Source organism: Zalophus californianus, chromosome 4 (genome assembly GCF_009762305.2).
Source record: "Zalophus californianus isolate mZalCal1 chromosome 4, mZalCal1.pri.v2, whole genome shotgun sequence".
NCBI classification, from domain to species: domain Eukaryota; kingdom Metazoa; phylum Chordata; class Mammalia; order Carnivora; family Otariidae; genus Zalophus; species Zalophus californianus.
In genome coordinates this window covers 67,056,911-67,128,999 of record NC_045598.1, presented here as the reverse complement: position 1 = coordinate 67,128,999, position 72,089 = coordinate 67,056,911, and the positions used below count along the sequence as shown (strand labels likewise).

General features: G+C 35.4%; 1 long non-coding RNA gene across 1 annotated transcript; it reads left to right on the top strand.

Annotated features, from left to right (window-relative positions):
* The first annotated feature begins 27,527 nt into the window (after positions 1-27,527).
* Positions 27,528-59,153, top strand: LOC113915202. Its single transcript, XR_003517605.2, has 3 exons — positions 27,528-27,734; positions 55,319-55,498; positions 58,750-59,153. It is a non-coding gene; the product is annotated as an uncharacterized LOC113915202 (long non-coding RNA).
* Positions 59,154-72,089: the final 12,936 nt, after the last annotated feature.

Here is a 72,089-nt window from a genome sequence, read left to right as displayed (position 1 = left end):
TGAATCTAATGGAAAATGAACATTGCACACATGTGTATTGTCACCCTAAAGATGAAGTTATTCAACTTTACATAAATATATCTTCATAAAAGTCTCCTTTTTAATTGTCATTTTATGATCTAGATTATGCTCCATAAATAATCGACAGTGGACATTTAAATCAGACATTTGTGTTGAGAATTACAATTTTTAAGAATAATTCAACACTTCTATGAAATAAGAGTTTAAATATTCTGACATATTTTGGGAGTTTTTAAGTTAAGAAAATCTTCAAGTATCTTACTGTGCTCTAAATGTAGAAAAGGCTCATGTACAATACAGATCAGAGCAAATACTTTATCCAAAAGAGAAAAAAAAAAAGTAGCAGTCTGAGAATAGTAAAATGCTTAGTTTCCATGGAATGTGTTTGACAGTAAGATTCTTAAAAGATCTAAGAGGCTGACCTTTCTCCCCCCCAAACTAAGTAGACTTTTTAAAAATGAGCACATCTGGTTTATGTTCCTAAACCTCTGGCCTTTAAAAGCTTTGTTCCCAATTCACACAAAATACCATTCAGGATTGCTTGACATAGTGACCCTTCCCTGTAGGTGGTTAGGTGAATAAAGTGATTAAATAGAATCAGGAATTCAGTATATATATATATATATATATATATATATATATATATATATATATATATGGCAAGTTAACATTTGCATCCTGAAATGATTAGTAAACAGTTGCTGCTCGTGGACATATCTTAAGCAATTTTACTTTTTTGAAGTTCTAATCATAAAATATTGTTTTTCCAGAAACAAATTTGTCTTTTTTTGTAAATAGTTATACTGGAACTATTATCTGGTAAGTTAGAACAAAGCCCATAGTGTTAAAAACTGAAGGTTTTTTGTTTTATTTCAAAGCTCCAGTGCTGTCACTAGAAAAAAAATCCACTGAAAGGGTAGTTAGGTTGGATCCATAAATCCAGATGGCCGTTCAACATTTAACAAACTCTTTGGTACTCAATTGAGTTAAACATTAAATGGTGCATTGGCAAGGACGATTTCATTTCTATGAGGCCCACTAATAAAATGCTCAGAGTTATTTGTGTAGAGTGTAATTCCTTGTGACTTTGCCTTCCATTTGCCTTGAGGACATACCAGTTTAAAAGTGTTCAGCACAGTACACCATGCATAACAGGTAATCTGCCTAATTAAGTCCTATAAGGATGCTCTAAGTAAAATGCTGAAGAGCTCCCATAACCTCTGCTTCACCCTCCCCATGCACCAGAGCTTCTGAGATTGAGAAACCCCAGCCATTAACTCAAGTGTTTACACTTGAAGCTCAAATTCTACTTTGCCAGAATGGCTCATTTCACATTTTACAAATCTGTTTTCTCATTTGTAGGCAGAAAGAATCTGTCAATTTTTTATATTATAATTCTTAACTTGTTCTGATAGTGAATGATCTAACATATAACTGCAATTCATATTGCAAAAATCACACTGTGACTGGGACTGCAATATTCAGAGACCAAATAAGATTTACATCCATATTTTGAGTGCATTCATTTGGTACATTTCAATGAATTATTAATTATGACCAACAATAAAATATTATTTTGCTCAGATGCGCAGCAATAGGAAAGATGCCCAAGAGAAATTTATCTGACAGCTCAAAACAGAATGGCCAAAATCCACTCATAGGTTACTCATCCAACGCAGCATGAAGCATATTTGCCCATCAAATGCACTCAGTGAATGTTTTTCTCAACTTGTCAATGTTTTATCAAGAGAATAAAAGTCAAACTTTACGATTCAGATAAGAAACCTCAATTTAATGATTAAAAATAAAATATGATAGGTGAATAATAAGCTTCTCAGAAAACTCAATTATACTAGAAATTGGTAACAATGATTTTTATTCAACTAACATCAATATAGCTAGAATCATACTACATAATCAAACTGCATATTCTATATTCTTTAATCTGCTTCTATTGACACAAAATACTCACTACCTTTTATCACAGTACCTTATAATCATCCTTTCCATTCTGCTCAGTAAAATTTTGCAAGAGAAACATCCTATTAATCACTGACTCATCTTATTTTCTTTTACTCCTCACATTGGACTGTTTGCCAAATCAGTCTTACTTATTCTACATACATCCTTTAAGTGTGTTCTTTCTTTCTTTATCCTTAGGTAGACTGCTTCAAATGGGGCTTTGGGCAGCATGTTTTTTTTTCCTCAACTGTACAAACAGCTCAGTAATAAATCCTCCAGCCCGTTATCTGGCAGCTGTCCCAGAGATATCTCAGAGGGGTCGACCAGGGTACCAGGTAGTTACTGATAGACTTCCTCAGGCCACTTCAGTTGAGTCCTCAGTGTCTAATGGCTAGTCACTAGTTTCCCAGTCCCAGAAAGAAGTTAATTGTCAACCCCAAGAGACAATGAGCCCCATGAATAGCTGGGGTTAGTCATCTAAACACGCACATACCTAATTTTAGACCCAAATAATTGGAGGCGGACTTTGTAGTCCAGAACGGGATTTGATTCCTTACTATGTGAGGACCTTGGGGAAAGTGATTTAATTCTTATGCCTCAGTTTCCTTATCTGAAATAGTAACACCATATAGGCCCATTTGGAAGATTGAAAAAATCTTGTGGAATATTTACAATGCCAGGCACTTAGACACAGTGCTCACAAAGAGTAGTTAATATAATTGGATTAACCCTTAGAGTTCTAAAATCAACCTTTTGTGTCAAAATAGTTATTTTTTGTCATTGCTTAAACTATATCTGCCATTATTCCTTCTTTAAACTTCCGTAAAACACTTGTGATCTTCAAGCCTATGCTTCAAAACAAGGAAGTTGGACTTTGTACATATCTCTAAGTGTGGCTCTTAATTTTGTTTCCCCACCTCATTTCAATAATCTTTTATAAAAGCTTTAGAACAGAAATCAGAGACTACCAGTTGACACTGGGATTTTTTTAACCTTAAATGTTTTTTGGAATTATTTGCTATTTTAAAGAAAATGAGTTTTCACATAAAAATCTGGATTTTGCCTCCTCTTAAGAAATCTAAAGTTAGGTATTAGTGGGCTCACTTTAGCTCATAGCAAAACTAGTTGGGCCTGGATAATGGCTTCCCTCTTTTAGCAGTTTATCCATCATCAATCAACCTGCTTCCACATATCTTTTACCTGTGTGTTCCTTGCGGGCATTTAACCTTGTGTTCTCTGTATCAGAATCTTGTCCTAAGGCTAAATTATGAGTCTAAAATGCTTGTGTGTGATGTTTTACTTTTCTTTTTTCCTCCTTATTTCGAAAAGATATTTTGGTATCACTTAATTCAATCCCGTCTAGACATGAAACTTTTACAACGAACCTGTCTTAACTTTCCGTTCAGTACTTTATTTTAGCCTCTATGTTTCTAATAGCATTATATATATATGCATATATATAATATGTATATATATGCATATATATTATATATATGCCTCTAAAATTCAATTAAAGCCAACAGACATTAAGTGCCAGCTATGAAATATAGGACTATTAAGAGTTCATAAAAGTGATGCAATGTAAAGAAAGACAAATGCAACACAAGACTTAGTGTTAATGGGGGAGAGAAGCAAATAAAATTCGAATACAAGGCTAAGTGTAATGTGATATAATAGTGTTGCAAACAAAAACACTAGAAGCACAGAGGAAAAACCTCTTGGTAGCATGAGAGAAGGTACCTGAAGACAGTGACATTTGAACCAGGCCTTGAGAAGTGGTTTTGATTTGAAGAAGAGGAAACAAAGGTGCAGGGCAGGAGAAAAGACAGGATAAACATATGGAAAGGCACACGTGTAAGATGGGATTGCTGTTTTGGAGATCAAGGTGTGATGAGGAAGCAGGTGGAAAATGGTGCAGGGTAACTATATTAAGATTATTGCAACAAAAACGGCCATTTGCTTGACTCCTAGGCCAAAGAGTTGGGACTTTATTTTGAAGGTAATAGGCAACCACTTAAACTTTTTAAACAAAATAGTCATATCACGTGAGTTTCATTCTAGTTTATCATAAAAAGATCCGATAAGATCCCACAAGCATAAGGTATCAATGAACAAGAATGAAGGTAACTGAACATTGTCCAATACAAATTTCCACCGATTTAGGGATGAACTTATACCACCATCATTGACAAGATGGACATTCGCTCTATAGCTCTGAGGGACTGAAAAAGGTAAAAACTTTGGAATGTCGGGGACAGGCGGGATATGAAAGGTTGGTTCGTTTTTTCTGTCATCTACAAGATGGATAACGAGAATCCATTTTCATGTTCATTCTGGACGTAAGTGCCCCATGGTCCAGTTCCAGATCAAGTGCCAGTCATCCTGTGCTACACAGGAGCAGATGTGGCTCTTCAGCAAACACTTCCCATAACCGATCATTTGTTTTCTATTTTTTACTTTTAATTATCTGACTTCCAGTTCATCCTGTTTACAAACACTTTTAAAACGCTGTGATAATATATTAATGTGCATTTTTTATTATGTTAAAACCATCTCCTTTTTCAAGATCACAGAAAATATTATTATTCATACATTTTTATCTCTCTGGGATTAAAATTTGCAGGATCAACGTTACTAATGAATATTCCACTAAAAACAAACAGACTTCCTTTACTTTCAAGGTTACTCTAAGAGGTGTTTTCCAATTTGCTGTGAACAAATAACACTAGCACAACTGGGTTTTGTTGCTTTTTATTCTAGGTGAAAAAGACTAAAGAGAAAAAACTGGAAAGTGAGATTTTCTTTTTTTTTCTTTTCTTTATTATGTTGTTAATCACCATGCATTACATCATTAGTTTTTGATGCAGTGGTCCATGATTCACTGTTTGCGTATAACACCCAGTGAGATTTTCTAAAAGTAGTTTGTATGTATGGCTCTCGATGTCTTTATTATCCTTGACTTACATTTGTTTGTTTGTTGTTTTTTTTTTTACTTCTAATACCAAAATGTAAAACAAATATTTATTTTTGATATTACTTAAAAATAATCACAGGCACCTGGTTATCTTTGTTTAATGTCAACCTTATAATCCTTGTATTTGTTCTGCATTATATGTGGGATTATTTTATAGTAAATCTTTATGACTGGGATCTTGAAGAGATTCACCTTATATTAACATTTTAGAGAGGAGCGGATGATGATTCCTTTATAATTCAAAGTATTAAGAGAATTTTGTCTTTTCATTCTAATCCCCACCATTGACCAACTACGGTTAACATAAACTTGTCCACAAGAAAATCTATAGAATAGTTACCAAAACTATTGTAATTATGGAAAAAGTTAATTAGCATAAATTCATTAGAAATCAGGATATATCAATAATCAGGATAATTCAATAATTATTCAGCTGTGGGAGACCCCTGAAAAGCATACTTGTTGTCCTATGTTATATAAATACTCCATAAAATATATATGCTCCCCAGGACATGATGAAATTCTTTCTATCTGGAAAGTAGTCATGGTTCTTTATCAAGATATATGGACACCTCTAGGTCATCTAGGTTGCTTTAGTTTATAATCCTTGTCTCTTGCCTTATTCTTTCATCTTGACACATGAGTTTTTGTTGAGTTCTCTGCTCAGCTGATATGCACTGTCTTTGAGTTGTAATTTGTAGCAAGGCACAGTCATTGTGTAACCTGTATCACCTCAATATCACATTATTTTAAATATCACCGACATTTAGATCCAGATCTTCACTGGAATATTAGCTTCAGGAATGAGAGCCATGATCTCTCTTGTTCACTACTGTATCTTCAGCATTTTAGCTGGCTTTCTTTCATACCACTCCAGTAAAAGAAGTGGCCATGTTGCCTCATTTTTTCCATATGTGTGTAAAGGTCCAGGCTCCTCAGTCATCTTCCAGTGAAACCTGAGACCTTTCATGACATGACACTGGAGGAGGGATTGGGTACCTTGTTATAACATGGAGAGGGTGGAAGTCTCAGCCCGCCACTTAGCCTTTGCTGGGATGGGTGAGGGTGGGGCACTGTCTTTTCTGCAGTGTTTGAATGGAATAGAACGTTTAAAATTATTATCTTCTTAGGCTGCCCATTTCCTGGTCATTTGGTTAGAGAGAACATACTTTCATTGTTGCTAGTTTTTTGTTTGTTTGATCTTCACTCTGGTGTGGCTGGGTTGCTAACCTCTTCTGCTCGAAGTCTGGGATATATGAAGTGAGAAGAAAACAGAACAATCTCACCACTGCGTTGTTCCCTGGGTCCCAAAGTCCCTATCTAGCCTTCTACCTTTTATGTACCTTTCAGAATCTTCTTAGGTTTTCAAAAACTAATGATGTCATGTCTGGTGATTAACATAACAATAAAAATTATTAAAAAAGGAATCTTCTTAGGTTTGTTTTAGGTAAATGCTTAGAGCTTATGGTTGTACTTAGGAGGAGGAACAGAAAAAAGTATATCTACTCCATTTTTCAAACACTTGGGAATTAAGAATATACTTTTAAACAATCCATAGGACAAAGAAGAAATTTTGAGGACAAAAAGTACATTAAGACAGAAATCATCATGGAGAATTGTGAGTTGAATACAGAATTGGAGGAGATACAATAATTTATCCCTTAAAGAATGTTTCCGTTGTCTCCTGGTGAGCCACAATAGATTAGCTACTGATGTTTTTTTTTTTTTGTCTGTTTTAGTATGCTTTTTGGTGAAGGGAAACATACTCTTGGGAGTGTTTCAGGCTCCATGTGAAATATAACACTTGGAAGTATGTGTGTGTGTGTGTGTGTGTGTGTGTGTGTGTGTGTGCGTGTATCACTTGATAATATTGAAGGCCCAGAATTCATTTAGCATTCTAAATGTCTACACATTGAAAGATTAATATACAATTAATACTGAAGTTGCATACCAACCAAAGATATCTAAAATATAATTCTTTTACACCTCCAGAACTTTTAGGCAAGGAACTTTAAGTTAAAATTGTATTTTTGCTTTATATATTTCATGTTATATTTTTGCTTTAAAGTTAATTCATGAGTTCTATGTCCCCTCTGTAATGTATAGATTATTATATAAAAGAATCTCTTTCCCAATTAATATACCCTTGTGTTTCTTTTCCTATAGATTCACATACTATAATATAGTCTGTTATACTTGAGGTTTTAGAAATGTACTGAACTGCTCTGGAGGAAAACAGCCTTGCCCCAGGTTCTGCAGCACTGCAGCCAATCTGGATAGCTCTTTATGTACTTTCTGTACCAAATCATTCTTAACCCAGCCATTACTCTTTGGACTAAGAATAGAAATTGATTGACTGAAATAGGAAATTTGATGGTTTGTGACTTCTAAACTAGCAGGAGATAGGGTTTAATTGCTTGAGAATATAATTTTCTGGATGATATAGTAACAGAAAATTGTCAATATATTAAGCTGCTATTGGATTTCAAGAACCATCACTGTGCCCTGATAACACTATTCATGATTCAACTTTCTCTGGTAAAGTCTAAACCCCAGAGCTGATGGTCAGGAGAGGGCAATAAATCACTGGATCACTTTGTATCACTGCCATCCCAGGATGTAAGGAAGAAAAGCTTCTGCCTATTCTCCCTCTCTGTAGTTTCTTCCATTCAACCATATTGACCTGTCCAGGGCCAGCCATTGAGAAAAACCTGCCATATCTCCACGTTTGTCAAATATGTATGTTTGGATTTGGACATTGATGCAAAATACAGAGCCGTGCCTTTATATCACCTTGTTAACTATACCTCTCTTTCCTCTTAGCACTTCTCTTGAGAAGGTCAGTACTACCTCTGGGTCACCTACAGTGCTGATTACTTCCATGCCTGAATTCAGCTTATATTTGTATAAGCATCACATCAAAATAGAGGGGATAGCGAGATGTCCTGGATCATCCTGTTTGGCTCTTACTATCCTCCTACTTGCTTGTGCTAACCCTAAAGCGCCTTGACTTTATTTTCAAATATGTGCAAATCCTATTGTGCTGTTTATGTAAAGAAGCAGGTTTTTACCTTCTATTGTATTCTGTGGAAACCAATGAAGTTAAATTGACTGATTTTTGTCTTCCATTGTCTTTGTGCTCTTGGTTTTATTTCAGTTTTACACCTGTTTTTCTTCAAAAAGTCACTAATTTTTCTAATGCTATTTATGTGTCGATATATTAATATATTTTACTATCAACTTTATTAACTATCAGTGGGATTATGGAGTTCATACAATGCAAATAAAAGCTCTGTGTACATTATGAAAGGTAAATAAATATAAGACCACTTGCTTAGCTCTCCTTTCCAACCAAATATCCTATTGAAAGCTCCTGATATAAGGAAATTCTGAAGATCTTTGCAGTAAAACCTCATTACTTGAGATAACCTAAGGGAGGCTTTTGATTCTTGCATCCGAAAATGATTAACTCATGCAATTCTTAGTTCTATAAAGACACATCTATCTTTTCCTGTTAGGATTTACCAGTCCAGTGAAACTAGCAGACTTTCTATGGAGGATTTTAGTAGTAAAATTCTTCCCTTAATTGCTAATAGTAACTACATCTTTGTAAGTGTAACACTAATGTCTGTCTTTAGAATTTCTAGAACTTAACTGATATAGAATAATTCACATTGTTCCTGACTGAATTAGATAATCAAAACTTTTACTGTAATCTATTTTTTAAGCTTCCCAAAGATTTATTGTCTGTGTATGACTGGATGATATTTTGGAGTATTAATTTATGTTTTGTTCTTCTGTCTGCATTTTTCTTTGTCCCTTCTCTCTACTAAGGTAGTTGGCCCTGTGCTTCGTTGCCTCAGAATGGGTATGTAGAGACATTGAATGCAGTGGTCACCTTGACGGTGTCTTGGAATTTATTTTCTAATAATCTTGGTTATAGGAAAAAGATATGGCCTGAGAGAAAAAGAGGTCTTAGAGAAGCAAGAAAGATAGAAATGTTTCCATAAGGCTCAAGAGACACTCAGCAGTTGAGAGGAGAGCGATGTATAGGTTCTGGAATGGTTGGAACTGGGGCCCTCTTTTCTGACAGTGTCTTGGTGGAGGCAGTGAGACCTCAGAAAGGTAAAGCTCCAGAATGTATCTCTGGATGTAGTAACAAGGGCATCGACAACTTTCTCTCACATGTGATCACCATATACCAACGGACGCCATATGAAATCAACAAATCTCCCAGACTGATGGTCAAGCACAAATAGGTAAATGGCATATCTCCACAGTCAAGTTTATAGAATGTGACTGATGAACAGAGAGACTGCTTCACCCCATCCAGCTCCATGGACCCAGTGTAAGAATCGGGAATCTTGAAGATGATGTCAACTTGAGGATTGGGTAGCAGTTCCAACAGTGACTAAGTTTAAATTTGTTTTAATTTAATGGGATGTAGATTAGATAGCAGAACTCAAGTTAATTTAGAAAATAAAATGCATTTTTCATATATCTTAGTGTTTATTAACCAAGAGCTTTACTTTTTATGAAAATTATCAGAAATCCATCACATTCATACCATAAAGTATTACTCTACTTTAAAATATATTGTACTATTTAGATTTTTTGATATATAAGTTAACTTTATTTTTTGATAAGGATAGTAGCAAGTATTTAAAGCCATATTCACATATTGTCTTTTATCTCTGTTTACAGGGATATCACCATGTTAAAGATGACAAACTTATACCTGAAGTATTGTTTTGTTATACAGTATGTGCTAGTGCAAAACCTGTAATTAAGGCCTAAAAACGTGAATTAATTTTAGAAAAGTGAGATCTTAAGAAAGAGCTCATTATACTAAGAATGTCTAAAGATTTCAAGGAGCATCTTAGATTCTACAGTCTTTCCTGTTGAAACTTTGAAAGTTTCAACAGTTTTTAGTCTCCTGTATTCCTTTCCTCTCATGAGACCAAATGCTTCGGAGAAATGACCTTCTAATGTGGTAAATTGAGATCTAACTACTAATTACTAATTGTTATTGCAATTCTTGACCTGATCTCCAGAGCTGGAAATCAAGTCCTTGTCTCTGGAGTGTAACCAGATCTAATAGGCAGCTTCTGAGTTGACACTGAAAGAGAGCATATTAGCAAATGAGTGACTTCTAAATCGTTACCTTAATGAACGGCCGCATTCGATGTAATGTGTTTTGAAGCTCAAACTAGGTGAATGTACCTTCCTTTTCATGAATAGTAGTTGAGTACAAAATTTCTCTATTCATTTATTTAGAGTGAAGAATTATATTAGTGAAAAAAGTATAAGAAAGTTCCCTATTGGTACATTTTTAATAGCTTCAAGCTGTTAACAGTTACATTGTCCCTAGGTATGGGGCGGCACATGTTATGGTTAACTGATTAGCACAGAGCCTCTTTTGACATCCAGACATTTTTCTGTTACTGGTATCAGCCATGAAAATGTATTTCCAAGCAATTAAGCCTTAACTCCTGCTGGTTTGGAAGCCATGAACCTCCAAATTCCCATTCAAATTATTCAACACCTACCACTGGTGGAAAAAAAAAAAAATACAACTTCATTAGTAAAAGCCACAAAGAAATCTATTGATAAGTTTTTTAAAGTTTCTCTAAAATAGGAAAAATGCAAAAGTGTTCAGATTGTAAATTAGCCACACAACTCCAAAATGACCTCACTTTCTCTTTTTTCGTAACTGCAAGGATTTACTTTATGAGGTCTTAGGTTTAACAACATACTTCAAGAAGAATGTGGACACCAAAATAAATGCATGAAAGGTTAAATGTGGGGGAGCAGGGAGAAAACCAGGGTGAAGGAAGTAGGATTGTTTCAAAACTGTGTAGTTTCAACTTTTTTCAAAGTTATATATGAACTTGGCAATTCTAAAATTAGAACAATAGGATACTGAAATTTGCCAAGTGATTCTCATTATGTTTATGGACAACTTATTCTTCCCCTTCTCATTCTCCCAGAGGTGTTGCAGAGACATTTATACGTAAATCTGTTTTCTTCTCTCCAAAGAGAATAGAGCAAGGGGGTAATGTGAGGTAGGAATGGAAAGGAGCTCTCATCAGTTACAGTTTTTCAGAGTATCACGGGATATTATAAAGATACATTTTTATTCTAGAGAATTATATTATCATTTTCAGGACCTTACAAATCAATTTGTTCCAATATTGCATAAGCAGATTTTCTTCTACAAAGGTAGCATTATATTTTGAAAACATATGTGATAATGTTATATGAACTAGACTTCACAACATATTAGTGAGAACTAGGGTGTGTAACTTTACCGAATTATTGATCATGAAATGCTCTATTAGTGCCTTCCGTTATATTTTCTTTTTATATTAGACTCCTTGATGGTAGTTTGATATTTTCATTTCATATGTAAACCTAAAAAGTTCTATTTTTAAAGAAAGTTAAATCATTATAATGTAAAGCTCTGCATAGGTAGATGACCTATTCTTTTTTCTTTTCTTCTTCTTTTTTTTTTTAATGCTTTCAAAACTGCAGTAGAGTTGCTAGATGATCTAGGGCCATTGTGTTAAACATTCTCTCATTTAGGTTTTAACTTTGGACTTTGAGTTGTTCGTCTTTCATTCTCACAGTAATGGCATGTTACCATGTTTTTAGCTCCTCAGGTGGAAGTTATTATAGATATACTACCAAATTATCTTGATAACTTCCAGGGTAAATCTTTCAAGGGTAAGAAAGGAGAATGAACCAAGTAGAGTATCTATGACAAGCTACATCACTGGAATACATCTCTATTGTAAGTGCATTTTCTCAACTACCAGGAATTATGTTTTTGACATCAGCATGGAAACGATCTTCACTAGTGAGTTAACTGATGTTTATCAGGGTTGATCATAGCAGATTTAGAAAGTAGCAGAAGTTTGTCATCTGTTGCCACTTTAACCATTGTTGCTTTTATCCAGGGCCTTTTAAATGTTTTATAAAGCTCTTTATTAAAACCTACCAAAGGTCCTCTGTGGAACTGAAAAATAACAAAGAAGTGATGACTCCTCTTCAGAAAACTAAGTTTTCTCACAGAGATAAAACCAGCATAGTAAATTTTAAGCAGCAACCTGCCAAAGAGTAAAATATGTCAAATAAGTAGTAGGGGGAACAGTACAGACTTAAGAGAGACTTCATTTATGTATCAGTTGTTGGAGTAAAGCTTCATAGAGGAAGTGGGATTTAAATTGGGTATTGGATGATGGTTGGAATTGTCCCTGGGCATGACTACTTCTAGATATCTATGGCGAAGGTAGTAAGGGGCAGGGCAATTATTCAAGATTCATTGTTATGGTAATAAAGGAGAAGTTCACTGAAGCCTAATGGTGAGGGGCACTGAATAGCAGTTTAAAGTGTTTCATTTTTTTTTTTTTTTCCTTATAAACAAAGTAGAATATTTGAGTATTTTGGGCCTGGAGAGTAACATGACAAATATTTTTGCCCCACTGGTTTAATCTTCCAGGGGAGAAGTTTGAAGGCAAGATGGTGGAAGTAGAAAAGTCTGTGAGAGTATTCTAGGTATGAGATGATAAGGCTCTGAATGAGCACATTGGCAGGGAGAATGGAAAGAGGAGATACTTAGAAGGGTCCTTATCTGAGAAGAGTGTATAAGACTTGGTTACTGATCGTATATACAAGTTGCTGACACTAGCCAACATGATTCTTTGCAACTGAGAGAACAATAATACCCTCAGAGACATTGTATATGATAGGGTTTTATGTTAAAATTGAGGTTTCAACTAAGTACAAAGATGCAATAGAATGATTTGTACCACATCATCAATGAGTCTTATACACTTAATGATAAATGGAAGAAGCCAGACACAAAAGAGTAGCTACTATATCAGTCCATTTACATGAAGTTTAAAAGCAGTCAAAGCTAAGATGTGGTGGAAAAAGTCAGAATATGTGTTAATCTTGGTTGGTACTGACTGAAAGGAGCAACAGGGAACCTTCCGAGGTGCTGAAAATGAACATTTTGATCTGGGTTGTGGCTATGTAGGTATATATCTAAGGAAAAATTTATCAGGCTGTACCTTGAAGGTTTGTGCATCTTATTGTATGTAAGTATTCAGGCAAAATATACAGAGAAAATTTATAAAGATATGTCAGGAAATTAATACAAATATTATTTTTCTGAATTTTGTGATATTTGAAGTATTCACCAGCATTAACTTTTTTTAATTTTACAATTTGGATTTTTTTCTCATTTATACTAAATATTCACTTTTGAATCTAAAATAAGGATCTATAATAGATATAAAATTCCAAAGGGAAGTGTCAAACCTTTACTTGCAGATAGTCAAAGGAAATCGGTGAAAACCGCTTCCACAACCCTTGGACCCATCAGCTAAAGTAAGGATAGAGAAAAGAAGGATATATAGATGATAAAAACACTTTTGAAAATAGTTTTTATATGGAGCTATTGCCTTTCTCTGAATGTCTATTCCTCGCTCCAAATTTGGTGGGGGGGAAGGGGAGGCAGCTACGTCCTTTATGCAAACTTAATGAGAAAATTGGCAAAGGAAATGAACAGGCATTTCACTGAAGAGGATATGCAGTTAGTCGTTAAGCACGTGGAAAGATGCTCAACGTCATTAGCCACTAAGTAAATGCAAATTAAAACCAAATGAGATTTTACTACAAACCCATTAGAAATAGGAAACAAAAGAAGAAACCACCAAAGGATACCAAGAAAGAGCAACTAGTAAGAAGAGTGTTGTGTAGCCAGATGAAGAAAGTGCATTAATAGCGTTAACTGCAAAGGATGCCGCTGAGGGGTCAAGGTAAGAACTGGGAGTTAACCAATGGGTATGACCTGCTTTTCTATCACCTGCCAGCAATGCCTCAACACATCACTGCACAGTGCAGCAGGTAGAATCTCTAGAAATACAGGCTTATTGGGAGGTGGAAATTGTGGTGCTACAATATAATATTTTGATTTATAATAAGAATATAGATTTTTATCTTAGTCCCCATTTCTGGCAGAGAGTTCCTAAAACCTTTGGAATTTCCTAAATGATGAGATTGATAAAGGTGTCTTTTGTTATGTTAATGAGAGGACTTCTGGAAAGCACCTAAAATGGGGGCTAGTTGAGTGGGGAGCAAACCCTGTGATTAGAGGGTTGGAACTTTCATTCCCACCCCTAATCTCTGGGGAGGAGAAAGGGGCTAGAGATTGAGTTCGATCACTAATGGCTAATGGTTTGACAATCATGCCAATGTAATGCAGCCTTCATAAAAACACAAAAGGGTGGGTTTTGTGGGCTTCCAGATTGGTGAATACCTGGTGCAGGTGCTGAGGCAGTGCATATCTGAAAAGGACATTGAAGCTCCATGCGAAGCTCCATACCCTTTCCCCATACCTTGTTTTATGCATCTCTTTCATGTGACTATTCCTGAATTATATCATTTTATAGTAAACCAATAATCTAGTAAGTAAAATGTTTCTCTGGGTGTTGTGAGCTGTTTTAGCAAATTAATTGAACCCAACGAGGGGTATCATGGGAACCTTCCATCTATAGACAGTTAATCCGCACAGGTGAGAACCTGGGCTTGTGACTGTATCTGATAGACAGGGTGGGGGGTTAGTCTTGTGGGACTGAGCCCTGAACCTATGGAATGTGATGCTATATCTGGGTAGATAGTATCAAATTTGAGTTAAATTTTAGGACCTGCAGCTGCTGTCCAAGAATTACTTGATGCTATAGAGAAAGTCACCACCAACATATTGGAATTGGGTCCCAGAATTTTTACTCAGTATCCCAGGAAGTGCATCCTAACAATTGACTTTATGTGGGGGGGAAGTCCACTTAGTTTCTTGGTATATACCATCGCCATGACCTGTTTCAAGTTACCAAGATGATTTCACTGAACATGGAATTAGGAAGAGATGTGCATGGGCTCTTTCTACAATGTAAAAAGATGTGAAAACATCAGTCCTTGAGTATGCTGTTCAAAACAGCACATCAGTTTAAGAAAAGTTCAATGTAATGCTTTCCTATGGTCCTCTCAAGGAGTAGGTATATGTCAAAACTATTGGCAAATATTTCCATTTCATAATGAAAGGAACATTAGTCCTATTCATATGCTAGATGTGATAGTAAACAATGCTCTGTTTCTTTCTCAAATTGTGGTAAACTTTCATTTGCATAATGTTAATCTTAAAATTGTCAGTTATTTACCAGGAAAAATGCGTTTATTTGGGAATAGCACAGAATTACAATTTGGGCCAGGCAAGCTATTGTAAAACCATAGGCAAGTTCAGAGAGAATGGAGAGGAATGCAATTTTATAGGGAAATGGGGGAGTTGGGAGTGGTTTTTATAAACAAGTTCATTGGAGTAAACAGAGTTCAAAGAGGAATGGCTTTTCATTGGCTGAGTTGTGGCAGTCTGTCATTGGCTGAGTATCGTGAGGCAAGAAGATCTTTCTTCCTCCTGCTGGGGTAATACAATATAGGTTTCTTCCTGTTGAGAATTTAGGGTGTATCCCTTCCTGTTGGGATCTGCAATTGATGGGCAGTGTTAGGGTGTGAGAGCTCCTATTTCTGGCTCCTTGTCCTCCTGATTCCATTTTATTTTATTTTTATCCCAATATAATTAACATGCACTGTTATATTGGTTTCAGGTGTACGATATAGTGATTCAACAATTCTATACATTACTCAGAGCTCATCGTCTTAAGTGTACTCTTAATCCCCTTCACCTATTGCACGCATCCGCCTACCCACCCCCTACTGATAATGATCTGTTTGTTCTCTGTAGTTAAGAGTCTGGTTTTTGGTTTGTCTCTCTTTTTTTTTCTTTGTTTTGTTTGGTAAATTCCACATATGAGTGAAATCATATGGTATTTGTCTTGCTTTGACTTATTTCACTTAGCATAATACCTTGTAGATCCATCCATGTTGTTGCAAATGGCAAGAGTTCATTCCTTTTTATGGTTGAGTAATATTCTACTGTGTATATATACTACATCTTTTTTATCCATTCATCTACTGATGGATATGGTTACTTCCATATTTTGGCTACTGTAAATAATACTGTCCTAAACATAAGCATGCATATACCTTTTTGAATTAGTGCTTTCATATTCTTTGGGTAAATACCCAATAGTAGAATTACTCGATCATATGGTAATTCTATTTTTAATTTTTTGAGGGACTCCCATTCTATTTTCCACAGTGGCTGCACCATTTTGCAGTCCCATCAACAGTGCATGAGGTTTCTTTTTCTCCACATCCTGGCCAACACTTGTTGTTTGTGTTTTTTTTTATTTTAGCCTTTCTGATAAGTGTGAGGCGATATCTCATGGTAGTTTTGACTTACATTTCCCTAGTGATGAGTGATGTTGAGCATCTGTTCATGTGTCTGTTGACCATCTGTATGTCTTCTTTGGAGAAATGTCTGTTCATATCTTCTACCCATTTTTTAATTGGATTATTTGGGGTTTTGTGTGTGTGTGTGTTGAGTTGCAGAAGTTCTTCATATATTTTGGATACTAACCCTTTATGAGTTATGTCAGTTTTAAATATCTTCTCCCATTTAGTATGTTGTCTTTTAGTTTTGGTGATTGTTTCCTTCTCTGTGCAGAAGTTTTTTATCTTGATGTAGTCCCAATAGTTTATTTTTGCTTTTGTTTCCCTTGCCTGAGGAGACATACCTAAAAAAGTGTTTGCTATGGCCAATATCACAGAAATTACTGTCTGTGCTCTCTTCTAGGATTTTTATGGTTTCAGGTCTCACATCTAAGTCTTTAATCCATTTTAGATTTATTTTTGTGGATAGTGTAAGAAAGTGGTCCAGTTTCATTCTTTTGCACGTAGCTGTCCAGTTTTCCCAACACCATTTTTTGAAGAGGCTTTTTCCGATTACATATCCTTGTCTCCTTTGTCAAAGATTAATTGACCAGAGAATTGTGGGTTTATTTCTGGGCTCTCTATTCTATTCCACTGATCTATGTGTCTATTTTTGTGTCAGTACCATACTGTTTTGATTACTACAGCTTTGTAGTATATCTTGAAATCTAGGATTGTAATACCTTCAGTTTGTTCTTTTTCAAGATTGTTTTGGGTCTTAGGGGTCTTTTGTGGTTCCATACAAACTTTAGGATTGTTTCTGCTAACTGTGTGAAAAATGTTTTTGCTATTTTGATAGGGATTGCTTTAAATCTGTAGCTTACTTTGCATAGTATGGATATTTTAACCATATTAATTCTTCCAATCCATGAGCATGGAATATCTTTCCATTTGTTTGTCATTTTCAACTTCTTCTTTCATCATGGTTTTATAATTTTCAGAGTACAGATCTTTTATCTTCTTTTTTAAGATTATTCCTATATATATTATTACTATTGGTGCAATTGTAAATGGGGCTGTTTTCTTAATTTCTCTTTCTGCTACCTCATTATTAGTGTGTAGAAATGGAATATATTTCTGTATATTGACTTTATACCTGTGACCTTACTGAATTCATTTATTAGTTCTCATAGTTTTGATGGTCCTTAGGATTTTCTGTATGAAGTACCACATCATCTGCAAATACTGAAAGTTTTACTTCTTCCTTACAAATTTAGAAACCTTTTATTTCTTTTTGTTATTTAATTTCTGTGGCTAGGACTTCTAGTACTATGTTGAATCAAGTGATGAGTGTGGGTATCCTTGTCTTATTCCTGACCTTAGGGGAAAAACTCTGTTTTTCACTGCTGAGTATGATGTTCGCTGTGTATTTTTCATGTATGGCCTTTATTATGTAGAGGTATGTTACCTCTAAACCTACTTTGCTGAGGATTTTTATCATGAATGGATATCGTACTTTGTCAAATGCTTTTTCTGCATCTATTGAAATGATATGGTTTTTATCCTTTTTCTTATTCATGTGATGTATCACATTGATTGATTTGTAAATATGAACCACTCTTGCATCACAGGAATGAATCCCACTTGATCGTGATGAATGACTTTTTTAATGTATTATTGGATTAGGTTTGCTAATATTTTGTTCAGTATCTTTGCATCTATTTCATCAGGGATATTCACCTTTAGTTCTCTTATTTTGTAGTGTCGTTATCTGGTTTTGGTATCAGGGTAATGCTGGCCTCATAGAATGAATTTGGAAGCTTTACTTCTATTTTTTGGAACAATTTGAGAACAATAGGTATTAAGTCTTTTGAAATGTTTGGTGTTATTCACCTGTGAAGTTGTCTGGTCCTGGACTTTTTGTTTTTTGGGAGATTTTTGATTATTGATTTAATTTCATTGCTGGTAATTGGTTTGTTCAAATTTTTTTGTTTTTTTTCCTGATTTGGTTTTAGGAAGTTATATGTTTCTAGGAATTTATCAAGTTCTTCTAGGTTGTCCAATTTGTTGGCATATAATTTTTCATAATATTCTTTTATAATCAATAGTTTGACTCCTGACCACATTTCTGTCATTCCTAGCCTTTTTAATGTGTTCTCTTTTTTACATTTAGTTGTGGAGAGTCTGTTTGCCAGTTGTCAGATCATTTTCTGGGCTATTTACACTGATGAAGGTATTATCTAGATATATCTGTGGAATGAGGTGAAGCGAGGCTCCTTCTACTCTACCATCTTCCCTGGAAGTCTTTCCCTCCTGACTTCATTTTATATTAGATTTCCTTTTATTAAGTTTTGCAATGTGTGTGTGTGTGTGTGTGTGTGTGTGTGTGTGTAATATATATTTGTAGTGTATATATATGTAATATTAGTATATATAATACATATATAATATATATTACTATCATATTTTTATATATTTATATATTACTTATATAAAATAGTTATTTATAATATACAGTATATATAATTACTATATTATGTATAATTCACTTAGAACTGCTATTTTCAAATGTACATCTGCAGGAAGAAACAATTTTGTACTGGTGAGCCTTGTCTTTTAACCCATCTTATTATGTCTTTTAGAAAGCAAAATCCTCCATCTTTACTACAGCAATGAAAGCAGGAAAATGCAAATAGGTAACTTTTATTTTAGGAAGGGCATCACAAAGTTGCATTTGGTATCTCAGGGGAAAGTAATCTATAAGAACAATTTCACAACCTCTTTTTATAAGTCATGTCTCTTCGGGAAATTGATCACAATATTACAAAGTATCATATGGAAATAGATTTTAAAATGTCGAGCATACCACAAAATGTTGCACAAATGATTTTTGTATACCTTGCTCAATTTCTATACATTCCTTGGAAATACCTTTTAGTATCAATCATTCCTGACCCCTTATGAATACTGAAAACTAAAACTTGGTTAAGAAATAGAGAAAGTGTGACATAAGCATCTTGACTTAACTATCTAAAACTGTCTCAGGTTACAATTTATGGAAACACGTAATCATTTGGTTTTTCATGCATTTTTTAGTTAAGAGAAATTAGTGTCATTGGTAAAGCAGTAGTCTCACTTGAATTTTAAAAATCCAAGTCAAAAATTACATATTTTTTTAAATTATATCTTTTCAAGACTCTACTATAGTCTGGTTAAATATTTGTCTAGGGAGAATAGTTTATCATGTACTAGGTAGTTCTTCAGGGAAAAAACAAAAGAAAAGCACTCTAAGACTGTACGACGTAAAAGGAATATATGCTCAATCACTCACTTATGATTCTTGGAAGAAAGAGGGAAAAAGAAAAAAAGGAAAGTTTTTCTAGTATTTATTCCTACAATGATTCCATCTTGGCATTTCATTAGCAAGAGTCACTTTTGGGATTCAGAATTTAGAAATGAAATATTTCTATTTCTAAATAAAATTGATTATTTCTTCTTTATATTCGTGCTGAGAAGTTTCTGAACTTCCTAGAATTTCTATTAAGAATTTTAGATATTCCTGTAAAATTCTGAAATGCTAAAGCTTCTGATGATAAAGTGAGCTTGAATTAAATAGGTAGTAGCCTAAACCATTTCAAAATTTCCACTTGGTTCATAGGCTTTGTTTTCAAGTGTCATGCACACACTGCCTTTCTTCTGTGAATATTTAAATTTCCTTCCTTTTCTAAAATGGGCTGTATAACCAAATTTTCCTAATAGGCTTTGGTGAGAAACAGCTAATGAGATAAAACAGTACAGTACCATGCAATTGCATAACCGTGATATTTTTGTTATTTAGACATCTATATTGAATTTTCTTTAATGTTCAAGGATCCTTGCCTCATTCTGTCATACTACTCCCCACTAGTCTCATTATTTCTCACAGCAACCCAATGAGATTTTAAAATAGCAACCATTACTGTTTTATTTCAATAATGGGAGAAACTGAGGCAAAAAAAGTATAAATGCATCACACAGTGCTCCAGTGGCGATCCTGGGAACAAAATTAGTGTTTCTAATTTTCCTGCCAAATGCATACTCCAGGAAACTGAAGAAACTGCTTTGTCTCAAAAAAAAAAGGGGGGGGGGGAAATGATACAGTAGTACAATATCACAATTGCTAGGTGTTATGAGGCATGATTAGCATTTCTGAAAAAATGTTATAAGGTTTATTAATTCTAATAATACATTTATTATTTAACAACTGTGTAGAGAATTTCTAATGATTAAATGTAGAATAGCTACAAAACAACAGATTATAAAAAAAGCACATATAGAATGAACACATTATATTGAGTTACTTAATCTTTATATCTCAATTCTGAGTACCAAAAATAAATTCTATTATTTTCCCCAACCCCTCAGACATACGCACCTATAGACCCTTAATCATTTTGCTCAAAGGGACTTTAAAAATATAATTTTAATTGTTAATTAATTCTTATGAATAGGCAGAAAGACATTTTCATAAACTGATCAACAGAGAGTAGTGCATAAGCTTAATACAGTTTCTATTTAAGTGTGAAATATGTAAATGTCTAAAATGCAGAGTTTGGGTATATTGCTGTTTTTGACAGCCTTTCTACAGATTCATCTTGATTAATGAGATATTAACAAAGCATTGTGGGCTCTTAGTAGAAGTTACCTTGTCCTGCCGGGCATTAATAACATGCATGACTTAAAAGTTCCATTCAATCCCTTTTTCTAGACAGTTAAATCACCTGTATTTTCCATATTTTCCAGGGGTGAAAGTCCCATAACTGAGAAGCATATAGACTATAAAAGTTTATTGTAGAAACTCTCTGACAATAAACACATTCAATCTTTTCCAATTTAATTCTACCTTATTTATGCAAAATTCAATATTGTTATTTCAGAACCTCCTGGTTTCATTTCCTCCTCCTTGAAAAGCAGTTATACTTTATTTAATCAGCATTACTGAAGCATTGTTAATTCTCTTACTCTTGTTATTTTGCTGTGGGTCTCTGTTTTTAACGTATCAAATAATTGTGTTTATTATAAGCTTAGCATTTTAAATCTTATGAAATATTTTATTATCTATGGATTTGGAAACATGATAGAATACATTATTTTTAGCAGAACCTTTATATTATTTATATAAATGGGGGTTGAATTTCTTTAGTTTAATTTCTCGGATAGAAATTCTTGTTCAGATTTCACATCACTTTTAATTTGTTTACTTGTTTAAAAACTGGAACTACTTTCACTTATTTGCACATCTTTATTTCACGGACTTTTTCATGGCAGAGTAATTTTTTATTGTGGTTTTAAAAACCCACACATAACATAAGATCTATCCTCTTAACATTTTTTTAAAGATTTATTTATTTATTGTTAGAATGGGGTGGGGGTGCAGAGGGAAAGGAAGAGAGAATCTCAAGCAGAGTGCACACTGAGTGTGGAAACCAACACAGCGCTCTATATCACGACCCTGAGATCACAACCTGAGCCGAAATCAAGAGTTGGTTGTTCAACCCACTGTGCCACCCTGGCTCCCCCACTTAACATATTTTTAAGTGTACAATACAAAATTAATAACTATTAGCACAAAATTATGCAAGAGATCTTTAGAAACTTTTCATCTTGTGTGACTGAAATTTTTTGTCCATTAAACAGCAGTTCCTTATTCCCCTTGTCCCTACCATCTTATCTCTTCTTTGTTTCTTTTATTTTTTAAAAATTTCTATTTATTTCTTTTATGTCAGTCTCCCCATGGCTTTTATATCCTTTAGTCTTCCAATCCTTGTACACCACTTTCATTTATTTAACATAATTAAAGGAACATTTTATCATGTAGTAAAATATTCATAAATATCAATGCATAAGTGGTCACAGTGTCTTCTCATGTGCCAGGCATCCTTTCTTCTCCTCCAACTTTAATCCCTCCTACCACCACCATCATGCTAAGATGGATTTTTCAAGTCCTATTTCTCTTGGATATTATCATGAATATCAAGGTTAATGAATGAGAACAAGAATCAGAAGAGCTGAAAATCTGATTTTGCACTGTAAAGAGCAATTGAGAAGTGTAGATCTAGAAACAGTGGGAAAATGGATCAGGAGCATTAAAAGCCAATGTGTATTTGATGAAAGGTGGAGCGTCTAAGAGTTTTAGATTTTTGAATGGGGAGTTGAAAATATTTTGCAATGCAGAATGAATCCACTCCTCTTTGAAATTTTTCAAGAAAGACAAGATTAAAATTGCTTCTATTTATTTTTGGTTAATAAATGATTATTTGCTGAATTTGAATAGCTATGTATATTGGGGGACAGTTGCTTGTGATTTTATACATAAGGTAATTTACTATACAATCTGTGTGTATACATGAACCAAAAACTTGATCACCAGTGACCACCAAACACTTACTAAAAAATGAGTGTAAAATTATGAAAAATGGCCTTGTTTCTTGGAATGTGACAGCATTGTCAGAGGAAATTTCAGAAACTTCTCTGAATCATACTTTTGGAGGACAAAGATATAAACAGGAATGGGAGGGCCCAAAAAGAGAACTAAACATATAAAGCTTACTAAGTAAGAGAAACCTAATACAGTCCCTTAAAAAATTGCAAAATGGGCATTAGTTTCATTGCATTTTCAATGGACTCTCAATTGAATCCTACTGGATGGAAATAGATCAAAGTTAGTTGCTTCTATCCAGCCTCCCTACACAGAGCTGATACCCTGAGTTTTTAGGTGCTGTTTTAGGATTAACTAATTTTAACCAAAGAAGGGTGATACTGTCAGAGATTAAAAAGGAAAGAAGTGATGGGAAGGAAAAAATAACTGATCAGTACTAGGGTGCTGGACATTTATACATGTTTCACCTCTCTTATAAACACACATGCACCTGTGTGCGCACACACACACACACACACACACACACACACACACACGTTTGGTAGAATTCATTAAGTTGCGCTGTTAATGAATATGTACAACTGAACTTTTATCTCATCTGTATCTTTCACCACAGTTCTTGAATTACCTTTATTGATATATGTGGCAAGCCTTGTAAGTCACCTACCCTTTGATCTATGAACAGCTTCTTCATTGCTAACTAGATTTCACTATTGTTTTATTGTTAAATACTGTATGCCCATGCCTAGGTAAAATTGTCAGTCATAGTTCCAATTTCTCAACTTCCTGGCTATTTGACAAAAGGGGGCGAGGGCAGTTTTCTGGGAAGCTTTTACTTTGCTAATAAAAAGGGCCAGTTGCGGCTAACACTGCCCATCTCCGTGTATTCCTGTATTAAATACAGATCTGATGATTTGATGTCTGAACTGTAGCACTCATCTTGCAACACATGAGGAAAGCCAATGGGTTAATGATAATTCAGTGGAAAGATAGAACCCAGTTCCCTTACTGTAAACCCACTGCATATGTTACCTCCATCTCAGCCACCATGTGGCCCCTGTGGGACCAGGGCATGGGAAATAGGTAGGAACATGAAGGTCATGCTGCTTGCTTTATCATGACTAACATTCTTTCTCCCTAAACTGCTAGCATTCAGAAAACTGTGGCAGATTAATTTCTTAACTTGAAAGTAGGGTAAAATGTCAAACAATTCAGAGTTGTTGAAAATGAGTACCACACCTTGAAGTTTTCTTCCGGTTACTCTGTGTATATTTAATCCATTCATTCTAAGTGTAATATTGTACGAACAAATCTGTATTGGTCCCTTTGTGGACTTATGAGGGAGCACTTGTTTATTTGGGACATTGTTAGAAATCCAAGAGCAGGACAGCTATAAGTATACATATACTTAATGTGTGTATTAGGGCCAGATTGCTCTCCAGAAGGGCTGCTAAATCTATACTCCCACCAGCAATTCGTGTACCTATCATCTTCCACACTTAGCATTATGCAGTGTTCTATTTTTTGAAAATATAAAAATCCTAGAGTTATAGTATATATCATTTTAGTTCTAATTTGCATTTCTCTTATTACTAGTAATTTTCAGCATCTCCATCTGTTTATTAGCTTTGGATTTCCTCTGTAAATTGCCTGGACATATCTCTTCTTCGTTTATGTGTTTATTTTTGCAAACACTGGAACAACCCACTTTAAGTCTCTGCTAGAAACCAACCTAAAGATCATCCTTCCCTGAATGTGTTTTTCCAATAATATCTCTGTAGAATGTACTTGACCCATTACACCTTTTTCTCCCTAATTTAAATGCCATCCTTCACCTAGGCAAATTATTATTATTAGTAGTAGCAGCAGCAGCAGTAGTAGTGTCGATACTGCAATATTACTAGGTTGTACAAATCTGTTTTGATATAATTATTAGTCCCTAATAATAGGAATCATTCCTTTTTCATAAAAAAAGTTCAATTAGCTTGAAGGGCAATAAGGAGAGAGAATCTGTAACAATTTCACAAGTTGGATCTCAATTCTCCTTCAGTTTAGGAAACTCCTATAGGAGCAGCCATTACCTCTTGAAAAAATAACTTGGTAATTAGAAATATGATTCCTTTAAGCCATCTCTTTTTACTTATATGTAGAATACCCTTGCCATTGGCAGAGACCCTGACTCTCTAATAGAAATAAACTAATAGGTAATGGGGACTTACCTAGCAATAATTTTTGGAGCCCCTTAGCTTCGAGAACTTCTCAGGCAAGGAAATGTCTTGTTCACTCTTGTCTAGTCAAATGCCACGTCGTTGGGCCTCAGAATGAATGAGTAAACAAATCAAAGAATATGTTATTCTCAAGATTTTTACTTCTTAGATATAATCTTATAACATTTCTTCTCTCAAAAGTAATGAGGTCTGAAGGTTAGAACTATACTTTGAGACATATTGCTGGGTAGTTGCTTATTTGTTTATAAAACTTACTGGAATATTAGAGGTAGATAAAATTAAATAAAATTAAATACCAGAGCCTAGCATTCTAAATCAGGATGTTTTGCAAAGAGCTGAGTCCTATCTCCTCCTTTTCTTTTCTTAATTCAAACATAAATTCCAGGCGCATGGGAAGCTCTGTTGGTTAAACATCTACCTTCGGCTCAGGTCATGATCTCAGGGTCCTGGGACCGAGCCCTGCATCGGGCTCCCTGCTCAGAGGGAGCCTGCTTCTCCCTCTCTTGCTCCCCCTGTTCTCTCTCAAATAAATAAATAAAATCTTTAAAAACAAAACAAACTTATAAATTCACGCATTGAAAGTAATGTTTCCATTTATCTACTGGTGTGCTTAGGTAGTTGAATTGAAAAATTTAAGGTGATGGAAGAAAAAAGAGGAGAATTGCAGATTGAGCCATATACAGAAGATTGCCTGGAGAGATGCAGAATATTCTAGTTGGAGCTGAATAGGAAAATGAAGGGACTAGGGCATGTATAATAATTTATGTATTTTGACCAGAGTTTAGGGTATATGTGGTAGAAGATCGACTTAGAATATTCTCTTAGAGAAATATTAGAGGCAACTAAAAATGATGTAAGACCTGGGGAATAAATGCAAGGTTTTGAGCAGGAGAGGAGAGTGATTTAATACGAATTGAGAAGTTTGTTTTGGCAGTTTCTTGCAACATGAGTTTACATAGTAAAAACAGGAAGCCAGGGGACCCTTTGGCAGATCATGGTAGATGTCCAGCAGGGATGGCAGAAGTAGTGATGATACTGAGAATGGAAATAAAGGGATAATAGATGCTGTGGAATTTGGAAATTCTCAGATGAAGGCAAAAGGAGAGAGATAGGAGAACTTATGATGGCTTCTAGGTTTGAAGTTTGGGTTGATGAGAATACAGCACCTTTATTAAAAAGCATCAGACAGGGCACCTGGGTGGCTCAGATGGTTAAGCATCTGCCTTCGGCTCAGGTCATGATCCCAGAGTCCTGGGATCGAGTCCCGCATCGGGCTCCCTGCTCGGAAGGGGGCCTGCTTCTTCCTGTCCCTCTGCTGCTCCCCGTGCTTGTGTTCTTTTGCTCTCTCTGTTAAATAAATAAATAAAATCTAAAAAAAAAAAGTATTAAAAAAAGCATCAGACAGAACTATTGTTAAAAGTCAGTGGTTAAGTCTGATTAGTATCAACAATGTTTACTGTGACAAAATATCTGAGTGTAGCTGTTTATCTGGTCTTTAAAGACAAAGATAATGAGTAAATGGAATGGGTTCGGCTAGGTTTACAAATTAGATATACATTAGATTAGAATTGATAATTAATCTTTAATTAGTAATTAATTTGTAGAGGAAAAGGGTAGAAAGAAAGAAAATAAATTCTGTGGGAAATGCCCTTATTTAGGCAGGAAAACATCTCTTTGTCCCATCTTTTGATAGAGACATGGTCTTATAAAACCCTATGTCACTGAATACTGAAGGAAAGTTGTATTTACCAGTGAGAAAATATTTCACTGGCCAAATTCAGTGAGATTTCATTGGAGGATATTTTAGTCACAGAAACGAAATGTAATACTGAAATTGCTTTAGAGTGAAGGATATTGCACATAATTGTTTTTGCATGAGAAAAGGAAATCAAATTATTGGCTTAAATTTAAACCAAATTTGAAGCATCATAAAAATCTGTATTATCAAAACTATAAATTAATCTCTGCCTTTATTTTTGGAAACTTGATAAACTCTGTTATGTAGGGCAGTCGTTGTGTATGTGTGTGGGGGGGGTGGCAGCGAGTGGGTTACTTAGCCGTTAGAGTAGAATATGTTATTCAGCAATCTGATGTCTTTTTATCTAGAGCTAGTCATATGAAATGCAGCTTCACGAAAAATAAGGCCATTTGGCACTCAGAGGGAATATCCTAAGGCCTGTTGCAGAGGTTGGTTTTACTAATTTAATCAACACATATACTCTAATTAAATACTATATCCCTTAGAGGCAATAGACATTAATTCTCAAGCTTTTGTTGCTAGAAATATCACCTGCTTAACTTGTTGAAAATTCAGATTTACAGTATAAATATTATTCTTAGATCAGAAATTTTTAGTTGTAAATCAGAGTAGTACCCATAATTCTACATTTTTAGTGTGTATCCTTGGGTGATTCCAATACAGGTTTTCTATAGAAGGCACTGACTCAAGAACATGAAAGGAAAAAAAAAGCTCAGGCCCTGCCTCCAGTACCTAATAATGGAAAGCAAACACACAGACTAGTAAGTGTTCTAGAATGGAATTCTTTAGAAACATATTCAGAGAGAGGAATGTGAATGGTGTGAGTAGAAATATATACAGCCCATAGCAGTAGAGGCAAAGAAAGGGCATTACCAGTTATATTCATCATAAGTATAGAAGTGACTCATGTTTGTCTTTTATGTGCATGCCTACCATGATGGTTAAAGTGAAAGGTAACTCTAAGCACAGTGAGCAGAATGACAGCGCCCCCGCAGGAGACTGGAAGAAGATGCACTGGAAGGCAGGGAAGTCATTCAGGTGAGCCTTGAGGTCATGTGGACAAGAAGCCATTACAGTTTGAAAATATTTGACTATATTCAGTCCTTGCTGAGAACCAACACATGGCCCTCGGAAACCCTTTATGTACTAACAGTGCCTTTAAAAAAAAGATAAATATTTAAAACAGATCATTTACTTTAGCAATCTTGATTAGGCAAAGCTTTTCAAATTTATTTGAAATTTGTTCTCAAGCAACAGCTTTTCCCCCCAACAAAACCTTACATAGAACGGCAGAAGTTAAAAGAGAGAGCAGTAGGGATGCTCTGCATCCTGTAGGTGTGGTAGGAGATAGAGGAAAGGTTCTTTCAGCAGGGTCTTCTCTTTATATCGCCTCCTGATGTGGCTTTTTAGGAAACTGTGAAATCTTAGGGTTGTGAAACTGTTTAAAAATGACTACAATTCTGTAGGCATTTTAAAGTTTTTTTTTAAATTTAGATTATTAATTATTAATCATAAATTAAGATGACCACAGCTACATTGTGTTAAGGATAAAACCTTAAAGCCTTATGCAGGGAAAACCTGTTTCTACAGGCTTTGTTTGTACATATAGAATGTGTGCATATATACCACATAAGAGGTAAGGTAAAAGGTTGATTTCAAAAAAAAAAAAGGCCAAGGTAGTATATCGTTAAATAATTTTCATGGTATTAGACACTACAATTTTTAGACCAACTCATTTTTACACTTAAAATGGACAGAACTGGGAGTCAAATATTCTGTGTATTTCCATGTCTTTATGTATTTAATAAATATGGATTCCCCTAGCTACAGTCTCAGAAACAAATCACAGCTATTTTCTTTTAAACCTTAGTCTTTTTGCCTTTCTGTGTAACACTTTACAATAAGAGCCTAATCATTCCCCACTCCTTTGGTATTTGTTGCAAGGACATTGATTCTGATGGGCTCATTTAGGATTAACATGGATGTCATAAGTACTTCGGTAGGAATAGGATTTCTACGGGAATCCAACATAATTAGCCAGGTCATTACTTCAAAGTGTTACTTGTTCCTTTTAGAACAGCTGCCCTTCAGTGTACTTCTTCCTGCAAAGTACATCAGGGCGCTTTCTCTTAGAAGGGGCACTTCCCAGTACTTGAACCTGTTGAGAGAAAGTTGTAGAAGCAAACAGGGTACAATAGACAAGGTGTGGTAATTACTAGATAACTGATTAATAGAAAGCTGATGTTTTAACTGAGCGTCTGCAGTCCCTACAATAAGGAACTTGATTTCATTTTAAATTTCTGTGGAGGATAAAGAAGCAATAGTATTAAAAAAGAGGCTCAAATAACTCCTTCAGTTTTTCATGGAAAGTTACACACACGTACACACACACACATGCACACACGCACACACACACACATCAAAAACCATAGCAATAGGTGCATTAATCAGGGACTAGAAGTACTTGTGTGTTCATAACTGATATTTTTTAATGCTAAAATATGGTTTTGAATTTTGTGGTACTTGTGTGAGGAAATGTAAATTTCTTATGTTACTGTGATTTTATTATGTTATTTTAAATGTTTCTGAGTATCTTGGAATAGTTACTCTCATGTGCATTTATGATGCCAAGATTAGCCTAGTATTCATTAAAATAACCAGGAAGTTATTTTGTCTTGGCTCTATTACTCGAATATCTGCTGTATCATATATCTTTATGAAATGGATTGATTTGATAAAATGAAAAATTATTTTAGACTCATGTAAATGGGAGGATGAATTCACTTTTTCCTCCAGTGACTTTTCAGTAATTCTCTAAGCATTTTGGCATTGTAGCAAGTGCCTTTTGAAAAATTCTGAGTTTTATTCAAAACAAGGGCCACTTTTCACCACCCCCAAAGAATGACATTTTGACTTCTAATTTTAGAGATTAAAACTTGATTTCAAAATAATTCCAGGAATTTTCTTTATAAAATGATCTATATCAATCTTACCTTCAAGTTTTCTATGACCTATCAATGACCATAATTAAAGGGACTCATTAAATGTAACAAGTGGTAATTATTCCTCTTATGCTACAAAATTACCAAAACAAATTTTGAAATAAAATAAAGGCAGAATCTATAAACTTGCTAGCAAATTTCCTAATAGGTAAACTAAAAAAAAAAAATTGATGTTATTTAACACAGGGTAAATTTTGAAATACTTTCAGTTTAGAAACAGATGTTGAATGGTATAGTAAACAAATAAACAAAAAACTAGACTGAGTGCAAGAATTGCTAAATTCTAATTCTCAGTCTACCACTAATTGCTTAAGCTTGAGGGTCATTATTAACCATGATTAAGCCTCATATCTCTTCTTGGCAACAGAGGACCAAGATCTTAGGATTTATTCAGTTCTAAAACGTTGTAACAAGTATTACTAATGGCAAGTTCATTTTGATACAATGGTGTTTCAAAATATCACAAAATTTCAATGACATATGTTCCCCATATGCATCTTAAAAATGTGGAAGGGCTTGCCCATAAAACCACTACAGCCCAAAGCTTTTGAAGCGGTAATTCTTTGACAGTATTTTTGCCTTTATTCAGTCATTGATTTGTTCAGGTTTTCGCTTAGCTCATTTTTTCTTTCCTTACCTCTAAATAAGTGTCTCAGTTCTCTCTCCTAGGACCTGATCTCTTTTCTCTTTACCGTCCCTTCTCAGATAATATCATCTATTATCTCAAACCTCAGATTTTTCTAGAACTTGCTTCACATCCAGCAGCCTTCTTTACTTCTCCAATTGAATTGCTTTAATAGGCATCCCAAATTGACACAACTCAAACCAAACTCATAATTACCCTTGGCCCAACCAAACTAGTTCCACTCCCATTTTCCCTGACTCAGGAAATGACAGTTCCATTCATACTGCTAGACCCTTACTCTCATACCACATTTCCAATCCATCATAAGATACTAAGAGGAGGTAATAGCTGTGAAGAGACCAACACCAAAACTCACAATAACTAAAAAATTGAGATAAACTTTTATTTTTTTTTAATTTCTAAATTTATTTTACTTTTTATTTTTATTTAAATTCAATTTAATTAACATATACTATATTATTAGTTTTGGAGGTAGAATTTAGTGATTCATCAGTTGCATACAACACCCAGTGCTCATTACTTCAGGTGCCCTCCATAATGCCCATCACCCAGTTACCCCAGCCTCCCCACCTCCCCTCCAGCAGCCCTCAGTTTGTTCCTTAGAGTTAAGAGTATCTTATGGTTTGCCTCCCTCTCTGTTTTCATCTTATTTTATTTTTCTTTCCCTTCCCCTATGTTCATTTGTTTTGTTTCTTAAATTCTACATATGAGTGAAATCATATGGTATTTGTCTTTCTCTGACTTATTTCGCTTAGCATAATACCCTCTAGTTCCATCTACATCATTGCAAATGGAAATGGACGGATTTCATTCTTTTTGATGGCTGAGTAGTATTCCATTATATATAATATCATATATATATCAGATGACCTATATATAATACCTTATGACATATATCAGATGATATGTGTATATCACATCTTCCTTATCCATTTCTCTGTCAAAAGGGCTCTTTCCATAGTTTGACTGTTGTGGACATTGCTGCTATAAACATTGGGAGCTGGTGCCTCTTCAGATCGCTACATTTCTATCTTTCGGGTAAATAGTAGTGCAACTGTTGGGTCCTAGGGTAGTTCTATTTTTAACTTTTTGAGGAATCTCCAACCTCCATCCTGTTTTCCAGAGTGGCTGCCCCAGTTTGCATCCCCACCCACAATGTAAGAGGGTTCCCCATTCTCCACATCCTTGCCAACATCTGTTGTTTCCTGAGTTGTTAATTTTATCTATTTTGATTGGTGTGAGGTGGTATCTCATTGTGGCTTTGATTTGTATTTCCCTGATGCCAAATGGTATTGAGCATATTTTCATGTGTCTGTTGGCCATTTGTATGTTTTCTTTGGAGAAATGTCTGTTCATGTCTTCTGCCCATTTCTTGACTGCATTTTTTGGGTTTTTTTTGAGTATTGAGTTTGATAAGTTCTTTATAGTTTTTGGATACTAGCCCTTTATCTAAGACATTTGCAGATATCTTAAAGCCATACTTTAAAATTCTTTTGATACCTTTTGAAGAAAGAAGAATTGGATAGATAACTTTCTGGACAAGGACAAGCTATTTCAAGATGTGTGGATGATTGTCTTTGGATCTTTTTCTTCTGGGGTCATTTGCTTGATTCTAAGGATAGGGCTTGGCCCAAGCAGAGGATTATTATGGTGTGCGTGTGTGGGTGGAAAAAGGATGACAGTGGAGAACACTGGGAAACCAGAGGGGCTTTTATCAGTGCTTCAAGACTGGTAAAACAAGACTGGAGAACTGAAAAGGCCACATGGCTAATATTTCCTGTAGAACATTTGCTAAAATCTGAAACTGTGCAGGGACTATAGAGTCAGACTGAAAATGTCCAAAATTCAGAAAAATGTACCTCAAAGTCTCATGCTATTTAAGAAGAATATACCCATCATGGAGAGGTGGTTTTGTAAATGAAGGAGGCGGTTAATGAAAGCCCTAGAAGGAGTCATATATTAGAAGATTTGTATCTACTTTTTATCAGGGGCATCCATGACATCTGGGACAACTAAAGGTGAGTGTCTGTGTTTGGCTCTTGTAGAAAACCTTCTAGGGAACAGAGAAACCAAGAATGACTGCCATTCACATGAGCAAATTGTAACCCGGAAAGAGCTGAAATCATATGACTGGTGTCCAGTCAATGAATCTGCAAATTTTAAAACTTTGTGGGGCAGAAAGATAAACAGCTGGGGTTAAAAACTCTAAAAGACAGAACTAAATATGCTATAATCATTTGGGACTAAAGAATTAAAGAAAAAGGCCCACAATGAAAAAGTCAAGCTCTAGGGTTGGGGTGGGGGAGTAAATTAGAAATAGACAGTTTTAAGCAATCCCCATCCAAAATCCAACTCACCTCCATCCCCAACTAGGCTGTGGGAAGAGGCCCTCTACTCTATAAATCCTACTAAAGAGAAAAGCAACCCTCTGTTGTGGAAGATACATCATGTGGAAGATCTACAGCCTTTTATTACATAGTATCTAAGATTCATTCTTTGGAATTTCAATCATTAATAGTTTGTTTTATAGCAAACTATTTTAAGAGCATTAAATTAAAAAAAACAAATATACAATAGAAAATTATCAATGGATCCAGTAGATTGTTCTTTAAAAAGATAAATAAAATTGATTAACCCCAAGCAAGACTAAATAATAAAAAGAAGTAAAAACATAAATTTTCAATATCAAGAGTGAAAGGAGAATACCATTACAGAGCCTATAGACATTAAAAAGATAATAAGGCATTATGAACAACTTTAGAAATTTAGATATTTATAAAATGAATAAATTCACATCAGTAAATTTGATAATTTATATAAAACAGGTAAATTCTTTGATAATACATTTTAACAAAAACTAAAAGAATAAATACACATTGGAATAGTTTACCTGGTAAAAAAAAAATGTGAACCTTTTATTAAAACCTTCCCACAAATACAGCAGGACTGGTAGTCTTCACTAATAATCTTTCAAAAGGGGCGCCTGGGTGGCTCAGTCGTTGAGCGTCTGCTTTTGGCTCAGGCCATGATCCCAGGGTCCTGGGATCGAGTCCCACATCGGGCTCCCTGCTTGGTAGGAAGCCTGCTTCTCCCTCTGCCTGCCACTTTCCCTGCTTGTGCATGCTCTCTCTCTGACGAATAAATAAAATCTTAAAAAAAAAAAGGGGGAAGGAATAAATGACCAGCTTTACACATATGTTTCTGTATAGCAGGAAAAAGAGTGAAGACTTTTCAGCTTGCACTGGGAGACAAATACAAGGCCAACATAAGAACATTATAGAAATAGAAAATTATAGATCAATCTCTTATGCAAAACTCTATAAACAAAACAGCAAATTGAGTCCAGTAATATAGGAAAAAGAAAGATACATGAAACCAAGTGGAGGTTAATCCAAGAATACGAGTGGCTTAAACATTTAAATGTAATTCATGTAACCACATTAATGGAATAAAAGAGAAAATTATTTGATCATTCAATATAAAGGATTTAATAAAATTCAAAACCCATTTATGAAAATATCTCTTAGGAAACTTGGAACAGAATGGAACTTGTTAACCTGATGAAGGATATCAACATACCTACACTTAAAATCTTTCTTAGTAATATTTCCTCTTGAATCTGGATATCTGCTAACACCATTCCTACTCAACATTATACTCACAGTCCTAGCTAGTGCAATTAGGTAAAAAAAAATTAAATATAAAACAAAGTTTTTAATGAGAAAAAAATTTCATTGTTCAGTGATGATATGACTGAGTGATTGTAGAAAATATCAAAATACAGAAAATCTACTGGATGTATTAAGTTTATTAAGTGTATGGGTCAATATAAAAATAAAATAGCATATTTATATAACTGCAATAAATAGAAAATAAAAATTTAAAACAACTTATAGTAGAATTAAAATCCTACAAATACCAAGGAATAAATCTAACAAAAATATGTACAAGGCCTCTACATTGAAGACTGAATATTATTTAAAGAAACTAAATAACTAAATATATGTAGAAATACACCATATATGTGGATTGAAAGACTCAATACATAAAAGATGTCTAGTAAAATTTCTCTACATTAATCTACAAATTCTGTGCAATCACAGAGGGTGGAGTCACAAACCAAAGATTTTTTTCCCCAAGCCTTGAAGTCTAATGTATGGCTGGATTCTGAAATTGCTCAGAACCAATGACATTTTTCCCCCCTCTTCCATTTTCTGTCCTCTTAAATGGGAAATACCAGTAAGAAATCCTATGCATATTTCACCATCGTGCTTTGGGGATCTGATAGCTTATTTCTTGAGTTTCACAGGTCCATAGATGCAGAAAGAAAATTTTCTAGTTTCTTGTATCAGACACCAATACCTGACTTATATGATGAAATTTGGGACTCTTGAGCTAATGAGACTTAAGTGAAATTTGGTGCTGTAATACATTATGACAGGGAGTATGTTAGGGTGTTGTGGGCGTATTTTGTATGTGAGAATGCAAATCTTTGTGGGCCATAAAATAGACTATGGTAGGCAGAATAATGCACCTGCCTCCAAAGCAGTCTATATCCTAAACACCCCAAATTTTTACTACGTTACCCTACATGGCAGAAGAGACTTTGCAAATGTGATTAAATTAAGGATTTTAAGGTGGGAAGATTGTGTGTGGGTAGACCCAAATTAGTCAAGGGTTCTCATAATAGAGAGAAGCAGGGGTATTAATGTCAGAGACCCGAAAACACTATGTTGAAGGTTTTTAAGACAGAATAAAGGCCTATGAACCAAGGCAGGTAGCCTCTAGAACCTGGAAAAGACAAGGAAACAGATTCTTTAACAAGTGCTTCCAGAAGGAACACAGCCCTGCTGATACATTGTTTTTTGCCGGGTAAGATCCATTCCAGATTTCTGATCTCCAGAGCTGTAAGATAAAAAATTAATTATTTTTTATTGTGGTAAACAACACATAAGGTCCTCTCTGAACAAATGATTAAGTATAAATTACTGTATTGTTAACTATCAGGTCGATACTGTGCAGCATATCGTTATGATATTATCATGTTGTATAACTGAATCTCTATAACCACTGAACAGCAGTACCCTATTTCCCCAGGATCTAGAAACCTCATTGTACTTTCTGTGTTTATGATTTTGACTACTTTAGATACCTCATGTAAGTGGAATCATATAGTATCTGTCCTTATGTGACTGACTTATTTCACTTAGCATAATGTCCTCAAGGTACATGTATGATGTCACATATGACAGTAAAGGCTAAATAATTTTCCACTGTATATGCATACATTTTCTTCATTCATCTGTTGCTATAAACATTTAAGTTGCTTTTACATCTTGGTTATTATGAATAATGTTATAATGAACATGGGAGTACAAATATCTTTTCAAGATTTTGATTTCAATCCTTTTGGTTAAATACTTAAAGCTGGACTTGCTGGATTAATCATATAGTAGTTCTAGTTCTAATTTTTTTGAAGAAACTTCATACTGCTTCCGTAGCAGCTGTACCATTTCACATTTCCACCAACAGTGCACAAGACTCCTCATTTATTCACATTCTTGCAGCACTTTTTATTTCTGTTTTGTTTTTGTTTTTTTTTTCTAAATAATGGGGCATCCTAACAGATGTGAGGTCATTCTGATTTTGATTTGCATTTCTGTAATTAGTAATGTTGAGTATCTTTTCATGTACCTGTTGGCCATTTATATGTCTTTGGGGAAAAAAAAAAATGTCTACTTGGATCCTTTGCCCATTTTTATTTTTATTTATTTATTTGTTTATTTTTAAATATTTTATTTATTTATTTGACAGAGAGAGACACAGTGAGAGAGGGAACACAAGCAGGGGGAGTGGGAGAGGGAGAAGCAGGCTTCCTGCTTGAGCAGGGAGTCCAATGTGGGGCTCAATCCCAGGACCCTGGGATCATGACCTGAGCCAAAGGCAGACGCTTAATGACTAAGCCACCCAGGCACCCCATTTTGTCAATTTTTAATTGGATTTTTTGGGTTTGGGGTTTTTCATTGTTTTTTGTTTTTTTGTTTGTTTTGCTTTTCTCCATTGTATATACTTGGCTCTTTTGTCAAAAATTTCCCCTATATGCATGGGTTTATTTCTAGGCTCTCTATTCTGTTCCATCGATCTATGTGTCTGTTTTTATGCTAATACCATATTTTTTTTATTATTTTAGCCTTGTAGGATAGTTTGAAATCAGGAAGTGTGATGTCTCCAGCTTTGTTCTTCAACTGCTTTGGTTATTTAGGTCTTTTGTGGTTTCATGCAAATTTTAGGAATTTTTTTTTCTTTCTGTGAAAAGTATCATTAGGATCCTGCTAGAGATTGCATTGAATCTATAGATTTCTTTGGATAGGATGGATATTTTTACAATATTAGTTCTTCTGGAAGGGGAAAAGATGACAGAGTAGTACAGGACCCTATTTCAACCGGTCCCCGGAATTGAGCTGGATAGCTACCAGACCACTCTGAATGCCCATGAAATCAGCCTGAGATGTAAGAAGATCTGGATCTCTACAAACAGAATATCACAGCTGGTTGGTTTCAAGGTATGAATTGGGGAGCCATGATTCCACGAGAAGTTATTGGAGGATAAATGGCAGTGGGAGGGAGCCTGGCCCTGGGGATCATACACCCCCAGTGAGGGAGAGCCTCCCACGATGGGGATGGGTCACAGACTCACAGACCAGTAGCAACAAGGAAAGGACTTTACAGCAACCCCCTGGATGGAAACCAGAGCAGCAGGGCTGCACATGCTAACTGGGGGTGGCTGGCGGTTTTAGAAGCACAAAGGGCAGAGACATGCCCCAACCTGGAGGCAAGGACTGGGAGCACTGCTGAGGGGCGCACAACCCAGGACGCTGCAGTTTACAGCAGCACAGACAGAAATGGAGATAGTGTGGCCTGGAGAGCTTACTGAAGAACAGACTGTGATCTCTCTTTTCTGAGGCAGAGGGTTGGAAATGGTCTCTTCTGCTCTGACTCTCAGAAGAGACGTGGAAAGCCACCAGGGAAAGCCACCAGAGAACAAAAGCCCCAAAAAACCGGTTTTCACTGAGCCCATCCCCTGCCACAGGGGGCGGGGCAACTCTGCCCAAATAGGATTGCCTGAGTAACAGTGCAGCAAGCCCTCCCCCAGAAGACAGGCTGGGAAAACAAGAGGCCAGCAACCTTAAGGTTCCTATAAAACAGATGCATCTTGCTTGGGTTGTGGTCAATAATTTGGACTCTATACATTCCCTCAACCACCCCTCAACAGAATGACTAGGAGGAGGAACCCCCAAAATAGGAAAGACTCAGAGATTATGACTTATGCTGCAGATTTACAAATGGATGCAGATATAACCAAGATGTCGGAGATGGAATTCAGGCTAGCAATTGTAAAGACAATAGCTAGAATGGAGAAATAATTAATGGCAATATAGAGTCTCTAAGGAAAGAAATGAAAGCTGAATTGGCAGAACTTAAAAATGCTATCAATGAGATCCAATCCAATCTAGATAATCTAACAGCTAGGGTAAGTGAGGTAGAAGAACGAATTAGTGACCTGGAAGACAATTTGATAGATAAAAAGGGAAAAGAGGAAGCCAGGGAAAAACAACTCAGAATCCATGAAAATAGAATCAGAGAAATAAGTGACACCATGAAACATTCCAATGTCAGAATTATTGGAATCCTGGAGGGGGTGGAGAGAGAGGACTAGAAGATATATTTGAACAAATCGTAGCTGAGAACTTCCTTAATCTGGGGAATGAAACAAACATTCGTGTCCTGGAGGCAGAGAGGACCCCTCCTAAGATCAAGGAAAACAGGCCAGCACCCCGGCATGTAATAGTAAAACTCGCAAATCTTAGAACCAAGGAAAACATCTTAAGGGCAGTTAGGAGGAAGTGATTACTTACATACAGAGGGAGGAACATCAGAATAATGTGAGCCTATCCACAGAGACCTGGCAAGCCAGAAAGGCCTGGCAAGACATATTCAGGGTACTAAGCGAGAAGAACATGCAGCGAAGAATACTTTATCCGGCAAGACTGTCATTTAGAATGGATGGAGAGATGCAGAGCTTCCACGACCGGCAGAAACTGAAAGAATATGTGACCACTAAGCCGGCCCTGCAAGAAATATTAAGGGGGGGTTCTATAAAAGGAGAAAGACCCCAAGAGTGATATACAACAGAAATTTACAGGGACAATCTATAAAAACAAGGTCTTCACAGGCAACATGATGGCAATAAATTCATATCGTTCAAAAATCACTCTCAATGTGAATGGCCTAAATGCTCCCAGAAAACGGCACAGGGTTGCAGATTGGATAAAAAGACAGGACCCATCCATATGCTGTCTACAAGAGATTCATTTTGAACCTAAAGATACATCCAGACTGAAAGTGAAGGGATGGAGATCCATCTTCCATGCCAACGGACTTCAAAAGAAAGCTGGGGGAGCAATTCTTATATCAGACAAATTAGATTTTAAACTAGAGACTATAGTTAGAGACACAGAAGGACACTATATCATTCTTAAAGGGTCTATCCAACAAGAAGATCTAATAATTGTAAATATCTACACCCCCAACATGGGAGCAGCCATCCACATAAGCCAACTGTTAACCAAAATAGAGTCATATTGATAACAATATGTTAATTGTAGGAGACCTCAATAGTCCACTCTCAGGAATAGACAAATCATCTAAGCAGAAAATCAACAAAGAAACAAGAGCCTTAAATGACACACTGAACCAGATGGACCTCATAGATATGTACAGAACATTCCATCCTAAAACAACAGAATACTCATTCTTCTCGAGCACACATGGAACTTTCTCCAGAATAGACCACATACTGGGTCACAAATCAGGTCTCAACCAATACCAAAAGACTGAGATTATTCCCTGCATATTCTCACACCATAATGTTTTAAAACTGGAACTCAATCACAAGAAAAAATTTGGAAGAAATTCAAACATTTGGAAGCTAAAGACCACTCTGCTCAAGAATGTTTGGGTCAACCAGGAAATCAAAGAAAAACTTAAACAATTCATGGAAAGCAATAAGAACAAAAACACATTGGTCCAAAACCAATGGGATACTGCAAAGAGAGTCCCAAGGGGAAAATCGTAGCCATCCAAGCCTCACTCAAAAAAATAGAAAAATCCCAAATTCACCGACTAACTCTACACCTTAAAGAACTAGAGAAAAAGCAACAAACGATGCCTAAGTCATGCATTAGAAGAGAAATAATTAAGATTAGAGCAGAGATCAATGAATTAGAAACCAGAAACACAGTAGATCAGATCAACGAAACTAGAAGCTCGTTCTTTGAAAGAATAAGATCGATAAACCACTGGCCACTTATCCAAAGGAAAAGAGAAAGGACCCAAATTAATAAAATTATGAATTAAAGGGGAGAGATCATGACTAACACCAAGGAAATAGAAACAATTATTAGAAATTATTATCAACAACTATATGCCAATAAACTGAGCAATCTGGATGAAATGGATGCCTTCTTGGAAACCTATAAACTGCCAAGACTGAAACAGGAAGAAACTGACAACCTGAATAGGCCAATAACTAGTAATGAAGCAGTGATCAAAAACCTCCCAAAAAACAAGAGTCCAGGGCCTGATGGATTCCCTGGGGAATCCTACCAAACATTCAAAGAAGAAATAATACCTATTCTCCTGAAGATGTTTCAAAAAAATGGAAACAGAAGGAAAGCTTCCAGACTCATTCTATGAGGCCAGCATTACCTTGATCCCCAAACCAGGCAAAGACCCCATCAAAAAGGAGAATTTCAGACCGATACAGATGAATATGGATTCCAAAATCCTCAACAAAATCCTAGCTAAAAGGATCCAACAATGCATTAAAAGGATCACCCACCATGACCAAGTGGGATTTATCCCCGGGATGCAAGGGTGGTTCAACATTCACAAATAAATCAATGTGATAGAACACAATAAGAGGAGAGAGAAGAACCATATGGTCCTCTCAATGGATACAGAAAAAGCATTTGACAAAACAGCATCCTTTCCTGATTAAAACTCTTCAGAGTATAGGGATAGAGGGAACATTCCTCAAGTTCATAAAATCCATCTATGAAGAACCCACAGTGCATATCATCCTCAATGGGGAAAAGCTGAGAGCCTTTCCCTTAAGATCAGGAACACATCAAGGATGGCCACTCTTGCCACTATTGTTCTACACAGTACTAGAAGTCCTAGCAACAGCAATCAGACAACAAAAAGAAATAAAGTGTATTCAAATTGGCAAAGAAGAAGTCAAACTCTCTCTTTTCACAGACGACATGATACTTTATGTGGAAAACCCAAAAGACTCCACCCCCAAATTACTAGAACTCATACAGCAATTCAGTAATGTGGGAGGATACAAAATCAATGCACAGAAATCAGTTGCTTTCTTATACATTAACAATACAACTATAGAAAGAGAAATTAGAGAAGCGATTCCATTTGCAATAGCACCAAAAACCATAAGATACTTCGGAATAAACCTAACCAACGAGGCAAAGGATCTATACTCTAGAAATCTACAGAACACTCATGAAAGAAATTGAAGAAGACACAAAAAGATGGAAAAACATTCCATGCTCATGGATCGGAAGAATAAACATTGTTAAAATGTCTATGCTACCCAGAGCAATCTGTACCTTCAGTGACATCCCAATCAAAATTCCAATGACATTCTTCAGAGTGCTGGAACAAACAATCCTACAATTTGTATGGAATCAGAAAAGACCCCGCATCACCAAGGAAATGTTGAAAAAGAAAAACAAAGCTGGGGGCATCACGTTGCCCAATTTCAAGCTATATTACAAAGCTGTGATCATCAAGACAGCATGGTACTGGCACAAAAACAGACATATAGACCAATGGAACAGAATAGAGAGCCCAGATATGGACCCTCAACTCTATGGTCAAATAATCTTCAACAAAGCAGGAAAAAATATGCAATGGAAAAAAGACAGTCTCTTCAATAAATGGTGCTGAGATAATTGGACAGCCACATTGAGAAGAATGAAATTTGACCATTCTCTAACACCATACACAAAGATAAACTGAAAATGGATGAAAGACCTCAATGTGAGTCAGGAATCCATCAAAATCCTAGAGGAAAACATAGGCAATAACTTCTTTGATATCGCCCACAGCAACTTCTTTCAACATACCTCTCCAAAAGCTAGTGAAATAAAAGCAAAAATGAACTTTTGGGACTTCATCAAGATAAAAAGCTTCTGCACAGCAAAGGAAACAGTCAACAAAATAAAGATGCAACCCACAGAATGGGAGAAGATATTTGCAAATGACACTATAAAGGGCTGGTATCCAAGATCTATAAAGAACTTCTCAAACTCAACACCCAAAAAACAAATAATCGAGTCAAAAAATGGGCAGGAGACATGAACAGACACTTCTCTGAAGATGACATACAAATGGCTAACAGACACATGAAAAAATGTTCATCATCATTAGCCATCAGGGAAATTCAAATCAAAACCACATTGAGATACCACCTTATACCAGTTAGAATGGCAAAAACTGACAGGGCAAGAAACAACAAATGTTGGAGAGGTTGTGGGGAAAGGGGAACCCTCTTACACTGTCAGTGGGAATGCACGTTGGTACAGCCACTTTGGAAAACAGTGTGAAGGTACTGCAAAAAATTAAATATAGAGTTACCCTATGACCCAGCAATTGCACTACTGGGTTTACCCCAAAGACACAGATGTAGTGAAAAGAAGGGCCATAGGCACCCCAATGTTCATAGCAGCAATGTCTGCAGTAGCCAAACTGTGGAAAAAGCCGAGATGCCCTTCAACGGATGAATGGATAAAGAAGATGTGGTCCATATATACAATGGAATATTACTCAGCCATCAGAAAGGATGAATAGTCAACTTTTACATCAACATGGATGGGACTGGAGGAGATTATGCTAAGTGAAATAAGTCAATCAGAGAAAGTCATTTATCATACGGTTTCACTTATTTGTGGAACATAAGAAATAGCATGGAGGACATTAGGAGAAGGAAGGGAAAAATGGAGGGGGGGAAATCAGAAGGGGAGATGAACCATGAAAGACTATGGACTCTGAGAAAGAAAACGAGGGTTTTAGAGGGGAGGTGGGTGGGGGGTAGGTTAGCCCAGTGATGGGTATTAAGGAGAGCATGTACTGCATGGAGCACTGGGTGTTATATGAAAACAATGAATTGTGGATCACCACATCAAATACTAATGATGTATTATATGGTGACTAACATAACATAATAAAATAAAATTTAAAAAAAAGAATGATCCCAATGTATTTCTAAGATGTAATTTAAGAGATTTTGCAAGTGATGATATTGTAAATGCATAAAAAACTGAATCTCAAAAAAAAAAACCAACAACAACAACAAAAAACTATATCTTTCCAATCTGTGAACATGGAATATTTTCTATTTATTTGTATCCTCCTAAATCTATTTCATCAGTGTTTTATAGTTTTCATGTAGAGATCTTTAAGTTCCTTGGTTAAATTTATTCAAAGATACTTTATTCTTTTTGATGCTATTATAAATGGTATTGTTTTCTTAATTTCTATATCTGATAGCTATTAATGTATAGACACAAAACTGATTTTTATATATTGATTTTGTATCCTGAAATTTTACTGAATAAACTATTTGTTTATTAGTCTAACAGTTTTTTGGAGTCTTTAAGTTATCTATATGTACATATTAACCGAAAACAGAGACAGTTATACTTTTTTTTCTTTCCAACTTGGGTATGTTTTCTTTCTTTTTCATGCCTAATTGCTCCGCTATAACTTCCAACTACTGTGTTGAATAGAAGTGGCAAGAGTGAATATCCTTGTCTTGTTCTTGATCTTAAAGGAAAGCTTTCAGCTTTATGCCATTGAATGATGTCAGTTGTGGGCTTGTCATATATGGTCCTTATTTTGTTGTGGTACATCCCTTATATACCCATTATGTTGAGGATTTGTATCATGAAAGGATGTTAGTTTTGTCAAATACCTTTTCTGCTTCTATTCAGATCATCTATGATTTTTTCCCTTAATTTTGTTAATGTGGTTTATCACATCAGCTTTGCAAATGTTGAACCATCCTTACATCCCTGAAATAACTCCCACTGGATCATGCATGGCGTATAATCTTTTTAATGTACTATTGATTTCAGTTTGCTAATATTTTGTTGAAAAAATTTGCTATGTTCATTACAGATATTGGCCTGTAACTTTATTTTCTTGTAGTGTTTTGTCTGGTTTTGGTATAAGGGTGACACTTGTCTTGTAAAATGAGTTTAGAAGTATTTCTTCCTCTTCTATTTTTTTGGAAGAGTTTGAGAAGGATTGGTATGAAATGTTTGGTAAAATTCACCAGTGAAGACATCTGGCCCTAGACCTTTATTTGTTGGGAGATTTTGGATTCCTGAGTCAATCTCCTTACTAGTAATCAGTCCACTCAGATTTTCTTTTCTTCATAATTCAGTCTTGGTAAGGTACATGTTACTAGGAATTTATCCATTTCTTCTAGGTTGTACAATTTGTTGGCATATAGTTACTCATAGTAGTCTCTTCTGATATACTTTCTGTTTCTGTAGTTTCAGTTATAATGTCTTTTTAATTATTTCTAATTTTATTTATGTGAATCCCTTTTTTTTTTTTTTTTTGGTGAGTCTAACCAAAGATTTGTCTATTTTGTTTTCTTAAAAAAAAAAAAAAAACAACAGTTCTTAGTTCCAGTGATCTTTTCTATTGTCTTTTTAGTTCTTTTTCATTTATTTCTGCTCTGATCACTATTGTTTCCTCCTGCTAACTTTGGGTTTAGCTTTTTTCTTTTTTTTCTTTTTCTAATTCCTTGAGGTATAAAGTTAGACTATTTGAGAGCTTTCATTTTTCTTAATGTAACCACTTATCACTATAAATTTCTCTCTTAGAACTACTCTTGCTGCTTACATAAAACATATTCATAAATTGATTTTAAGCTGATAATAACTTCAAATACATACCAAAACTTTATCATTTAACACTCTCCCCCAAGTTTTATGCTTTTGATGTCATAAGTTACTTCTTTTTGTGTGTATCTATTAAGAAATAGTTTTTAGCGGCACCTGGGTGGCTCAGTTGGTTAAGCATCTGCCTTCAGCTCAGATCAAGATCCCAGGGTCCTGGGATTGAACCCCACGTCAGGCTCCCCACTCAGTGAGGGGCCTGCTTCTCCCTCTCCCTCTGCTTATGCTCTCTCAGTCAAATAAGTAAAATCTTTTAAAAACGTTTTTGTAGTTATTTTTAATACTTTTATCTTTTAACATTCATACTAGTGTTACAAGTGATTTACCACCATAATATTATATTAGAGTATTCTGGATATAACTAAATACCTTTATCTGTAAATTTTATATTTTTATATGTTTTCCTATTACTAATTAGTGTCCTTTCATTACAGCTTGAAGAACTCCCTTTAGCATTTTCTTCCATGTTTTTATTTAAATTTTAGTGAGTTAACATACAGTTTAATATTAGTTTCAGGTGTAGGAGTTAGTGATTCACCACTTACATACAATACACAGTGCCCATCACAAATGCACTCCTTAATCCCCATCACCCATTTAACCCACCCCCCTACCCGCCTCTCCCCTCCAGCAACCCTCAGTTTGTTCTCTATAGCTAAGAATCATTTCTTAAGGCAGGTCTAGTGGTGATGAAATCCTTCATCTTTTATTATCTGCAGAACTCTTTATTATTATTATTCTGAAGGACAACTTTGTTGGGCAAAGTATTCTTGGCCGTTTTTTGTTTTCCGTTGTTGTTGTTGTTGTTTTTATGTGGGGGAGGGGCAGAGGGAGAGCGAGAATCCTAAGCAAGCTCCACACCCAGCACCGAGCCTGATGCAGGGCACGATCTCACAACCCTGAGATTATGACCTGAGCCAATATCATGAGTTGGACACTTAACCCACCAAGCCACCCAGGTGCCCTAGGAGGTTTGTTTGTTTGTTTTTCTGTTGTTTTTGTTTTTAATTTCAACACTTTGAATCATTCTGCTCTCTTCTGGCCTGTAATGGCTTTCTTGAAACATCTGTTCATACTCTTTTGGGGGTTCCCTTCTATGTAGGAAGTTACTTTTGCTGTTTTTAAGATTCTCTTATTGTTTTTAACTTTTGACAATTTAATTATAATGTGTCTTTGTGTGGGCCTTCTTGAATTCATTTTTTTGGTACTTTTGGGTATCTTGGACTATCTTTTCTCCTCTGGTTAGAGAAGTTTTCTGCCATTATTCCTTCAAATAAGCTTTTAGCCCCCTTTCTTCTTTTCTGGGATCCCTAAAATGCACATATTGGTCTTTTTGTGGTATGTGATGTCCCGTAAGCTATCTTCACTCTTCCCCCCCCCCCAACCATTGGATGAATTCCATTGCTGGGTCTTCAAGTTTATTGATCCGTTTTTCCACTCGATCTCCTCTATTGTTGAGTCCCTCTATTGAATTTTTCAGTCCAGTTATATTCTTCAGCTCTGTGATTTCTGTTTGGTACTTTTTAAATGTTTTCTGTCTCTTCATTGAAATTCTCATTTTGTTTATGCATTGGTTTTCTGTCCTTGTTGAGCTGTCTTTATAACTGTTATTGTAAACACTTTGTCAGGTAAATCACTTATCTTCATTTCAATAAAATCGGTTTCTGGAGATTATTTTGTGCATTTTGGGGAACATATTCCTTGTCTGCTCATTTTTCCTTGACTTTCTTAAATACTGTGCCACACAGGTGCCCCTAAAGATTTTATTTGTTTATTTGACAGAGAGAGAGAGAGAGAGAGAGAGAGAGAACAGCAGGGGCAATGGCAGGCAGAGGGAGAGGGAGAAGCAGGCTCCCTGCTAAACAGGGAGCCTGATGTGGGATTTTTTTCTTGATTTTCTTTTGGCTCCTGCATGCTAAATAAAACAGCCATCTTTCCCAGTGTTGCTGGAGTGGTATTGTGTAGGAGATGAACTTCAACAATTAGCCCAGCCTGAGCTCCTGGTTGTCTCTAAACCTCTGTGGTTGTACAAGCCAACTTCTTTGTTCTTAGGGGCTCCTAGTAGTTGAGATTGTGCCATCAGCAATCACTGACACCAAAAGGGAGGATTACAGTCAGTAACTAGATGCAATCTGATTAGAAGCTGGATCCTAAGCGGCAGCTTGGAAAGTATGTAGGTAAGCCCCTTTAAAGATAAATGGGAGATGTGCTTTAACCTGTTCCTTCTGCACTGATCCCAGGTGTACACCCATGGAATGGTGCTTTGACACCTGTTTAAAAACTATTCTTTGTTTGCTATAGTTCGGTGGGACTTGTGAATCAAGTGTTGTTGACTACCAAACTGAGGTGATTTGAGGGACTGCCCCTTAGCTGGCAGTTGCAAAGGTGGAGCACCAGACATGTGTATAAGCTCTTTCCAGGGAGATACTGGTAACTTGGGACTCCCCTTATGTGTATATTGGATCATTTGATGTTATCTTATGAGCCCCTCAGCTTTCTGCATGCTTTATTCTTTTTTTTTCTTTTAGTTCCTGTAGATAATATCAAATAACCTAAGTTTAAGTTTACTATTTTTTTCTTCTGCTTGATCAAGTCTATATTGGAATCATGGAGTAAATTTTTCAGCTCCAAAACATGTCTTTCTTTATATTTTCTCTCTCTGTTAAAATTTTCATTTTGCTAATATATCATTTCCTTAGCTTGTTGAGTGTCTTTACAATGTCTTTGAATTTTTTTGACATATAATTCATTTGCCTCCATTTCTTTAGGGTAGATTTCTGGAGATTTATTTTTTCCTTTTGTTGGGTCATGATTTTGTGTGTTTGTGTGTGTGTGTGTTCTTTATAGCTTATCATTGATATCTGTGCATTTGAAGAAACACCCACCTCCCCTAGTCTTTATGGACAGGATGTGGCAGGGTAAGACCCTATCCAGTTAGCTCAACTGAAAACTCTGTTCTCTGAAACCTTTTCTGTTGCTGTATGTTCTCTCAACTTGTACATATAGATTCCTAATGAGAGAATTTGCTCTTTTGGGGGGCTTGGGAGTGAGGGATAGAAGCTTTTAATCTCTTGCTCCCTCTACTGCCTATCTGCTGTACTGCAGTTCCTCTGAAATAGGAGCATGCCACCCCGCTCTTTTTTTGTTCTCAGTAGCCCCTCAATATCTAGAGTATGTCACACCTTATCAGCATACCAAGTCAGACATGACAGAAATTGGTCCTTTGGGCAGCACCCCCCCCAAAAAAAATGTTAGATGTATACACCATGTATGTCCCTCCTTCTTGGAGAAGAATTCTCAAGCTGTGTGCCTTTTCCAATTGCACAAAGCCATGCCAGGTAGAGCAATCTACCTGCTGCTTCCCTTTGTTCTCAGCAACTTCCCTGCATCCAAACGATTTCAATTTAGTCAGTGCTCCAAGTGTGGCAATACACTAAAATCTGTCCCTTGGACAGCTTTAAATGACCAGGAGGTTGAACTCATGCTCTACTCTCTTTTTCCTTCTGAGGAAGAAGTCACAGGCCAGCAGGACATTCTCTCTTGGCACTGAGCTTTGCTGGCTTGGGGTTGGGACTAACGCAAGGAAATTGAAATTGCTCTTCTTACTTAGTTCAATGTGGCTGTTAACTTTGTATTTGTCTGGGGTACTGTAACTTCCTAACTAGATTCTGGAATTCACATATAGATATTTTGGCCCATATATCATTGTTGTTTCTGTGTTTCTGAGAGGAAATGAGGGCTGCTGGGACTACTATTCTGCCATCTTGATGATATTATTCTCAAATTTATGTTGTTTTAAGCAATTAAATTTGTGGTACTTTGTTACAGCAGCAATAGGAATTAATATGTGGAAGGTTTAATATATTAAATATGAAGACATATCATAAATATTTATGATTAGGAAGACAGCATAGAATCAATACAATAAATATGAAAATAGATCACTAAAACAAACACAGAATCCCAAACCAGACCATATATGGTCACCTGATATATGAGGAAAGTGCTGCTGTAGTGCAATGGGGAAAAGAATGATCTTTTTAATAAATTGTGTAGGATAAATTAAATATCCATATGGAAAAATGTCTTGACCCCTACTTCACAGCATAAACAAAAATCAATTCCAGCTATATTACAGGTATAAACATGAATGGTAAAACAATTAATATTATAGAAGGAAACATTGAAAAGCATCTTTGTGATCTAGGTATAGGCAAATATTTCTTGATCAGGCATGAAATTGTTAAATATGACTGAAAATTGATAATGAGACTATATTAAAATAGAACCCTCTGTTCATTAAAGCACATCATCAAGGGAATTAAAGGGCAACATGCCAAATGGGAGAAGACATTTTCAACATATATATCCAACAAAGGATGAATAATCTATTAAAGCTTTTATAAATCAGTAAGAAAAAGACAACCAACACAATTTTTAAAATAGGTAAAATATTTGAATAGACATTTTACAAAAGATATTATGTAAAAGGCCACCAAATATATGAAAAGTTGTCCCCTTAAGAAGTTTTCAAGGAAATACAAATTAAAACCAGAATGTGATATTATACTTTCATAACAATGGTTAAAATGCAAAAGATGAAAAATACCAAGTGTAAGTATGAATATGGTAGCTCATGCAATGCTAGTGGGATATGAAATGTTACAATCACTTCAGAAAAGTATTTGGCAGGATCTCTTAAAACTGAACCTCTAGGGGTACCTGGGTGGCTCAGTTGCTTGAGCATCCAACTCTTGATTTCGACTTGAGTCATGAACTCAGAGTCATGGGATCGAGCCCTGCATCCATGTAGTATGCTCCCCTCCCCCAGATTGCATTCATATATTCTCCCAAAGATGTGTATTTAGAATCTCCATGTCAACACTATTCTCATAAAATGCTTCCTTTCCTTAATCCTGAAGGTGGCATATCCTAGATAAGACCCACTCCTTCCTGTAAGATTCACAATTAATAAAAGTAAAGACCAGCAGCCAAACGTGGTGAATTGAACATGGCAAAGACTTTGTTGTTCTGAGACATGTATATTTGGAGTTTGTTTATTACCACAGCCTAATCGGATAAAGATATTATTAGTAATAATAGTAGTAATATTGCTATTTGTTATTACAATTATTATTGCATTGGGAGTATTTGTAATTATGGGTTGCCTAAAAGTGCAATTATTGTGTTCTATTCAAAAGGAAGCAGTAAGAGGTGTTTTCATTACTTGAAAAAGCTCATTTGTTTACTAGGACAATCAATAATCAGAAAGCATCTACTAAAGGAAACTTGATTGCTTGACCTTAGAAAATTCAAGCTTTGGTTATAATCTCTTGTTAAATTTAAAGCAGAAATCAAATGTAATCTTAAATATTGTGATCGTGCATATCTGGAGAGCTCATTGAATCCTTAAAATGTGTTTTTCTTTTATAGAACTTTATATTTGAATTTTCAGGTATCACTAAAATAATTTTTATTTATGAACACAATTAGATGGGGATTAATGCTGCTTAGTGACATCTCTATCAGGAGTCTTTAGTACTTGGGATCTAACAAAAAAGGTTTTTTTGTTTTGTTTTGTTTTTTGTTTTTTTAGGGGCGACTGGGTGGCTCAGTTAAGTATCTGCCTTCGGCTCAGGTCATGATCCCAGGGTCCTGGGATCGAGCCCCGCATCGGGCTCCTGCTCAGCAGGAAGACTGCTTCTCCCTCTCCCACTCCCCCTGCTTGTGTTCCCTCTCTCGCTGTCTCTCTCTCTCTGTCAAATAAATAAAATAAAATCTTAAAAAAGTTTTTTTTAAATTATATATTTCATTATAAATATTAATCATTGTTAGATAAGTAAGTCTTAAAATTCTGTAGAACTTTCAGGATAAGCTTCAGGCAGCTTTAAGGAAAGGGCTATTATAAATGAGCTCTTGAGAGTTTGATGAGGGGGGGCAGGATATGCAACCCCAAAATGTGCCACTTTGGCATGTGGCTTATTTTGAGCTGAAGTCAAGCAAGACATAGCTAACTCAAGAAAAACTTTTACTTCTCCCTAATTACCTAAAAAATATTTAGACATAGGACCTGGCCCAGAAAGAGAGTTATTACCAGGGATAACATGTTATCTGAAAGATCTATCTATATAGCAGGGCAAACATCTAATTAGCAAACCTCTCTCTGCTCTTTGTATAATTCTGTGAATTACTCTCATCCCCTATGAAGCTCTAGCCCCTATCGTAGTCCTTAGTTGAGGATGACATATAAGCCTCACCTGCCTAACTTGCCCTTGGGTCTCATAACTTCAGGGCTCCTGTTCATAAGGAAGTAAATTTGTTTTTACTCAGTCTGTCTTCTGCCGATTTGATTATTAGACCTGCCAAAAAAAAATCTAGAAGGTAAGAAGGGGCAATTTTTCTGCCCTTACAGTGACTTATTAAATTCTCCCCCTACCCCCTGCAGGGCTCAGACTCACCACCATGAGATCAAGACCTGAGCAGAGAGCAAGAGTCGGACACTTAACTGACTGAGCCACCCACGTGCCCCTTAAGTTTCTTAAAATTTGAAAAAAAATTAAAATCACAGAATAAGATTCTTAAAAGGCAGAAAATCATTTATCTGAGCATAATGTAATGAAACTGAAAATCAGTAACAAAGGTATAAACAAATCTCAGCTACTTAAAATTTTTAAACATGTTTTCAAACTATTACTGATTTAACAGAAAAATTAAAATTACAAATATAAAATAGTTGGGCAACAATAATCACGTATCTTAAAAAACTCACGTTTTTTGTTTTGTTTTTGTTAAAAGTTTTTGTTAAAAAACAAAAACTCACATATCTTAAAAAATTTCTAATGGGTATTGTCCAAAGAGGCAAAGTCATAAATTATTAGTGTTAAACTTGCCACATTATGCATTCCAGGTAATGGGGGGGAGTATTTATATTTATTTATTTATTATTATTATTATTGCAATTTTACCTGGATTTGTCTTTTCATTTTTGGACGTCTGCCTAGCCTTTTCACATATGGAACTGTTTAAGAAGGCAGAATGTTAATGGGATTAGCTTGTTAAATAATACAATGTTATTTTTGTGTAGGCATGTGCTGGATTACCACTCATGACCTTGAAATTTTGTAAACTGAAAAAAAATAAGGAATTTAATTTTTTTGAGGAATTGGATGATGCCATTAAAAAAAACAGATGCTATACAATTTTCCTATCAAATACCACATGATTATACACATTAAATATCTGTATAATGTATAATATTTTCTTAAATTATTTTAAGTCTGCAATTTTCCCTTTTGTTTTATTGGTAAGGTCTATTCATTTTATAGTCAACATTAATGGGGAAATTGCACATAAAAAGAGAGTGAGGGAAACACTATATGGAATTATTGTTTATTTTTTCTATCTTATGCAAAATATAAGAGTTGGTTGTAAAGGAGTGTGTGAGGGATTTCAGAGACAAGAATATATCCTAGCCTGGGGAATGAGCTAGAAGCTTCAACTTGATTGGACACCTCTTTCGGCCACTCACCTCTGCTCTTCTCTCTCTCTCTCTCTTTTTTTAAATTTTTTTTTATTTTTTATTTTTCTTAAAGATTTCATTTTTTTAACAGGGAGAGAGCGAGAGAGGGAACACAAGCAGGGATGGTGGAAGAGGGAGAAGCAGGCTTCCCAGTGAGCAGGGAGACTGATGTGGGGCTTGATCCCAGGACCCTGGGATCATGACCTGAGCCAAAGTCAGACACTTAACGACTGAGCCACCCAGGCGCCCTCTTTTTTTTTTTAAACACATTTTCTTACAGCAGTTTTACGTTCGCAACAAAATTAAGAGGAAGGTACAGGGATTCCCCACACATGCATAGAATCCCCCATTATCAACATCTCTCTTCAGAGTGGTACATTTGTTACCAAGGAAGAACCTACATTGACACATCATAATCACCCAGAGTCTTTAATTTGCATTAGGGTTCACTCTTGATGTTGTATATTCTGTGGGTTTGGACATATGTAATATGACATGTGTCTACCATTATAGTATGATACAGAGTACTCTCACTGAAGTAATAAGTACTCTCACTGCAGTAATAATCCTCTGTTCTCTATTATTCCTCTCCACTCCCCTTGGTGGAAACTACTTATCTTTCTATTGTCTCCATAGTTCTGTCTTTTTGAGAATGTTATATAGTTGGAATAATACAGTTTGTAGCTTTTTCAGATGCCTTTTTTTTTTTTACCTAGTAATATGCACTTAGGCTCTTTCATGTCTTTTCATGGCTTGATAGCTTATTTCTTTTCAGCACTGAAAAATATTCTGTTGTTTGGATGAACCACATTTCATTCTCCATTCACCTTCTGAAGGACGTCTTGGTTGCCTTCAAGTTTTGGAAATCATAAATAAAGCTGCTATAATCATCCGTGTGCATGTTTCTGTGTGGACATAAGTTTTCAACACCATTGGGTAAATCCCAAGTTGTACAATTGCTGGATTATATGATGAGAGTATGTTTAGTTTTATAAGAAACCACCAAATTGTTTTCCAAAGTGGCTGTGACATTTGGGAATTCCCAATGCCAAGTGCAATGAATGAGAGTACCTGTTGCTCCACATCTTCCCCAGGATTCGGTGGTGTCAGTGCACTGGATTTTAGCCATTTTTTAAAATCAATTAATTTATTTATTTTGAGAGAGACAAAGAGAGCACACACATGAGCAGGGGAGGGGCAGAGGGAGAGAGAGACTCTTAAGCAGATTCCCCACTGAGCACAGAGCCCAATGCAGGGCTTGATCTCAAGTCCCTGAGATCATGACCTGAACTGAAATCAAGAGTCGGATGCTTACCGACTGAGCTATCCAGGCACCCCTGGATTTGGGCCATTCTAATAGGTGTGTAATGGTATCTTGTTATTGACAAGTGAAGTGGAGAATCATTTCATATGTTTATCTGCCATCCTTATGTCATCTTTGGAGGTGTCTGCTAAGGTCTTTGTCCCCCCTTTTTAATTGGGTTATTTGTTTTCTTAATGATGAGTGTTAAGAGTTCTTTGTGTAGTTGGAATAACAGTCCTTTATCAGATGTGTCTTTTATAAATATCTCTTCCCTGTCTGTGGCTTGTCTTATTCGTTTGACATTATTTTTTGCAGGGAAGTTTTTAATTTTAATGAAGTCCAGCTTATCAATTATTTATTTCATGTATCATGTCTTTGATGTTTCATATAAAAAGGCATCACCACACCCATGGTCATCTAGAATTTCTTCTGTGTTTCTTCCAGGAGTTTTACAGTTTTGCATTTTCCATTTAAGTCTCATCCATTCTAAGTTAATTTTTGTGAAGGACATAAGCTGTGTTTAGATTTTTTTCTTTTTTTGCATGTGAATGTCAGTTTTTTCAGAACTATTTGTTGGAAAAACTAGTTTTGCTTCACTATGTTCTCTTTGCTGTTTGTCAAGGATCAGTTGACTGTAGTTATGGGGGTCTGTTTCTGGACTCTGTATTCTGTTTTATTGATCTGTTTGCCTATTCTTTTTCTAATACCACCATCTTGATTACTTGAGCTTCATAGCAAGTCTTGAAGTTAGGCCGGATGGGTCCTCTAGCTTTGTTCTTTTCCTTCAATATTGTGTCGAATATTTCCGGGTCTTTTGTCTCCCCATATAAATTTTAGCATCAGTTAGTTGATAGCTATAAAACAACTTGTAGGGACTTTGATTTCATTACTTTCTAACTAAATGAGAACTCCATTGTGCTGTCCACTGAAAATGCTCTTTTCAACTCCTCTCAGATTTGGGTTAATAAGAGGGACATTGCCTTAACTGAAAACTGCTGGTTGTCCATATTTGGTACTTCTCTTTTCTGAAACAAAAGTAATAGAGACTATGAACATGTACTCCTGGTATCACCAACAGTAAGGAGTATGTATCATGATGAAAACAGCAACATGTGGGATTTCTTTAAATCAACTATTTTTCATAAAAAGACATAAAGGCAGCTGACTTATATATTTGGCACCTTCATTAGTAGATATTAAATTGTTTTGTTTTATTTATTAGGTTAAAAAAGTTAAAATGACATTAACAAGTACAGTATAAATAATTAAGCTTAATTAAGAGCAATTTCAAGGTTTAGTATATCTGGCTTTTCAAAAGTTTAATAGAGTACTAGAGCAGTCTCACAAATTCTTATGAGACAAACAACGGCATTTTGGGATATTAATGACCATTGTCTACTTTCTGTAACTAACACTATGTAAAAATGACACCTAGAAAGCATTTTCTGAACTCCACAGAGAAGCATATGCTACATGTTGGACAGTATCTATCTGCCCATCTGTCTCTGCAAAATGGCATCTTTAGAGGCTTTGGCTTGCTCTAGAAAGCCACTGTTCAGCTGCTGAGGGTTCAACTGAGAATGTTTGTAGGGATGTTGACCTAAAATCCATTTATCAGAACAACTCCCTGAAGAATTATTTTCATGTGTTTAGTTGTTATAATTTTTTCTAATTGTAGAAAATAAAGAAACTAATATAACAAACACCTGGATATCTACCATCAAGAATGAACAAAGGCTAACATTTATGGTTTTCTATAGAAGCACTGGTTGTTTTTGTTATTTTTTTTCTAAAGAATCATAAAACTAAAGACCTTTTAAAAATCCATTCCCTTTTTCTATTTCTCATTCCATCTTCTTCTTCATATAGAAGCCTATTATGAATTCACTGTGTATTCTTCTTATACATATTTTTATTTCGCTGTGTGTCTATTACCCATGAATATTATCTAACATTGATGTGTTTTTAAACACTATTGCAAATGCTATCAATACTGAATTATCTAGGACAGATCCATGGACAATTCTCTTGTTTAATTGAGTGAATCTTTGTGACATGTATGCGAGATCTATAAATGTTCATGAGAATTTTATATCAGCAGAAACACTGCGTGTTAGACTAGAAGAGAAAGAAAAGACATAAATAAGAAAGTATTGATTCTCCAGATATTCACGGCAAGAAACAAGTTGATAAAACTATTCAGCTGCAAAGACCTACTACCATTTATGAAAAAAGGATGCTTCAGAAAACAGAGCCTTGAACCAGAGGGCAGAGATGCAAGGTGAGAGAGAGAATTCTTCCTAAGCCTTGAAAACTAATGGAATTTCTGTGACTGAATTTCAAAATTGGATGAGATTAGTGTCTCCATTTTCCTTCTATTTTCCTCTATTTTAAACTGATATATTAACTCTTACTCTATCCTTGTTCTACCATTGGATTTTGTCGGCATATAGCATGCTTCTCTAGTTTAGCAAGTCCACAGGTGGAGAGAAATTGTGCTGGAGGATGGATTATACTGAGATTCACCCATACCTGGTTTAGATGATTTAGGTGATTGGGATGCCTGGGTGGCTCTGTAGGTTGAGTGTTGGATTCTTGATTTCGGCTCAGGTCATGATCTTGGGGTTGTGAGACTGAGCTCCACGTCGGTCTCTGCAAATGGAGCCTGCTTGGGATTCTCGATCTCCCTCTGCCCCTCCCACCTATGTGCGTGCTCTCTAAATAAATAAATAAATAAATAAATAAATAAATAAATAAATAAATACGTTATATGATGAGATTTTGGACTTCTGAGATGATGAAACTTAATTGAGATTATTGGATTTGTAGATGATGCCGAAATGGATTGGAGATGTTAAAATGGGGATAATTATATTTGGGATGTATGTGAGCCTTTGAGCTTCAGTGGTTGGATTATATTGTAGGCAGAATAATGGCTTCCAATATGCCCATGCTCTATTCATTGGAACCTGTGAATACATAGATAGAGTAAAAGGGATTTTGCAGTTCTCATTAAGGTTAAGAACTTTGAGATAAGGAGATTATTCTTAATTATTCAGGTGGGAATAATGTAATCACATGAATCATTAAAATTAAAGAACATTTCCTGGCTTTGGTCAGAAAGATTGGATGACAGAAGGCAAAAGACTGACTCTTAAGATAGTTCTACAACTACGTGGAAGTGAATTTTGCCAATGCCAAAATATTTTAAAAGATTCTCCCGTAGAGTCTACAGAAGGGAAGACAGCCCTAACACCATGTTTGTCTTAGCCTAATGAGACCTATGTCTGATTCCTGACCTAAAGAACTATAAGATAATGATTTTATCTTGTTTAAGCCACTATGTTTATGGTAATCTTTTATGGCAGCATGAAAAACCAAAAAAAGTATGACTAACTCAATAGTATATTTTTAGATCCTACTTAGGTCTACATTCCCAGGTAGAGTTTATTCATTTTAATTGCAGTACTATATTTTAACATACAAATAAATCACACTTTATCCATTTCGGTCCAGACAGATATTTATATTGTTTCTAGTTTCTCTCTATAACAAACAATGCAGGAATAAACAAAAACATCCTTCTTTATGTCTATTAATACTCAGTGCAAAAGTTTCTATACTGCAACTAGGGAGATAAAGTATTGGGTCATTATGCATATTTCAAACATTATTAGATATTTCCAATGCATTCTAGAGTAGTTATACCAATTTTAACCTATGGTGACTATTGATCTTTTGATAACTCCCTCCCCAATTATTTTCCTATTTTTTGTTGAATTGGTCCAGTTTTCACTTCCCCCACTCCCATCCAACTTTAGAAGTTTTGCATTTCATTTTTAGGCATTTAGAATTACCCATACATTTTAACATGAATGGTTTAATAAAAAAATCTCCTTATTTTCCCCAAACTACTTTTAAAGATTATTTATTTGTTTTTGTTTTTTTTTTTGACAGAGGGAGACACAGCGAGAGAGGGAACACAAGCAGGGGGAGTGGGAGAGGGAGAACAGGCTTCCCGCTGAGCAGGGAGCCTGATGCAGGGCTCGAACCCAGGACCCCGGGATCATGACCTGAGTTGAAGGCAGACGCTTAACGACTGAGCCCCCCCAGGCACCCTACCCAAACTACTTTTAGAATAATATAAGAACATCAGCTCACTTTAAATCTACTTTTCCTCATTTTATTTCCCTGTAATTTAATTTTAGTTTCATATTGTTTTTAAGCACTCCATTAGTCATTATCATAAATTTTTCAGTTAATTTTTACTTAAATATACTAGCATTTTCCAATTAATCATTAATTCTTACTGATACCTACTCTTTTTTTCCTTTTTTTTAGTTCAATTACCTTCTTCCTGTAGAAATTCTTTGATAATTTTTTTAAAGATTTATTTATTTATTTATTTATTTATTTGAGAGAGAGAATGAGATAGAGAGAGAGAGCATGAGAGGGGGGGAGGGTCAGAGGGAGAAGCACACTCCCTGCTGAGCAGGGAGCCTGATGCGGGACTCGATCCCAGGACTCCAGGATCATGACCTGAGCCGAAGGCAGTCGCTTAACCAACTGAGCCACCCAGGCTCCCTCTTTGATAATTTTTTAAGGGATGGTCTGTGAATAGTTCATTTGAAATGGACATCTCTTTAACCTCAGAACTTTGAAGTTATTATCTACCATTTCTGACATTTCTTTTTTCTTGTTTTTTAAGGTTTTATTATTCATTTAGGGAGAGAGAGCACACAGAGGGACAGAGGGGGATGGAGAGGGACAAGCAGACTCCATGCTGAGTGCAGAGCCCAGTGTGGGGCTCAATCTCAAGATCCTGAGATCATGACCTGAGACAAAACCAGGAGTCAAATGCTCAACCGACTGAGCCACTCAGGTGCTTCCCCCCTTTTTTAAAAAAAGATTTTATTTATTCTTTTAGGGAGAGAGAGATAGAGACATTTATTTTTTCTAAAATTAAGTCTGCTATAAATCTAATTACTGTATTTTTTATAAGAAATCTTTCTTTTTGTAGATTTTTAAAGTTTCTGATATCTGGCAAGCTCACCACTATGTATTAAAGAGTGGAATATTTTTCATCTTTTTAATTTTATTAGGACTTGACAGGCTTGTTCGACCTAAGAATTCATGTATTCCTTTAACTCTGAAGAGAAAATAACTACCGTTATCACTTAAGACTCTGCCTCTTTATCATTGTCTCCACTTTGTCCTCCTGAAATGTCTATTAACATGCAGGATCTTGCCCTTATATGTATCATGTTCAATTTACCTTTTATATTTTGTACCTCTTTATTTTTTTCTCATTGCATTCCAGGTGATTTCCTCAAATCTATATTTAAATTCTTTAATTCTGTAAAATCTTTTTCTCCATTGTATTGATTTTTTAAATGCAATTCTATTATTCTAAATGTAATTCTGTTATTTATTCCTAGAGGGATTTGTGTGTGGGGGGAGGGGTTCTTTTCTTTTCTTTTTGGTACTTTGCTAAATTTTTCTGTTTCTTTTTTATACCAATCTTCTGTTTAGCAAGCAGCATCTGTCACCTATTATCAGGAGTCTAAACACTTCTGCCCACTCATCTTGGTATCAGAGTCACCAAGGAGAAGACATCAGTCAAACGCTGGATGGAACAATGCTCTGCTCACACAGAAAAGGCAGAGTGAGATTAGTTTCAGTAGTGTGTGCCAGTGAATCCTAGGGCCTGCAGATCACTCCTGGCCGCCAAAGCAGGGCACTTGGCCCGCATGCACTCCTTTTGTGCTAAAGCAGAAGAACACCACATCTCCTGTGCAGGGGACAAATATATTAGTGGGACTGGCCAGGTGCCATATGACGCACGTGCTTAAGCAGAACAAAGGAGTCCACGTTGAGTCTGAAATTGAGAAAGAGATTCCCACACAAGGCAACAAGACCAGCACAAGCTGTAAGAACACTTTACTTCTTGGTAAGGAAATATTCCAGGCCCAAGGCCCATTCTTATGGGGCTGACTGGGTTTAAAAACATTGTGAGCATAATACTGCCTTTCTCAATATCTCATATTTTCTCTTCTTTCCTTTTTCTCTCTGATGTTCTTAGCATTTCCCCCAAAGCTTCTTTAATAAGCCTGGTTTATTCCTCTTATGGTTTATAAAATGTCAATATAAGTTTATTTACTATGACACTTGTTTTCCTAGAGTTCTGTGTTGTAGAATTGTCTCCATGAGGTATATTTGTAGATGACCCTGCCCGGGGCCCTGTGTTTTCTATTGGTTCCAAACTTGCTTTTAATTTAACTTCGGTTTTCTGCATCATGCTTTAGAGTAACGTATATCCCTCACATATGAATAAAAATGGATTGAAGTTTTATAATTTTTCTCATCAGGCTCATAGGTGGATAGAAAATTTTCTCACTGCTTCCAAAGTCTTCTATCTAGAACATGTATCCTGAACTCATTCTAGAAGTGAATGTTAGAGCTTCAGACTCATCATTAAATTTTATATTTCATTCATATATTACTGACTCTTTTAGATGCCTCCCCTACTCATTCTTTTAACTTTGAATTTTCTTTGTATTTCTGGAATTTTGTACTTCTCTTCCTTTGATATATTAAGCTATGCATGTGATCTAATATTCCTATGTATTGGGCTTGAAGTCAAGCCTTTCTAAGTCAGAGTGGCCCCCCGTATTCTCTACCTTTAATATATGTATCAGTGGTAACGTATAGGAAGCCACCAACTGTGGGCTGGTTTTCTCTATTTTCTTGCTTATCTCTTATAGAGATGCTAAAAGAGAATTTTTTTTTAATATCTTGCTATTTATTTATCCCTTTCAAATTGTTTATTTAGAAGAGAAGCTGGGAGCACCTGGGTGGCTCAGTAGGTTAAGCATCTGCCTTCCACTCAGGTCATGATCTCAGTGTGCTGGGATCGGACCCTGTGTTGGGTTCCATGTTCAGCGGGTAGCCTGCTTCTCCCTCTCCCTCTGCCCCTCCCCCTTCTCATGCTTTCTCTCTCTCAAAGATATAAAATCTTTAAAAAAAAAAAAGGAAGAGAAGCTGATTCTAGCATTTCAATACCCTGAGTTGCAGGTGCTTGCCTAGATAGCTGTGTCCAATGGCAGCAAACCAGAAATATTGGTACCACTGATGGTATTCATTAAGGGTGATGGGGTATTTTGGTCTGGAACATATTCAACTATTCCCACATAGAATATCTCGTGCATGATCATGGGGAAGAAATGACTAGTTTCAAGAAAAATATGAAATGACTAAAGTTTAGGGAGGAGAAAGAGAGTGGAACAAATAATAATTTTACATAGCAAAGCAGTGGGCTATTCCAGGGGTTAAAATAAATACAAAAAAGCGTTTCTATGATGTTTGCCTCTTGTGCATATTGCACAAATGGTTGCACTTCCAACCATTTCTTCCCAGCTAGTTTGTAGATTTCTTAGGGGGTGACTTACATGTACCATTGAGCTGTTCTCCTTGATCGCCACATGGTTTCTAGCATTTCCGTATGCTCTTTTTGGGGCTTGCTGTGATGCTATCTCCTCATGCTGCTGGTGCTGAAATTACCAGTGCCAGCAAGGCACACTAACGGCACAAGAATAAGCAGATGCAGAATATCCCCTTCTGCTCTTCTGCTTTCCAGATGTAGGTGAGTCCAACTTCCAGCGTAGCCTCAATATATGTGTGTGTGTGTGTGTGTGTGTGTGTGTGTAACCTTCTAGTAACAACAGGAATAATTGAACTAGTATTTGTTATAAACTTAACCAGTGCTGAGCATACAAGTGTGTACTTGTATTATCACATTCAAACAGAGCTGATGTAGGTGGCACTTTTACTATCTGTTTTTTCATTTGAGGAAAGGTAAGTATCGAAATTTTAAAAAGCCTTCCCAAGGCCTCAAGGCCGGTAAGGAGTAAATCCTAGACAGACAATCAAATATACCTGAAAGCAGACCTCAAGGTCTTAAATAACATACCATTTTACCTATTCACAAAACATATTTTTGAAAACTTATTTGTGGCTGACACTGTGCTATTTTATATACTATATTGCATTTTCCCTTGAAAGCAAACAAACAAAAAGACAAATATTGTATTTTTTTAATATTTTATTTATTTGAGAAGGAGGAGAGCAGGAGTGAGCCAGTGGAAGAGGCAGAGGGAGAGGGAGAGACAGACTCCCCACTGAGAAGGGAGCACAATATGACATGGAGCTCCATCCCAGGACCCTGGGATCCTGACCTGAGCCGAAGGCAGATGCTTAACTGACTGAGCCACCCAGGTGCTCCTAGACTATTATTGTTTTAATCCCAATTTAGAAGTCCACTAACCTTCATCAAGTAATTTACCCATGTAACATCAAGTAATTTACCATGATCACACACAGTAGGCAGCAAAAGGCAGTTTAAATCAAAATCTGTAACAGTCTTAACTATTATTTTGTTACACATCCTCAAAATAATAGTGCATTAAATTCTCAGTGACTTGCTAAATTTTAAATAAATTCTTGGCATTATCATTTGTGTTCTAGTTTAGGCTCTTCTTCCAAGACTGAAGCTGAGAAAAAAACATTGGTGCTGTATTTAAAATCGATCTTTCTTATCTCTGCTTATCCTAAACACTTAAACTAAAATTTTATTCTTGATAAATTTTCCAAAGAGTAAATTATGTGCCTCAGAAATTAATGTAAATTAAATCACCACTGCACTTATCATCAAAATCCAAAGATGGCTACAGTTGGGGTTCAACTTGGACCCTTAGGGAAAAATAAAGTCCTTCTTTTGAGCGTAATACTTGAGCATAAAAACAGAAGTTGGATGTGTGCATTAAGAGATGTCTTAACTTCACAGCAAAAACATCAAAGGTATTTCATACACTTTCTTTTCTTTTTGAAGCGATAGAACTTTTCTTAATGTCTATTCTAGTGCCACTTTATATAACAGCTCAAACCATAATATCTTCTGTGCATTTTTATTTCAAGTGGCTTAAACTGTTTCTAAAAAAGAAATTAGGAGAACCTAATTTCTATGATTTGATATAAGCATAGAAAACTAGAAAATGATTAACTGATCATTTGAAGAAACATTGATTTGAAATGGATTTTGTTATCAGGGCTATTTTTTGCCTTTATCAATGTATATGTTGTCCAAAAAATGCAAAAAGAAGTTTCCTAAGCCACAAGTATTCTGAGTAATACTAAGTCCAAAGTATCATCCCTCAAATTTAATTAAAACCAAATAACAGTTCAAGACTTTTCCCTTCCTCCAACCCCCAACCACTACTCTACAATACGGCACTAAAAAAATCCCTGGAGGAAGTTATAAATGTTTCCAACAAACAAAATGAAGAGAAACATTAGTCAGTTTCAAGCCTCATTTACTCAATGATGGGCGGTAACAATGTCATAAATCACTGACTACCTTCCTTTTAAGTCATATGATCTTTTGTACCATGGGCCTTTCAGTAATCTTTTCCTTTAACCAACATGGAAATATTTGAAAAGTAAATATTTTTAAGCGCTCAAGAACATGAATGTGAACAATATATTAGAGTAATGATGAGTTCTCAGAAACAATCCAAGGCAGTTGGAGGCAGCAGTTCATAAATGTCATTTATTAGTGATATTTGGCAAAACCATCTTTATAAAGAAAATCTACATGAGAGAAATGCATATTTAATAACAAATAAAAATACAGGCTGCGGTGTGTTAAGAGATAATTTCAGTATTTCCAAGATGAAATACACCTTCATTTTGACTATACAATGCAATGTTCCACTATTGCTTAGCTAATTAACCACATATGCTTCACATCATATCTTAAGGATCTGTTTTAATATTTAGGAGGGAAACAAGACATTTTAGTGGAAGTTTAAGGTTATGAACAATAGTTTATGCTTCAAACCCAAACCATGTAATCAGAGAACATATTTTGAATAGTACAAGCCTATTTAAATGCCAGACTTGCAATTGTAAATCGTATGCAATTTATTTAAAGCTTAGATTCATTCCTCAATTTAAAATGTTACTTCCTTTTATTAATGGGAAACAATATTTAAAGGCCAAAGGCATTGCTAAAAGAAAATGGCATGTCTAGAAAAATCATAAATAACTCTAAGCACTTTACATGTTAAATCTACCAGAAATGCAAAATAATTACATACAAGTACTGTTTAATGAATATTATACCTTTGAACAGTCTATTGACACTTTTGAAAACTTTGAAACAAATATATGAAAGTTCTGTAGCATTTTGCGCCTCAGTATCAATTATAAATTAAAATAATTCTTGCATTTTAAAATGGAAATATTAAAAGTATATCAACACATTCACATACTTTTTGGCTTAAACTTAAACACAGTATATACAAATATGTCTTTTGTATGCAGTTCTTGGCTACATTTTCCCCCCTACACTTTAATAGTAAAGACTCTCATTTTCTTACTGGTTTTGTTGTCCCGAATATATCTTCCAGTGTGGGGTTTACAAGTGCAGAAAAGGATAAAAATTTGGCTCCTTTGAAGATGTTACAGAAGTAATATCTTTCACAGCAAAAAGAGGTTTTAGACTTTCTAAATGTCTTTGGCAGAGTCTATTGCAATGGGTTTCATACTTTGGTAGCATTGAATTCAGAGAACAAATGACTGTGCTTTTGTAGGAAATGTTCACTTGTCCTTTTCTTCTACCTTCTGAGGATGGAATGAAAAAAAAAAGAAATGCTATAGAAAATAACCTCTCTGGTCTTTGTTAAATGTGGATATACATTTTTCTCCCTTCTGTATAACCAATTTACTCAATTCACAACCTAAAAATATGGATTGCTTAAAAACTCCTTCAATTCTTATTTTTTAAATTCTTATAAAGCTTTACAGGGTCCTTTTTAAAGATAGTCACATAAAAGTCTCTAATATATCAGGCCATTTACAATTTCCCTGATGCAATAAGAAAATATAAATTGGCGGATAAATTACCATTTTACAAAGACAAATATTTTTATATTGACATCATATTCTTATTATACTTGTAAAACATAGTATTGCTAGCAGAATAAGTGTTTAGTGACAATTAGCATCAAGGACCAAATTAAAGTTTGAATTTGAAAAATAAAAGTAGCTGCTTTATAGTGTGCATTCGCATGAGTAGTGAGTGCTCCAGAAACTGAAAGGAAAAAGATTTTTTTTAATTTTATTTTATTATGTTATGTTAATCACCATACATTACATCATTAGTTTTTGATGTAGTGTTCCATGATTCATTGTTTGCGTATAACACCCAGTGCTCCATTCAATACGTGCCCCCTTGATTTTTTAAAAAATCAAATGAAAATAATTGCTTTTGTTACATTCCTACTTATAGTAGATAAGTTAGAAGCAGGGCAAGCACATCATCTAAGAAAAAAAATTATTTGAGAGAGAGCAAGAGTGGGAGGGGCAGAGGGAGAGGGAAAGAGAATCTCAAGCAGATTCTGGCTAAGCATGGAGCCCAACACAGGGCTCCACCTCACGACCCTTAGATCAAGACCTGAGCTGAAACCAAGAGTCAGACACTTAACCAACTGTTCCACCCAGGTACCCCTTGAGCATGTCATTTTTATCCACTTATCATCGTTAGCACCATCAGTGTCATCATCTCCATCCAAAACAAAACCAATTCCTTTAGAGAAGTTATTTAGTTATATATAAGAGAATTGTTCAATTACCTGTGGAAGTACATAATTTGGGGCGCAGATTCCTGCTATGCCTTTTGAATTATTTGAGTAAGTTGGACAATCTACTTCATTTCTCATTTTACATTGAGAGGGATTGTTAAGACACTGCCTCATAGATGAACAATTAAGAAATAAATACTATCATTATTACTTTGGCTATTATTAATGATACTATTCTATAATATTATAATTATCTCCTTTTTATAGATAAACTTTAAAATTTTTTCTTAGATGATAATTCTAGAAGGAAATGTCAGGAATCTAAACATAGGCTGTCAGTTGAATCCAAAGTTTAAGCTACCTAAATGTACTACCTAAATGTAAAAATAAAGCTAAATTCTTTTTAAAGATTTATTTATTTATTTTGAGAGAGTGAGAATGAGAGAGAGAGAGAGTACATGGGGGGGGTTAGAGGGAGAAGCAGGCTCCCCGCTGAGCAGGGAGCCCGATGCAGGACCCGATCCCGGGACTCCAGGATCATGACCTGAGCCGAAGGCAGTCGCTCAACCGACTGAGCCACCCAGGCGCCCAATAAAGCTAAATTTTTTAAAAAATTATTTTTAAGTTATCTCTACCCCCAACATGGGGGTCAAACTTACAACCCTGAGATCAAGAATTGTAAGTTCTCCTGACTAAGCCAGCTAGGTACCCTAAAATAATGCTTATTTATCTCTACATGGACAGTAAGCTCATGCAAGACCAGATTTATGTTTGAAAAATAATATACTGTAAAATAAATATGTATTGGATAAAAGCTTCTTATAAAGCATATGGTGTGCTCAAGTGTAGTGCAAACATACAAGTATATCTGGTTAAAATGAAGAAGCAGATTTGATTAAAACAAAATGAAATTAAATTTATAAAGCAAATCTGATAAAAATAGATTTTCAGAAAAAAATGCTCTTGGTTCCAATATTAGTTGGTTGGTTTTGTTGTTGTTGTTGTTGTTTTTTCCCTAAAAGCATTTAGATATAAACAATCTAACCACCAATGAAAAGCAGAGGGAAATGAACCACCTATTATCATCTGCGGTAGGAGAAACCAGTATAGCAAAAGTTCCCATCAGATGATGAATAATAAACATCTCAGCCTGAGTTTTAGAGAAAACTAAATAAAGGAATAAGATTCAGGAGCATTCATTCTCAGAAATAGTTGCAATCTAGTCCTGCGGAAGATTAAAACAAAATCCAGTTTAGAGGCAAAACTTCTGGTTAACATTCTTCTAGAAAAAGAACAAAAGCATAACTGAGATTAACTTAGTGATAGACAACAGATAAAATATGAAAATGTCCATGGCAAATTCTGGGAAAGGACTTATCCACATGAATTGAGAATATAGCATTAAGGCACAACAGGCTGAATTTAATTGGTCCATTCATACATGCCTAACATATGATCTAAAGCGGTGGGCCACAGGCTCTTATCTAGAATATTTTTAAATTGAATAATTTCACAGGACCTCCCTCCCAATATGATTAGCTACATATATTGTGACCCAAAATGTAACTTAAAAAATGAAAATAAATTTAAATTTAAGTAGCTCTCCAATTGACTGTAGTAAAATTTCTCTAGGTGTACAAATTAATCCCTAAGGAGTAAATCCATTATGATTAAGAAAGTTGCTGCACTAAGGATTAGAGGAATATCTTGCTAAAATAGTAAAGAAATTTTGGTCTGACACATTGGCATTAAATGTCAATTTTATGGAAAATTCTTTGTAAGGATCTAAAAAGTTTAATTTTAAAGCTATATAGAATATTTTAGTAAAGTTAAAAAACAGTGAAGACAATACAGCTTTATGGAGTAGGAAAAAAATGGTAGTTATAAGTCTTAAGCGTCCTCATGAAAAAAAGAATACAATAAAACACTTTATGATTACTCTTTACACCATTGGAAAATATCTATCTAAATGCATTCCAAAAATATGGATAAATATAAGGTAATCAACATTTTCTTGGATTGCCCAGTGGATGAAGTCAAGGGTAGTTTTGAACTCAATGATATTCTGCCCTGAAGACTTTGATTAAATTATGTGGTTCCCTACTAATGTTCTAGATATTTCTTAGCAGTTCCTAGAGTAGTCTGGCCACCCAGAATCGACTTTCTTGTCACAGAGCATTGGTGAATCTTCCTGACCAGCTCCATCTGATGATCACTGTACATGGGTTCAAATAGAATGCAGTTACAGATAGATAATTGAGTCAAATCCTAAAACAAAGTTTATTAACAGAATAAGAGCAAGACATACATGGGGGTAGGGTATAGGGGAGTGGGGAGAAAGACCAAAAAACCCCCAAAACAAAAAGAAACACCCTGAGGGGCTGGCTGCTGAGAGGAGGAAGGAGGGACTACATATATCATAAATGGCTACATGAAGCCACTACATTGCTTGCAGTCCATCTCCCCTTTTTTGTCTGTGTGCTAGAGTTCATGAACATACAGCTTTAATCAGTGTCTGGAGTGCTTTATCTATAAATACAGTTTTGTTTTAGAACATTCCCATTCCAGTGCCTTTTCCTGGAAGAAATACTCAGCAGAGATTTCAGCCAAATTCCCTTTAGTCAATCATTTTGAAATATCCTCACATACAGTAAAGGAAAAATTAGAGAGTTTTACATGACCTGTTAACCCATCGTTTCCTTCTGACTAATATGACAGTATGCCAAGGCAAAAATTATTGCATATTTTACTGTATACTGCAAATCCCTCAAGACCAACATATTCTATATCATCTGACTCTCGAAGTTCTGTACCTAATAGTTTTGGGGGGAAGTTTTTTTTTTCCCTCCATACTAAAATGTAAATTCCTTTATTTCTATTATAAAAATTTGCTTCCTCTTCATTATTCAAGTGTATGATTTAATTACAGAGATTCAGCTAGTCAGCAGCCTCTGTATACTTAGACTGTATATTTGGCTTTCCTTTCTAGGCAGTGAGAAGCAATTGAGAGCTTTGGGGGCCTCAAGTGACATGATTAAGTATGTGTTTTGGTATGATTCATTTGGCCTATTTATGTAGAATGGATTCAGTGAAGTGCATTTGAAATATTACAAAGACATGTAAAAGACTTATTTGATGAGAGTCACACATTTTACATATATTAACTGTTGTTCCGTCTGCTTAGAACACTCATTCTCTAGATCTTCACAAGACTGGCTCCCTAATTACATTCCAATTTCTGCTGAATAGTCCTCTCCTCAGAGAGGCTATTCCTGACTACCTCTCTCTCTCTGGGACACTCCCTCTCTCACTCTCTTGCTTTCCTTTATTCTTCTTAGTACTTGATATGTGTCTAACTTGCTTAATTTGTCTTTCATACTCCAACCCTGAAAGGACAGTGAATTTTTCTATCTTGTTTACCACAGTAACTCTAGCCTGGAAGAGTTTCTGGCACATGGGAAATCATACATTTTTATTAAAATGAGTAAATGACTTGACAAGTAAAAATGCAGTTCAAAGCAATAGTGTCATTAACAGAAAACAGGACACTAAGAATATCTATTATACTAGAAAGTACAAAAAATATAATTCCTACCTGCCCTTACTCAGCCTAAAACATTTTAGGAGATCTACATAAATATATTCAAATGTATCTGAAGATAATCTCCAAATTTAGGAATACCTAGCTCTCAAACATATCCCTACTTGATCTCAATCTATTTTCATCTTGGTTTACCAGCTTTGAATTTGTTAATTCCTTGGCCCCAAATTTAATCTCCTACCCTCATTCTGGTTTGGTTTGCATCCTGACTCTTATCTGAAATTTAGATTGAAGAGAGCCGGAGAGTTCCTTGCTCCAAGTTTTGCTACCCAGAAACCCAAATTTCTTTCTAACCTCTAGAGAACCCTCTAAGAGTAGGAGTAATTTGGATTGAAAAATGAACTATCAATCTTCAGATTCAAGGAAGTGCATGGTGGTGGTTGTGTCATTCCCTCCCACTCCCCCAGTGGAAATCCCAATGTTCATGGTTCTTTCAAAAAGTGTTTAATTAGTACCTACCATCAGTAGAATCTGACCAACTTAGATTTCAGATGAAAATGCACTTTTCAAATTCAAATCAGGTAAAAATTAGTAGGACCCATTTTGATTTAAAGCGTGGGTTCAGTGTAAGTAAGGAAGAAAAGTCCATATCAGAAACCAGAAAGTTACACTATATTACACGAAGCCCCCATGTGTCGAAGTGTTCATGTGTATGCAGTATGCCAATATAAATTTAATCAATACATTCAAAATATGTAGTTGATATTACTTTGCACAGTTTTTTAGTGTCACCGTGGAAAAATTGAGAGCACTCTTTATCTTCTAATGTAGCTTTGAAGCGTATTCTTAGCTACATATAATGATCAAAATTATATACTTGCCCTAATAACTTTGTTTCATTCATAGTCTTAAATCAAAAGGTGGCTCTTTATGCTTAAAGAAAATAAATGCAAACTATTAGTTTCACAAAATGCATTTATTTTGACATAACAATAAAATTAAATAATAGTTAACTAATATTGTCAGTTTCCATGATACATATTAGGATTAGAAACAGTAAGACCAAAATATTTACCTAGGTAAGGCATGTTGATTAATATGATGAAAGCATAATGCAACTTCTTTTCTATTGCTCAAAGTTATGTTTACTATAGATTTGAGATTCCAGTGCTGTAAACTGCCCATGACATCTGAAAAACTTATTAAACATAGAGGAAATTTGAACTAAGGAAAGCATTCTCATCTCTTTCATATCCTGCAAATCCCAAAATAAGAGATGAGAAAGGGTTTAAGCAATAAGCCCAGATTTTGAAGCATTCATTTATTATTATTATTTGCTATTTAAAAATATCTATGTATAAAAAAAGGCAAGAAAGCTTTTAGCCTTAATAGCCTTTGTGTCTCATGAACAACTGAACCTCAAGGGAGCGTTCCATTATTGGGCAATATCTTCTTTTGAGGTCTTCCAAATACTTCAAGAATGAAAAAGCTGATGTGTTCCTGACGTAAATCTTTTGGTAAAAAATGGACCCTAGCACCTGTGCTAATAGTTACAGGCTTTTAAAAACTGGATAAAATAATTTTTTAATTGGATGCTTTTATATTCTGAGTATAGCTCAATGTGGTCCTGCCTCTCATTTAATGTAATTATATAACCATCATATAGTTAGCTTAAGATAACTTAAGCTAACTATAAGATAACATACTATAATTATCTTTACATAATTATAGTATATTTATCTTACTGATACCTAGCTTATTATGGTTTATTAGAGGAGTCACTTAGTTCTAGTCACTAGCTGATTTATATGGTAGAGCCTAGAACAGAATGAGAGAGAACAAACAATTATTTTCTGTAAAAAGAAAAGTAACTAACTGCCACATTAAACTGAAATTGCTCATTTGATGTCTTTCTTCCTAGACTATAAGATTCCTGATAACCATATTATTTCCTTTTTTCAGCTTTATCTCCAGTGCGTAGCACAGAGCATGGCATATAATAGTTGCATGTTAAATGTGATTTAAACAAGCTTAGCAACCACACATCAGAGGAAAATTGTTTGAAAGTAGTAGAAAAGTTTAATATGAAGAAGTAAATCCTAAGGATTTTTGTGATTTCCTTTAAATGTTGCAAGTTTGGGGCGCCTGGGTGGCTCAGTTGGTTAAGCGACTACCTTCGGCTCAGGTCATGATCCCGGAGTCCCAGGATCTAGTCTCGCATCGGGCTCCCTGCTCAGCGAGGAGCCTGCTTCTCCCTCTGACCCTCCCCCGCCATGTATTCTCTCTCTCATTCTCACTCTCTCAAATAAATAAATAAATCTTTAAAAAATAAATAAATAAATAAATAAATGTTGCAAGTTTGTTTATCACAATCAAGATTATCTCCATCGTTAACCCTGTGGAACCAATATATATTTGTACTGTGCAGATAAGAAAACTGAGGTGCAAACAGATGATGGAATTTTCCCATTTCTATAAAGCTAGCAAGTAGGTGCTGATGGGCCTGGAATATATACTGAGGTCTAGTTCCAAAGTGCAAACTCTTTACTGCTGTGCTTCTCCTGTTGGTACATAGATGAGTAACTAAACCAGAGTTGACTTGGGTTCAGTGTATGGAAACCACCTAGTGCCTCTGTCTCTATTAGCACAAAATCAACTTTTTTTTTTTACCAGATTTCTAAGCAAGTTTCTTTCTTTGTTTATGATCTATTTTCTACAACTAGAATAGAAGTTACTCAAGAATGACAAACTTGTCATTTTAACCATTATATGTTGTACCTAGAAGTAGAATAAAAGTATTTGACTTAGTCCATTCAGGCTACTGTAACACCGTACCACACACTGGGTGGCTTATAAAACCACAGAATTTTATTTCTCGTAGTTCTGGTAGCTGGGAAGTCCAAGATCAAGGCCCTGGCATGGTTGCATTCTGGTGAATGCCCTCTTGCATGGCTGCAGACTATCAACCTGTGTGTCCTCATGTGCAGGCAAAGCCAGGGACCTCTTCAAGGGTCTGTCTTCTAAGAGCACTACTCCCAATCATCAGAGTTCTGCCCTCATGACTTAGTCACCTCCCACAGGCCCACCTCCTAACACCATCACCTTGGGGGTGATGCTGCACTGGAATTACACTCAGTAACTGGTTAATCAATCTGTACTGAATTAATGAATGTGTGGCAATAAAAGAAATGAATGTCAGTAACAATAAATCAACTTCATTGTTGAATTGGGACCGAAATATTATTACAATAGTGCTTCTCAGCACTAAGTGTCTAAGACAAAGGGTGATATTACAATATAGTTAAAACAGAGAACCCCTACAAAAAAATTATACTCTTAACGTCTTTAATGTTTAAAAGGCTTAGTTATGAGGCAGTTCTCTGTTGTGTAATGGAGTCAAGAAGTCGAAGAACCTAGGTTCAAAATAGAGCTCTAACATGTATTAATTGTGTACTTTTCAATAAATGACTGAATCCCATTCGTAAATCGCAATAATAATAGTATCTGACATTTAGATCTGTTATGAGACTAATATGTCGTTAGAAAATAAAGCCCTTAACTCAGTGCTTAGCATATAATACTTTAAAAGAATTGTTATTAGTGTTTGAAACTCTAACTTTCAATTATATCCAATTACTTTATAAAATCCTGTTTGAGAAACAAAAGAGAATTTACGTATTCAGTCACTTGCT